The sequence below is a fragment of the Phascolarctos cinereus genome, unplaced genomic scaffold (assembly GCF_003287225.1).
Source record: "Phascolarctos cinereus isolate Bilbo 61053 unplaced genomic scaffold, phaCin_HiC Scaffold_4;HRSCAF=312, whole genome shotgun sequence".
Lineage (NCBI taxonomy): Eukaryota > Metazoa > Chordata > Mammalia > Diprotodontia > Phascolarctidae > Phascolarctos > Phascolarctos cinereus.
Window position 1 is genome coordinate 658,949,683 of NW_027555847.1, and position 60,948 is coordinate 659,010,630.

At 45.4% G+C, this 60,948-nt stretch overlaps 3 protein-coding genes across 6 annotated transcripts in view; 2 read left to right on the plus strand and 1 right to left on the minus strand.

Annotated features, from left to right (window-relative positions):
- The window catches only part of PLPPR2 (phospholipid phosphatase related 2), a 6,775-nt gene extending 3,923 nt beyond the window's left edge, over positions 1 to 2,852 (plus strand). Inside the window, exons 8-9 of one of the 2 annotated variants that reach the window (XM_020995172.2) lie at positions 548 to 599; positions 1,022 to 2,852. In XM_020995172.2, the coding sequence (XP_020850831.1) occupies positions 548 to 599; positions 1,022 to 1,356 (387 nt within the window). In that variant the 3' untranslated portion in view covers positions 1,357 to 2,852. The remainder of the gene's footprint in view (positions 1 to 547; positions 600 to 1,021) is intronic. The other variant, XM_020995173.2, reaches the window with a different exon arrangement.
- Positions 2,853 to 27,976: 25,124 nt separating this feature from the next.
- Positions 27,977 to 43,066, plus strand: SWSAP1 (SWIM-type zinc finger 7 associated protein 1). 2 transcript variants are annotated; one of them, XM_078153917.1, is made up of 3 exons: positions 27,977 to 28,550; positions 37,840 to 40,546; positions 42,713 to 43,066. In XM_078153917.1, exons 1-2 carry the CDS (start codon positions 28,083 to 28,085, stop codon positions 38,356 to 38,358), a joined length of 987 nt encoding a protein of 328 aa, XP_078010043.1. In that variant the 5' UTR covers positions 27,977 to 28,082; the 3' UTR covers positions 38,359 to 40,546; positions 42,713 to 43,066. The 2 variants fall into 2 exon arrangements, with proteins under 2 accessions (XP_078010043.1, XP_020850814.1); XM_020995155.2 differs by having other exon boundaries at positions 37,840 to 39,965.
- EPOR (erythropoietin receptor) lies at positions 39,354 to 45,174 on the minus strand. Of its 2 annotated transcripts, XM_020995153.2 has the most exons (8): positions 44,805 to 45,174; positions 41,674 to 41,803; positions 41,329 to 41,504; positions 40,949 to 41,103; positions 40,700 to 40,853; positions 40,499 to 40,586; positions 40,181 to 40,268; positions 39,354 to 40,019 (listed from the first exon to the last, which is right to left on the minus strand). In XM_020995153.2, the coding sequence occupies exons 1-8, from the start codon at positions 44,947 to 44,949 to the stop codon at positions 39,354 to 39,356; spliced, it is 1,602 nt and encodes a 533-aa protein (XP_020850812.1). In that variant the 5' UTR covers positions 44,950 to 45,174. The 2 variants fall into 2 exon arrangements, with proteins under 2 accessions (XP_020850812.1, XP_020850813.1); XM_020995154.2 differs by lacking the exon at positions 41,674 to 41,803 and having other exon boundaries at positions 44,805 to 44,886.
- Between the last annotated feature and the right edge of the window lie 15,774 nt (positions 45,175 to 60,948).

Here is a 60,948-nt window from a genome sequence, read left to right on the forward strand (position 1 = left end):
GAAGTCCTAACCAAACAACCTCCTATGAATAGCACTGCTCCAAACCAGGGATAAGTTTCTCTAAATGGTTGGAGGGCCAGCATTACTATACTATAGTGGAGAGAGAGCCAGAGTCCCAGATTCAAATCCTGACTTTGCTATTTATTAACTGTTTGAACTGGGACAGATCACCTCATCAGGCCTCAGTTTCCCTATCAGTAAAATGAAGGGGTTAGACTGAATGATTTCTAAGACCTTTTGCTTGTCCCACTCTCACCACTGCTCCCATTTGGAGGTCATGACCAGTGACCCCTAATTTGAGATCCCATCTTTGAGAAGGATGGTAAAGGGGGTGGAATATGGTTAATGCTGGAAACTCTTTCTCTTCCATTTGCCCCCTCCTTTCCCATTGTACCCCCTCCATTATTGCCCTCCTGGTGTCCACCCTAACTGGGGGGGGGCCCTCAGTCAGCTCAGGAACAGGAAAAGGAATCGACGGGACAGGGCCAGGGGCCAGGGCTGGGGCCAGCCGGGCCACTAGCCCGCTCCCTCTGCCTGTCTGTCTCAGGAGCCCAAGACCACTGCACCCCCGCTGCAGCCTGCCCGCCTCACCCCACCCAGTGAGTGAACTCCTCTTCTCCTCTCCCCAGAACCCACCCTCCACATCCAACATTTACTCTGGTTGCCTAATTGCTCCTTGGGACCAGCCCAGTCCAACCAGCCTCCCTTCCTTCCTCGGGCCTGCCTTCTCCAGCCTTCGCTGGGTCAAATGATGTAGTGGACAGAGCACCGAATTGGGGATTACAGGCTCCAGGGTTCAGACTCAAGCTCTGGATAGTACCTAAGGTGCTTTCCAGCTCAAAACCCTGATAGGTTCAGGATTATTGGTGGAAAACACCCAGAAAAATACCGCCTCCCCCTCCCTCTCATCTCTAGAGCTCTGTCTGTGGGGGGCTGCCAGCCCTAGCCCTATTCCCTGCTCCCCACGACTTCTGTGCTTTGGAGATCCCCACCCCAACCTTGCCCTTGCCTGTCTTCCCAGAGCTGCAGAGCTGTACTCGTCGGGGCCACCTGATCCCCAGCTGTGTGTCTTCCCGGGCCCCCCCGATGTGTTCTTCCCCTCGTGTTCCCCGTGCTCGAGTGAGGTCTGAGCCAACATTGCCTGCCATGACCCCTGGCCCCAGCCAGGGCCCCCCACCATCCCCTGGACCATCTGTGGCTGGTGGGGGTGGAGGTGGGGGTGGCCGGGGCCGGAAGTTGCTACTGCCCACTCCTCTGCTGCGGGACTTATACACCCTCAGTGGACTGTACCCCTCCCCCTTCCATCGGGACAGCTTCAGCCCCTACCTGTTTGCCAGCCGGGACCACCTGCTGTGAACTCAGGTTCCTAGATCCTGAGAGCCTCTGGCTCCATATACCTCCTGGAGTCAGATGTTCTCAGGCTGTGTGTATGTGTCTCCTGTGTGCCTGTGAGTATGAGTGTGTGTGTGTGTGTGTGTGTGTGTGTGTGTGTGTGTGTGTGCGCGCGCGCGCGTGCGCACCTTCCTGTGTGTGTGGCCCCACCAGCCAATCCCACATGGGTGTGGGGATGGATGGAGAATTTAAAGAAGTCTAGGCCTGGATGGTTTTGTTTCTTACCCTCTTCTCTAGCTGGCTGAGCCCCAGGAGGGTCTTCATTGCCTGATGTGGGGGAATTTGGGATTGGGAATGCTGAGGGAGGAGACCCTCCATTGTCCCAAGGTTTGGAGTGGGGACAGAAGCTCCTTCTTTTTATCCAAAAGCTAATAGAAATAACCTTTGACTTCTTACTATACATTTAGGGTCTCTATGTCTCAAAATTCTAAGAGTGGTTGGGGTTGATGTGATTCCAGTCAATGAGAAAGTCCATGTTTCTAAAACTTGGAAGTAGGGGAGGGGACAAGTGGAGGGATGTCCGACAGCAGCCAATGAGAGTGCTTGGTATCTAAGGACTACAGGAATCTTGGTGCTTGCCAGAGTTGGGCCCTAGATGTCTCAGAATGCCAATAATGGGCAATGATTCCTAACGATGGACCCTAGGTATCTGAAAATTCTTGGGGTTGGGGGGTGGTGGTGGAAGGAAGCCAGTCTCAGCCAATGAGAGCCCCTTCTGATTATTCTGAGCTTACCCCTCTTCAAACAGCAGGATGGAGAAAGGAGGCAGTGATTCTGAACTAGTGGGGAGGCATTGGATTGTCAGGGTCCTACTACTGAAACCCCGTCTCTCATTTTCTTCCCATTGCAAGGTCCTTTGATGGGGGTAGCTCCCACCCAACCCTGAGAGCTTCCCCTATCCTCCCAGCCAAGCTGGGTTTCTCCCCTTATTCTCCCCATCATCCCCCAATTCCAATCATTATGTTAATGACCCTAAACTCTGAGTTCCCCTCCAGCTACCAGTGCTGGAAGGAGGGATTCTCTTCTACTCTATGCTCTGAGACTAAAGTGGGGGAAAGGGAGTTGAGCAGTCTTTGAGGACAGGGTGTTGTCTTTCTCCAAGTGCTCTATCCCTCATTTCCTTGGTCCTAGATTTGTTGGGGGTGGGTTTGGGAGGGGATTCAATGTTTGGACCTAAGGGCAGAGTCCTGTGGTGGAGAATGGAGAGGAGATAGGGGGTTCCTTGTGACCTACACATGGGAGACTGCCTTTCATGTCCTGGCTTCCTCATCCCACCACAGCAAGAAACAAAAACAAAAAATAACCTTTTCCCTTCCTGAACTGGCTGTGCTAGTTCTAGGGCACAATACCCCCAACAGCCCTGGCCCTGCCCCAAGGGAAGCTAAAGGGGGCAATAGAGAGAGACCTCTCCTCCACTCCCAGTTTCACAGCCTTTAATAAAGATCTGTTTGTATCAGAAATACCCCAGCATCTGTTTCCTCTATGCTTACAAGAGTATACATGTGACTGTTCTCCCTGAATGTGACTAACCATGTGCCTATGTGGTGTGTGAATTTGGCTGGAGCATGTGAACAAAAGAGACAGAGCTGGAAGCAGGCCTGGGCCATGGAGCTTTGCTCTGGGATAACTACTTTAGATGGTGCCTTCAACTTCCATTTAAAATATTCCTCCCCTTCAGTAGCCTCAACACCTCGTTGTCCAGGGGCTTGCTGTCTCCAGTGGTGACCGCCCTCTGCCCCTCCAAGTTGCCACCACTCCCCATCAGTGGCCAGTCCTTCAGCCATGTACAAACCTCCTGGTATCCTGGGCCTGGTCTGTCTCCTCCTGCCCTTACCTCAACCTCCAGCTCCCCAAAGCAAAAGCTGTTAAGTCCCTGAAGGTAATGCACCAGGCTGCTGTAAGGGTCATCAGGGGCTTTGAGGTGCACCGAAATCAGGACAAATGAGTGTTGTCCCCCTGGCTCATTTGCTTAGAGATTATGATGTGGACACGATTCTTTCCCGCTCTGGGCTTCTGTAAGAGGAAGGGATTGAATGGCACAATCTCCGAGGTCGTTCCAACTCTGAAGTTCTATGATTGTTAGGTGGAGGTTAAATGGTTTCTGGCTTGGGAGTTCTATCCTACCTCATTCTCACATTATCTCTTTCTCTATCTCTCTCTCAATCGCATGCAGATATAGGTATCCTCAAAGACGACCACAGGTCGTCATTTTTTGGGGGTGGGGAGGGCAGATGCTTGGCCGGTGACTCGCTCCACATTGCGAGGGCTCCCTGATTGGGGGTGGGAGCAGGAAGGGACTGGGGCCCATTTGCTCTGACCTGCCACCCGGGCACCTGCCACCCTGGCATGCAGCTGGAACCCACGTGCCTCGCCTTCCCCTCGGCCAAGAGTGGGGGCGCGGGGGCGTGGCCGTGGGCGGGGTAGGCGGTGGAAGGGAGTGAGCGGGACTAGGGCCAAGGCAGCCTCCCCAGGCCGGGCGGTGTCCGAGCCTCCTGCTGCTGCTCTGGGCCGCGCCCCTTCCCTGAACACCGTAGCACGGTCAAGGCCTGGCAGACGTGAGGGAAGGTGGGAGCAGGAAGAGAAAAACTCAGCGGGGACGGAGGCTTCCCGGAGATGCGGGTTTGTCAGGAGGAGGGGTCCTCTGTCTGGCCCTTACCTCCGCCCCGGGCCCAGCTCCAGTCTTGCTCTCTCCACTGCAGGGGGCGGGTTGGGGATGGAAGCGTTGGTTTTTTCAGAAACAGAGATTTCCGGAGGGGGGGGCGGGGAGCTGGGCCTGGACGGGCGGGGGCGAGGCACGGGCGGCGCAGGATTCTCCCAGGATCCACAGACAAAGGGTGAGTCCACCCCCGGCCCTGCATTCACCATGACCCCGGTCTCCCAGAACCTTGGCCCTTGACCCTCAGAATCCCGAATTTTCTAAGGCTCGGGCCTCTTCTCGCTCAGGCATCGACCCTTTGACCCGCAGAACGCTGAAACCCCGCCCCTGCCAGGCCTTGATCCCCATAACTCAGAACACCCCAGTCACTGGACTTTCATAATCCTTCAGGTCCCTGGCTAGTTGCTTCAGGTTAGGACCCTCTTTTCGGCGGAAGGCTGGAGCGAAGCCTTTCCCTGTCCTGAACCGTATCTCTGTCCCTATCTTACTCCCATTTCAATCACATCTCTGCGTTTCTCTCTCAATGTCTCAGGGTTCTCCGTGTCTCTTCTCTCTTCCTCCACAGTTATTACCCGGACTACTATCCTACCCTCTCCTCCGCAGCCCTAATCTATCTGGCCTACCCAGGAACTGTGGCCAACTCCCCCAGCCCTTCTCGGAACCCTCAGTATTTTCCTAGTCCAGTACGCTGGAGCAGGGAGCTGTCCACGGTTCTGAAGCCGGGCCTGAGGCTGAAGGAGGGGGGTTGTGTGGACTGCCCCGCCTTTGCTCACAACTCCGCCCCCAGGGTCTCCAGGGCCTGGGATACTGGATAGGGGCTAGAAGCCTCAAGTCTGGGAAGAGGACTAAGACCAGTTCTCCTGAGATCCTGGAAGAGGGTCCAAGGTCCTGGGGAAGTACTGTTGGAGCATAGAAGTGGGAAAGGGAACTCTGGGAGGTGGGGGGTCTTCTTGGGGTGGGACTAGGTAACAACTCACAGTACAGGTTTTAGGGATGTAAGATATTATTGTTCAGGTGCGAGTTGGATTGGAATTCCTCTGAGGTCCATTCCAACTCTTAGATTCTGGGTCTCAGGGCTTCAGGAGCTGGAAGGGAGGGGCTTGGTCCCTGGGGGCCTAGAAGAGAATTCCAAGGGTGAAATGTCTAGTTGGCCAATTGCTGTAGGGGTGGGGTTGGGCCTGGGTTATGCAGGAGGCCTGTGGATCTGGATGAGAGGTCCTTGGGGCCAGGGTCTGGAAGTACAGCTGAAATGAGAGGGTCTCAAGTTGACATCCAGGTTGTGAGGTCAGAGTGGGGTTGGGCTGGAGCCAGCTTGCATTGTGACTACAAGCCTGGTGGAGTCCAGAGCTGCTATTCCTATTGCCACCGCCCAGGGTGGCCAAGGAGTACTCCCAGTTCTGGTGCCACAATTCCCCAGGCCCTACCCCAATGGCCAGCCCCCCGCGATAACGGGTATTCTTGGGTAGATAATACCGATGGCGCTGTTATTGCTTGAGAATACACGTAGTCGAGGGGGAGGTGCCTTCGCCGACCCCCTCCCCCCGATGCCCAGCCTCTCCCAAAGGAGACAGGGCCTGGCCAGGGATTGAGGACCCGGGGAGTGGGGTGGAATGTCTTTCTAAATCTTTATATCCCTCTTCTCCCTCTTTTCCTCTTATCTCTCCATGTCCCACTCCCAACACGCATACTCTTCTCTGCAACCTCCTAGCCTCTTTCCCTCTATCTACTTCTTTCTCAATTCTGGACCTTTTTACCCTGCTCCTTGTTTTATCCAAGAGGACCTCTCTACAGGGTTAGACTCCTTGTAATGGTCTGGGATGGATCAAGAAACAGCAGTCTCCGGGAAAGGAGAAAGAAAGGGGAAAAATGAGTCTTTCCTCCTCCCAGTATATCCCTGTTAGCACACCCAAAGCACATCTGTAAGAGGTCGAGGGTGTCTGTGTAAGTCTGTGTGTTGGTGTGTGTCTGTGTGTGTGTGGGGGGGGAAGGGAGTTAAGCTTGTAGGCTAAGGGTGTTACCCAGGACTGGGCATGTGTGTAGGGGAGGGGGTGGTGGTGGAAGGAGGGAGGCTACGCAAAGCCTGTAGACTGAGGGTGTCTCAAGGTGCATGGAGTTGGAGATGTGGGGGTGGTACTGATCCTGTAGGCTGTGGAGGTGTCCTACTCAGAAATCCCTGATGGGATATGTGTTTATGTGCTTTGCTGCTACTGCTCTGCTGCTGCTGCTGCTGTTTCCTGGTCCCAGAAGCCTCCACCCACCTGGGATCTCCTAGCAACAGCCTCTCTGTGGTTGCCAGGCAATGGTGCTGGATGGGGAGTGATTGACAGATGGAAGATGGACAGGCTGAAGCAGTGAATGATACTGGGCAAAGAAGCTGAGCCCAAACCATCGTTTATCTTTCCTTTATCTCCCAGTCCTCAGGGCGTTGCTCCAGTCTCTGTGGTCCAAAGTCTCCAGGATTTCTGGAACATAAAACATCCCTGCCATCTGCTCCCAGTGCCTCATGTCTCAGAACACCACCCTCACACATATACATTTATTCATACACACCTCACTGACCATTAATGCCTGGAACAACCCCTCTGTGTCTCTACACATATGCATTATTTATGCCCTAAGTCAGAGAAGAACTCCTCCAAAACCATATGGTCATTCTAGTATTTATGATAGGATTGGAATCTGGAAGAGAATTTAGAGATCACCTGGTCCCATCCTCTCATTTTACAGATGAGGAAACTGAGAAGAAGAAGAACATGTTCAAAGCCATACATGTAGTAAATGGCAGTGCCAAAACTCAAACCTAGGTCCCCTGACTCCAAATCTAGGACTGAAAGGCAGCTAGGTGGCACAGTGGATAGAGCACCAGCCTTGGAGTCAGGAAGACCTGAGTTCAAACCTGGCCTCAGATACATAACACTTACTAGCTGTGTGACCCTGGGCAAGTCACTTAACCCCATCCCTAGCCAAAAAAAAAAAAAGGCAAACAAACAACCAACCAAATCTAGGACTTGGTAGAGCTATGAGAATGAGTGGAACATGGCAGAAAAGCAAGATGGTATTTATTTTATTTTTTAACTGGGGAAAAGGACCATGAGCCTGTACCTGTCCACACTCTCCATTGACCAGGCAACTGGTCCACTCTGGGGCATGGAAATAGAACAAGCAGTAGATAGGAAAACACCTGGATCAAGTGGGTGCTTGCAGGTTCATGAATGCAGGAGTGAACATACACATGCCTGTGCAGAACAACATGTGCATGGAAGGATGGATGGATTATGGCCACACACTCAGGCAGAGACGTGCTATATCATGCATACATACCGAGACAGGCCTATGGGACCCTAGGCCCAATCCCAGAGGATCAGAAACTCAGGGGTGAGGAGTCATGCAGATTAGGAAATCTACCTGGGCTTTGCCCAACCATATTCTTTACCTGAAATGCAGTCACTGTCTCCTAGAGACCCTAGCCTGGGGTGCAGAAAACCAAGGAAAACTAAACCTATAATTAAGGTTGGAAGGGTGGTGTTCTCATCCATCCCAGGTGAATTGGGGGCTTGAGGACCTGGGTTTGGTTCTTCTTGTGACGTTGGGAAAACCACATTGCCCCTTTGTGGACCTCAGTTTCCTTGTCTATAAAGTAATAGCTCCTAAGTATATGTGTGCCTGTGTGTGATGAAGTAAGTAGCAAAACTCAGGTCCATTTTAACTCAAACAGTCTATCATCCTGATGGGCCAAGGATCCCTGGTGACAGAGCTCTGCTCTGAAATCATTCTTTCCCACCAATGGGGGGAAGGAGAAGAGAAAGGGGAGAGAGCAGAGAAAGGAATGGGAAGACAGAAAGGAGCGAAAGAGGAGAAAAATCTCAGTGTTGGAACTCAGAGGCTTTCTCATCCAGTGCATACCTCACATGAAATCCTCTCTACAACAGTCACCCCAAAATGGTGAATAAACATAATCCCTCCTCCACAGGACAGCTCTTCAAATACTGGAACCCAGCTTTGCTTGCCCCCAAGTCTTCCTTTTCCAGGCAAAACAGTCCCAGTTCCTTTAACTTATTTGCGTACATTATAATCTATAATCTCTTCACCTCCTCTAAATAAATTCCATTTTGTCAATTTCCCAAAATGTGGCCCCAGAATTGGAAACAATACTCCGGGTGTGGTCTGACTAAAAGAGATCTCTACATCAGAACTATTAACGTTCCCCATTCCAGACACTGTCTTTATGAATGGGTCCTCCCATTGCTTTAGATTTGGGGTGTGTATGACAAACTTTTGTCTCATATCAAGACTCCAGTTCACTAAAATTTAGCTCTTTTTATGTTTACTGTTGCCTAGTCATTCTTCCTTTTTCCTGTCCTTGGGCATTTAATTTTTGAAACCTAAGTCGAGGATTTACATGTAAATTTCATTTGTCTAAATTTGGTTCATTGTTCTAGTTTGTTGGGATCTTTTGAGATCCTAATTTTGTTATCCAACATGGAATTTCCCTACCAGCCGTAAGTGTTTTCTGAATTCATACAAGTCATTATTTAAAGTATTAAATAACAAAATACCAAGGACAGAACCCTGAGACCAGATACATTAAGGACTATTCTTTGGATCTGGTTGATGGACCAGTTCTGTATCCAAACAATTATAAAATTCTCTAGCTAATAACTCTCCATTTTATCCATAAGGTAAGCATGAAACACTCTGTTAAGTGCTCTGCTGAAATCCAGGTACAACATTCTCCTTTTCTGCCTGCTTAGTAACCCTCTCCAAAACAGAGATGTGGTTAGTCTGGCATGATCTATGTTTGATAAAGCTATGCTGGCTTTTACTGAGCACTGCTTCCCTTTCTCACAAACCATTCCTTTAATATATGATGCAGGTGAACACAGTTGTCACCCCATGTGATACTTAGGGCACTGAAATACTAAAGCAACCTTCATCACCTTGTGTTTTGCCTTCTTAATAATAATAGCTGATTGCTAACATTGTGCCTACTGTGTGCCAGGCACTGTGCTAAGAACTTAATATAAATTATCTAATCTGGTCCTCATGACAACCCTGCTAGATAGGTGTTATTACTGTGCCCATTTTACAGATGAGGGAACTGAGACAAACAGAGGTCAAATGACTTGCCCAGCGCCAAACAGGTAGTTTTTGAACTCAGATATTCCTGACTCCAGGCCTCTATTAATTAGCAAATGAAGGAATATAATATATAATTTTCCCACCAGGTGGCACACTATTCCAGCCAGCAGCCAAGTGGTCACAGGAAATGAGGCTCCTATTCCTAGGGCTCTAAAGCTCCATGTGAGACTTCACATATGCACACACACACACACACACACACACACACACACACAGTTCAAAAGTTATGCTGTGAAAGTGAAATATTGCTAAGAAATATACTTTAAAAATAGTGTAGCACAATTAAACAATTATATAACTATACTCACTTATAAAACTCACATACTCAACTTATAGGCCTCATCCTGAGTTCTTGGGTAATGCAGGAGGTGTGTTTAAATATCTTCTCAGGGCAGCTTGGTGGCATAGTGGATAGAGCAGTGGCCCTGGAATCAGGAGGACCTGAATTCAAATATGGCCTCAGACACATAACACTCACTAGCTGTGTGACTCTGGGCAAATCACTTAACCCCAACTGCCTCACCCAAAAAAAAAATCATCTGATTAATTAACACAATTACAACATAATAAACTAAACTTACAACTCCCAACCATAGTTTGTTATTTATTTAATGAACTGGGGAAACCTCCTTTTCCAATAGTAGTTACACATATCTATGCATTCAATCTTTTAGGATTAACTAATATCAAAGTTACAAAATATATAACTTATTAACTATGAAATCAGTAATAAAACACAGTTATTTACAGATGACTTCTCTTCATTTCTGAGAACATAAGCCCATACCATTTACTTCACTCCAGATGTCAAATAAAGTCTTTTCACAAGAATATTCTTCATCTTCATAAGGTAAAGATTATAATAGTTTTCATCAGAAAAAAAAATTATCCCTCAATCTTGTTTCTCTATATCTAATCCAGTTTCTCTCCAGTCTCGTTAGCTTCTCTCAGACCATCAATCTGAATATTATCTTCAAACTGTCAGTTAAAACTGCCACTTCTACAATATTCCATTTGGCTCTTAAAAAGAGAGCTTCTGTTGAGAGCCTTTTGAAATATATGTTACAATAATAATAATAATAAAACAAAGCTAGGGCTTGCTGTATCTCTACCCCATATCTGAAATTTCTTTCCTGAGGGCAGAACAACCTTCTACACATGACCTTTGAGATCATATACAGCTCTATATCTATGATCTCATGAAATTCCCCCCCCCACATAGTTTATTAAACTCAGTAAAAATTCAAGGAAAAGGGTTTCAGTACTTTTACTTGGGCATTCTTCCTAAACCATATCCCTGAAACATCTCTTGCACTCAAGGTGGAATTAGGAGAGGAGTACTGGGGATTAGATTCTAGCTGAGTCCTAGACAGGAGCAGTGAAAGCAATGGAAAGACGGCATGTGCTGGAAGATGAAGCCTCCCCACCCCCCCAAAAAAGTGAGCAGCTCTGTCTGCCCAATCATATCATCCATTCAGCCTCTGACTTGTGGAACCATCTGAATAACCTGTGCAGCATTGACTCAGGTAGTTTTCGTCACCAATGGATTGATTCTCAGGTCCAAAGTAGCACCTGTGGCTAATCACTCCTTGCCTCTGGCATGGCCAACAGGAAGTCCCTCCCAGAAATTCTCAGTCCCAAGGGCAAAGGCAAAAGGTAAAGAGGGTAAAGGCAGACCTGTATGACCAAATACAAAATCTCAACACGCCTCTCTCCCCACTTTCACCTCGGTTCCATTGTTTTGTGAACACATACACACTCAGTGCAGTCTCAGTCTTTTCATGGTGGGGTTAGGATAAGAAAGTTTAATGAAGGTTCCTGAGAAGTGTTGTGTTATTTCTTTTCTTGTTTCATCAGTAACCATCACTTGAGCTAGGCAGCTAGTGGGTAAAGAGCTGGAACTGGAGTCAGGAAGAACTGAGTTTGAATCCGGTCCCAGACACTCACAAGTTTTGTGACTCAGAGCAAGTCACTTAACCTCTGTCTGTCTTGGTTATGATCGCCTGGGTCCTGGAGTGAAATAAGAGGTAGATAGCATGAGTACCAATTTACAAATATGCTGTGGAATTTTGACAGGAATCAGGGTCAATATGGGAGAGTTTGGAATGTAAACATTTTGAGTTAACCCGTTTTGGAAACTGGGACATTTGCCTCTCTACAATCCTGAAGCACCTCTCTTTTTTTTCTATTCTTTTTCAAAGATCATTGACAGCACCTCAACAATCATACCTGCTGGTTCTTTCAAAAACCTTGGGTGTAGGGGGCAGCTAGGTGGCACAGTGGATAAAGCACTGGAGGACGTGAGTTCAAATCTGGCCTCAGACACATAACACTTACTAGCTGTGTGACCCTGGGCAAGTCACTTAACCCCATTGCCTAGCCAAAATAAATAAATAAATTAATGAATTAGTAAATTAATAAATAAAAACCTTGGGTGTACAGGGCAGTTAGGTGGCCAGTGGATAGAGCACCAGCCTTGAAGTCAGGAGGACCTGAGTCCAAATCCAACCTCAGACCAAACACTTGACACTTACTAGCTGTGTGACCCTGGGCAAGTCACTTAACCCCAATTGCATTAAAAAAAAAACCCTTGGGCATAGATCATTCATACCTGGTGATAAACTCATTAAGGACTGACTGTTTCTTGTAAACCACATTGCCTTATGCTTTCCAGTCTGAAGAAACTTTCTTCTTGGTAAAGAAAATAGAAGCAAAATGAGAGTTGAATATTTCTTCCTTCTGTCTGTTATTCATGTCTACTCCAAAAAAGGAGTCTTACCCCAACCTAGCTTTAAAGAAAGGTTTAAAGAAAAAGATGTTATTAACCACATTTTGAATAATGTTGGTATGTGTTCATTTTAAATTATCATTTTAGTTTAATTATGGGAAAAGTGCTACACTCAATATGCCAGCAAATTTGGAAAACACAACAGTGGTCACTGGATTGGAAAACATCGGTTTATGCCCCAATTCTAAAGAAAGGCAATGCCAAAGAGTGTTCAAATTATTGAACAATTGTGCTCATTCCACATACCACCAAGATTATACTTAAGATTCTGCAAGCGAGGCTTCAGAAATATCTGAACTGAGGGGCAGCTAGGTGGCACAGCGGATAGAGCACCAGCCCAGAAGTCAGGAGGACCTGAGCTCAAAACTGGCTTCAGACCAAACACTTGACACTTACTAGCTGCGTGACCCTGGGCAAGTCACTTAACCCCAATTGCCTCCCCCCCAAAAAAGAAGAAAATACAGAAATATCCGAACTGAGAATTACTAGAAGCACCGGCTGGTTTTCAAAGAGGCAGAGGAACTAGAGACCAAATTGCCAACATTCACTAGATTACAGAGAAAGCAAGGGAGTTCCAGAAAAACATCCACTTCTGCTTCATTAACAATACTAAAATCTTTGACTGTGTGGATCAGAACAAGGTGTGGTAAGTTCTCAAGGAGATGGGAGTACCAAGATTATCTCACTTGTTTCCTGAGGAACCTGTATGCAAATCAAGAAGCAACAGTTAGAACTGAACATGAAACAACTGGTTGGTTTCAGATTGGAAAAGGAGCCCTGGTTATTAAATATAAGTTTGAGGATGTAAGCTCAACTTCTGTAGGTTCACTGAAAGCACCTTTAGGATGTCTCCAAAAACAGAGAAGATGATGGGGATGAGATGCGCTTCATTATGTTCTTACATGGTTTTCATTTCTTCTACTAGGTTTCTATATTTTGAAAATTTTTTCACTCCACAGCTTAGAGATTATGAATATTTGGGATGCATAAATGCATCAACTAAAACAAATTTTCTTAAATTTTTATCACTAAAATAATTTCATTATTATTGTTATTGCTAAAGGTAGAAACAGCAGATTTAAAGGGATCAATGGATCAGGTACCTGCTAAAAGATAAGCATGTATAACCTGTATCAAACTGCTTGCCTTCTCAATGAGGGGAGAGGGGAGGAAAGGTGAGAATTTGGAACTCAAAAATTTTTTAATGAATATTAAAGATTATTTCTACAAGGAATTGGAAGAAAAACAAAATATCAAATCATTAAAAAAATTATAAAGATAGTCATGACCCTGTAAAAATAGTATTGGGAGTCTGAAAGCTCAGAATTCTCTAAATCTGGCAACAAACACTGATGTCACTCTAGGTACCATAAAAGGGGCAGTTTTAGAGATTTGGGGGCCATGATCAAAAGAGACATAGCACCGTTGCCCAGGAGGAATGGGATAATGATATTGGAAGATGGAATAATTTAACTAGTTTGTTTTCTTGGCTGAGGATTTATTAAACACCCATTTATGAAGCATCTACTATGTGCCAGGCAACATGCCAGGTGCTGGGGATATAAAGCAAAAGTGAAATTCCACAGCCTTTAAGGTGTTCACAATCCATCTGGGAAGATAACGTGTGCATCTATAGGTACCTACACACTAGATACAAGAAGATTGGGGGAGAAGGAGCCACTAACAGTAGGGTATGTAGAAAGGCCAAGCTTGGGCTGAGTCTTGAAGGAAAGTAGGAATTTTAAGGGCATGGGTGAAAAGGGAGTGAAACCCAAGAACGGGGGACAGCCATTACAAAGGCACAGAGATGTGATGAAGACTTACGCCTGAGGAACAGTAAGGCAGCAAGTTTGACCGGACAACCGTGTGCATAAAGGCTAGTATTGAGTCATAAGGCTGGGAAAGGAGGTTGGAATCCCATGTGTGAAGGATAGAAAGGAAATGGTTAATGGGGGTGAGGTGGGGCTAGGAAACCACATAGTTGCTTTTAATGAATTCAACACACTGGGTCTAGATAAACTTTATCCCAGTGCACTAGGAGGACTTTCCACACATAGATTTAGAGTTAGAAGAGACCTCTGAGGCCATCCAATCCAAACTCGTCATTTTACTCATAATGTAATTGCTGAGTGGGTGTCAGTGTTCTTGGGAAAATAATAGAATTTGGAGTTATGACAGAAAAGTAAGGAAAACGTCTACTCTCTTTACCCAGAGATCACGCTGCTAGATACGGACACTGGGGAAGTCAACCACAGAAAGAAAGGTCTCATACACACAAAATAACCTTAGCAACATCATTCTGTGACAGCAAAGAAATGAACACAAAGGAGATGCCCATTGATTGGGAAATAGCTAAACAAAATGTGGCATGTAATGAAATAATGAAATATTACTTTGCCCTAAGAAGCAAGGAAAATAAAGAATGTGAACAATTTAGAGAAGTTTTACATGGATGTAGAGTGAAGTAAGCAGAAACAGGAAAACAATATATATTGTGACTATGATGATGCAGATAGAAAACAAAACAAAACAGGATTCTGCGTAGTGACAATGACCAAGGTTGACCCAGGAAGAGATGAGAAGATGTACCTTCCTTCCTTCTTAACAGAGATGGGGGATTATAGGAGTGGAACATCGCCTGTACTGTCAGATGTTTTATGTGTTTGTTAAGGAATGGCTTGCTGGTTGGGGTGGCCAAGTGAATAGAACACTGGATTTGGAGTCATTTGACCTGAGTCAAAAACCTGGCACAGACTGTAAAATGGGAAGACACTTCCTTTCTGTGTGCCCCTCAGCAAGTCATTTAACTTTTCTCAAACTCAGTACCCTCTTCTGCAAAATGAAGATAATAGCTCTATCTCACAGGATGGTTGAAAGGATCAACTGAAATTATAAACGTAAAGCATTCCTCTTGTGGAGAAAAAGAGAGGTATCACAGGCTTGGAGCTGGGCAAATGCTCAGGTTTTCAGAAAAGGGACAAGAACAGCAATCTGGAGAGGCTGGTGATCATGACTTTGATGAATTTTATTGTTCTTGTTCTGTCGTTCAGTCATGTCCGCCTCTTTGTGACCCCATGGGCCATAGCACCCTTCTACCCTCCAATCTTTCACAAAGTTATCCAAGTTCATGTTTGTGGTTTCCATGATACTATCTAGCCATCTCATCCGCTGTTGTCCCCTTTTGCCTTCAATGTTTCCCAACATCAGGGTCTTTTCCAATGAGTTTCATCTTCCCATTATGTGGCCGAAGTATTTAAGCTTCAGCTTCAGTATTTGTCCTTCCATTGAAGAACTTGAATTGATTTCTTTAAATATTGATTGATTTGACCTCCCTGCTGTCCAAGGGACTCTCAAAAGTCTTCTCCAGCACCACAATTCAAAAGTGTCGATTCTCTAGTGCTCAGCTTTCCTTATAGTCCAACTCTCACAGCTGTACATTAATACTTGAGAAACATAGCTTTTACTATACAAACCTTTGTCAACAAAGTGATGTCTTTGCTGTCCAGTTTTGCCATAGCTTTCCTTTCAAGGAACAAGCACTTTTTAATTTCATGGGTATAGTCATCATCTGCAGGGATCTTTGAGCCCAAGAATATAAAATCTGATACTGTTTCTGTTTCTTCTCCCTCTGTTTGCCAGGAAGTTATCAGGTGCCATGATATTAGTTGTTCGTTTGTTTTTTAATGTTAAGCTTCAAGCCAGCTTTTACACTCTCCTCTTTCACCTTCATCAAAAGGCTTCTTAAATCTTCACTTTCTGCCATCAGAGTGGTATTATCTGCATATCTGAGATGGTCGATATTTCTCCCAGAAACCTTAATTCCAACTTTTGATTTATCCAACCTGGCATTTTGCACGATGTACTCTGCACAAAAGTTAAATAAATCAGGTGACAACATACAGCCTTGTCATACTCCTTTTCCGATCTTAAACCAATCAGTTGTTTCATGTTCGGTTCTAACTGTTGCTTCTTGACCTACATATAGGTTCCTCAGGAGACAAGTAAGATGGTCTGATACTCCCATCTCTTTGAGAACTTGCCACAGTCTGTTGTGATCCACACAAAGACTTTAGTATTGTCAATGAAGCAGAGGTAGATGCTTTTCTGAAACTCCCTTGCTTTCTGCATAATTCAGCAATTGTTGGCAATTTGGTCTCTAGTTTCTTTGCCTCTTTGAAAACCAGCCTGCACTTCTGGTAATTCTTGGTTCATATATTGCTGAAGCCTAGCTTACAGAATCTTAGTCATAACCTTGGTGGTATGTGGAATGAACACAATTGTTTAATAATTTGTACATTCTTTGGCATTGCCCTTCTTTAGGATTGGGAAGTAAACTGATGTTTTCCAATCCAGTAGCCTCTGTTGAGTTTTCCAAATTTGCCAGCATATTGAGGGCAGTATTTTAACAGCATTATTTTTTATTAATTTATTTTGATTTATCAACAATCACTTCCATAAGCTTTTGAATTTAAAATTTTTCTCCCCCTCCTTCCCGCCTCCTTCTCCAAGACGGCACACAATGTGATGTAGACTACACATATACATTTCTATTAAACATATTTTCACATTAGTCAAGAATTAGAAACAATAGAAGGAACCACAAGAAAGAGGAAACAAAACAAAACAGAAGAAAAAAGGGGGAAATAGTACAGCATCATTTTTTTAGGATTTTAAATAGCTCAGCTGGAATTCTATCACTTCCACTAGATTTATTGTTAGTAATGTTTCCTAAGTAATGCTTCATTGGAGGGATGGTTTAAAAGCATCTAGAAAGTGAAGCCATGATCATTAAAAGCCAACATGGCTTAATCAAGAAGAGGTCTTAATTTTATTTTATTTGACATGATCACTAGTTAGTTCTATCAGGAGAATGCTATGAACTCAATAGAACTAAATTTAATAAAAACTTTAGATCAAGTCTTTCAAGTGATTCTCCTACCCAAGGTGAAGAGGTACAGGCTGGATCATAATGAAGTTAGCTGGATTTGGAACACATTGAATGACTGACTCCAAGGAGTAGCCATCAATGCCAATGTTGACTTGGAGAGGAATGCTTCAGGGATCTGTCCTTGGCCCTGTGTGTTTTTCATGTTTTTATCAATGACTTAGATAAAGGCACAGATGTCAGGATTATAAAATTCACAGATGGCATAGGTGGGGGAAGTTAACAGGTTGAATGACAGTTAGGACCTAGAAAGTTCTCAAAAGGCTAGAATAATGGACCAAATCTAATAAGCTGAATTTTGAAGCTCAAGACTTGAATTCAAAAAAATCAGATACACACCTAAAGGATAGGGGAGATATGGCTAAACAAATCCTATGGAAAAAAACTGGGTAGGAGAATAGTCAGTGTTGGAAGAATTGTGGAAAGATGGGTATATCTAATATACTGTTGGTGGAACAGTGAGTCAGTCCAATCATTTTGGAAAACAACTTGGAATTATGGAGAGAAATTAATGTATGAGTGAATGAAAATAATTTAATAAGCACTTACTATGTATAAGTACTATGCTAAGAGCTAGGGATATAATTAGAAAAGCAAGGCAGTTCCTGCTCTCAAAGAGATAACATTCTAATTAGAGGAAGACAACACAGGTGAGTTCAGTCATAGAGCTGAAAGTGTCTAAAATGTCCATACTTTTTTATCCACTTCTAGCTATATACCCCAAGGAAGTCAATGATAAAAAGAAATGTTTTTTTCCCATAGGCTTTGTTTAGCCATATCTCCCCTATCCTTTAGGTGTGTATCTGATTTTTTTGAATTCAAGTCTTGAGCTTCAAAATTCAGCTTATTAAGTCATCAAAATATTTGCAGTAGCACTTTTTGGAGTAGCAAGGAACCAGAAACAAAGCTGATGCCTCTCTGTTGTTCTGGACCTTTTCTTCTCTCCTCAGGCTTCTCATACCACTATCCACCTCCACCACCCTCTTGGCTGAGTTGCATGTCTTTATTGAGGGGCTATTCATCAAGAACCCCTTCTCTTCATCAGCTATCCCTCTTACGCCATCATCCACCATCTCCTGCTTTACTCTAGTCTCTGAGGTGATGTAGTTCTTTGGTTTGTCAAGGCCAGACCTCCTTAATTCCATCCCTTCCTGTCTTCTCCAGAAGATTGCCATCATTATCATCCTCACTTACTTGCTACCATCTCTCTCTGTCTACTGGCTCTTTCCCCACTTCTTGATCACATCAAAATTTCCTCCAACCTTAAAAAAATTCATTAAGCATTACCACGCCTACTAGCCATCTTGTTATTCCTCCCCTTCTCAGTCTGATTATTTCAAATAGCAGTCTACACTTCATGCTCCCACTTCCTCTGCATGCTGGTTTCATTCAGTTAAAACTGTTCTTTCCAAAGTCACCAGTGATCTCTTAATCTTCTCAGTCCTCATTCTTCTTGATCCCTCCATACCATTTCCCCCAATAACTCTTGTGCATACCTTCCTCTCTCCTACCTTGGCCTGTGGGGATAGTGGGCTCACTCTTAGCACAGTTTCTACATAACATTGGTCCACCAAGTTCATTTCTGGATGAGGCGTGAAGTCCTTGTCTCAGCTACTACTGGGCAGGATACTGAAGGTCACTTCCAAAGATCATTCCTTGCTCTTTGGGGCATTGATGCTGAACTGGCAGAAGAATTCCACTGGGACACTGGAATGCCAAAATACCTCTGTCCCTTCACCCAAAATGGGAAAGAACAAATGCCAAGACTGGCAAATAGTCAATAAATATTTGTTAAGCACCTACTATGTGCTAGGCATTGTGCTAAGTGCTGGGGATACAAACATGAAAAAGAAAGACAGTCCCTTACCTTCAAGGAGTTGACAATCTAATGGGGGAAGACAGTAAATAAAAGAAAGCTGAAAAGTGGGGATGGTATATCCAGCATGGGGGCATGGTACAGAAGTCTAAGAACCCTGTCCTGTAATCAGTCACAGGGTCACATAACTTGGGAAGGGGGTGAGGTGGAGAAGAAGGGCAAGGCCTCTCTCCCTCATTGCATCATCCAAAGAAAAAGTCCAACCACAAGTAGAACAGGCAAAAGAAAATAGCAGGGATGACTCAGGCTTTTTTTGAATGCCCCCGCACAACTCCAAAGAGCCTCTCATTTACCATGTAGTTAGCCATTATAGAATGTCTCTACACATGCTCCAAAGTCTCTCTCTTTTTCTATATGAGGCAATTGGGGTTAAGTGACTTGCCCAGAGCCACACAGCTAGTGAGTGTTATGTGTTCGAGGCCGCATTTGAACTCAGGTCCTCCTATCTCCAGGGCTGGTGCTCTATCCATTGTACCACCTAGCGTTCCCTTCAAAGTCTCTTAAGGGCACGTCCATTACCTGTCATCACAACTCTCCCAGAAGCAAACATCCCAGGCTCTGCATGTGGAGGGACGCCATCATTAGCACATGCCAGACATTCATTTCACTTGTCATCAAAATTATCTATCTTATTGCTGATCACCTCTATTCCTTGTTTGATTAAGAATTCTGCCCCCAGCCATAGCAAAGAAACTAGAACCTGATCTGGTTTTCTTCTAATTTATGGAATTTCATAAATATTTATTACATGAATAAAAGGACAAGAAGGAAAGGGAGAGGGAGAAAATGGAGGAAGGTGAAGGAGAAGGGAAAGGAGAGAGGAGAAAAGGCAACTGTTCACCATCATATTTCTCTTCTCTCCTAATCCACATCTCAAAATCTGTTGACATGTTTGCCCTTCTTCTCCTTTACTTGTTCTCTTTCATTGGCTCAACAACCATCAATGAAGTAACTACTGTGTGTCAGGAAATGTGCTCAGTGCTGGAAAATACAAAGACAAAAATGAAATAGTCTCTCCTCTTAAAGAGTTTTACATTCTACTCCTCTATGGGGGGCAAGGGAGAAGGAGAGTTTGGAATACTACTAGGTAAGTCAGCACACTAGGTAGGTAACACTTTTGATCACAGAGCAGGGACAGGTTGAGTCCCAAGGGGAAAGTGTTCCTTTGAGTCCCAAGGGGATAGTGTTTCTACTAGCACAAGCAGGTGTGACCATTGTTCATCTTGCTATATCTATATCAGCCATCAGGTGGCACTCACGTCACCAGTTTTCTCCCACAGCACACAAGCAAATAACCTTGCAGTATGACCCAGCCTCAACACTCTGCTTAGAGCTTTCGGGGTCCCCATTCCAATCTACAGCATGGATGAATTCCAAAAATAATTCAATTCTCAGATCTCAGTCTCATATCCCTTTTCAGCAAATTCACAAAAAAATTCATGCAACTGGTATACAGACTAAATGTATATTTGCTATTGTGAAGAGACGACAGAGGCAGCTAGAGGGCCCAGTGGGAAGATTGTTGGGCCTGGAGTTGGGAAAATCTGAGTTAAAATGTTGCTTCAGGCATTTACTGCTGTGTGACTCTGGGAAAGTCACTTAACCTCTGTCTGCCTCAGTTTCCTCAGCAGCAAAATGGGGATCATAACAGCACCTACCTCCCAGAATTGTTGTGAGGATCAAATGAGATAATAGTTGTAAAGTGCTTATCACAGTGCCTAGCACGTATTAGCACTTATATTTCCTTCCTTCCTTCCCGTCTATGAAGATGAAAATAAAGGTCCACAGTAAGCAGGGAAGCACAGACATCTTGGCAAAGTCTGAGTTACCAGTGTGCCCCCATGCTCTTCTGTTCCCTCTTGCTTTGCTCTCACAGGGGAGGGGGAGACAAATGTACTCAAAGGCCTTTGTGGAGAAATCAAGTGTTCTTCATCTCAAGGTCACAGAAGGGAGAGAAAGCTGTTTACTTCTCTCACAGGAAGGGAAGGAAGGAAGGAAGGAAGGAAGGAAGGAAGGAAGGAAGGAAGGAAGGAAGGAAGGAAGGAAGGAAGGAAGGAAGGAAGGAAAGAAGGAAGGAAAGAAGCATTTACTGTTTACTATGTATTCCAGGCACTGTGGGAAGTGAGAGGACACAAATACAAGCAAAAAAAAAATAGTTCCTGCCCTCAAGGAGCTTACATTCTAGAGAGGTAAGAAAACATAAAAAAGGAGATGAAGAAGTGATGAGGGATGGAGAGGTACCAGGCACAGGGCATAGTTCTAAGGTTTAGAAAGTTAAGAACGGGGTCAAGGAGAGAATTAAGTCAAGCTGGCCTAGGATCTTCCACAAAATGGAGGTTCCAGAAGGAGTTCACCAATGGGAGAAGTGGACAGGTCTTGCAGAGGAATATTCCAGGGAGGGTAGGCCACATGAGTGGTAGGCTGCTTCAGGGAAAGGAGTCCCAAAAAGTCAAGTACAGTGCCAGGAGTAGAACAAAAAGCTGCTTATAGAAATTGGGATTTTATCTGGGACTTGAAAGAAACTAAAGAAGCCAAGAGGTAGAGATGAGAAGGGAGAGGATTCCAGGCATGGGGAACAGCCAGAGAAGGTGCTTGGAATGGGAAGATGGAGCATCTTGTGCAAGGCACAGCAAGGAAGCCAGAGTCACCAGATCTCAGAATAAGTGCGAGAGAGTAGGATGTAAGAAGGCTGTGTAGGTAGGTGCCAATGTGTCACAGATGTTGTACAGATGAAGACCAAGGACAGGCCCTTGAAATGTCCATGAAAGGTCTCAGGAAACCCCCTCCACACCTCCCCTACCCATCGACTCCCCACAGTTTCAGCCACACCAGAAGAATGATCGAAAGCAAAATCTACAAAGCATTATTTTCTTTCTTAAAAAAAAAAAAGTCCAGGGCAGCTAGGTGGGGCAGTGGATAGAGCACCAGCCCTGGAGTCAAGAGAACCTGAGTTCAAATTCAGCCTTAGACACATAATACTCACTAGCTGTGTGACTCTGGGCAAGTCACTTCACCCCAATTGCCTCACCAAAAAACAAAAAAGTCCTGTCATATGCTGTTGGTGGAACTGTAGATTGGTCCAATTATTCTGAAAAGCAGTTTAGAATTCTGCAAAAAAGGCGGAAAGGAAGAAACTAAAATGCCCATTCCCTTTGATCACACTTTGATCGCACTGCTAGGCATATACCACAAAGAGGTCAGTGACAAAATAGGAAAGGCTGCATATACACCAAAATATTTATATTCTAAAACACAGAGCAAAGAACTGGAAGAAAATGTATATACTTATCAGTTGGGAAATAGCTAAACCAAATGTAGTACATGAATCTAACAAAATATTATTGAGCTATAAGAAACAAGATATGCAAAGAATTCAGAAAAGTATGACAAGACTTATATAAACTGACAGAAGAAAGTAAGAAGAACCAAGAAAACAAGACCCACAAAAACTTCCACAGTATAATTGGAAAGAAAAAACCCAAATGTTGGATAATTATAATACCCAAGCTTGAACTAGAGAAGAATTGAGGACATCTCCCTTCTTTACAGAATGAGTGACTATGGGCATGGAACATTTCATATGTAGTGGGGGACTAGCCAATAAGCTCTCAGTCCTTAAAGAATGCACAATATAGCCTGCCTAATATCAACCCACATGGAGCCTGCTTCCTGAACCAGGTGACGGAGGGACCCTTTTCTTCCCTGTTTCAGAGCACACAAAAGTACTGTTCCATTTCCTGTTGGTTTACTTGCAATGGTGGACAGCCTTCTAACTGGGTCATGAGCCTGAACTGAGTGTGCATATACAAGTTTTGAGCAAAGGAACTCTCATTTCCTTCCCTGGTAGCTTTCGAGTAAGGAGGAAGAACTGCTCTGGGCCTCTGGGTGGCTGGAGGAGGGGCAGTGACAGTCACCTGCCATGGAAGATTTATCTCCCCATCAGATCAACTGCATGGCCATGAGCATACAATATCCGTCTCTTTGGTCACTTGTGTTTATCGTTTCCTATTCCGGAAATGTATCCTGGTTGTAGATGACTGAGTATTTAGAAATGACGTTGATCAGGTTACAACTCTGAGAGCACCAAAATGTTGGGAAAACCATCCAAGGCCCCCTCAGCGACAGGAACCTGAAGCAGCCATATCTCCATCTGGTGAGGAATAGTCTGAAGAATGCCCTGCTTGACCAACTGGGGCATAGCCAAACAAATTATGGAATATGAATGGAATGGAATATTACTGTGCCATAAGACATAACAAAATGGATAGTCTCACTGGAAACTGGGAAGCCCTTTATGAACTGATGTGAAGTGAACAGAACTAGGAGAGCAATCATATAGTGACAAAAACACTATAGAGAAAAATACCTTTGAATTATTTGAGAACCCTTATCTATGCAATGATAAGCCATGAGTCCAGAAGACGGAAGGTGAAACACACCACCCAACTCCTGCCAGAAAGGAAACATGTATTTTCAGGCATGGGCAATATGGGAAACTATTGTGCTTGCCTACCCATATCCACTACGAGGATTTTCTTTTTCTTTTTCAAAACTGTTCAATGCACAATAGGAAAGAGAGATGATAAATACTTGTACTAAATAGATATTTTTAAAAGTGAAAAAAGATAACCTAAGTCCTCTTAGATCAGCACGACCTCTGGCAATTGCCATCTATGGTAGTGCCTATCCCAGGGCCATTTAATTCTGTATTTCCATCTCTCTTGGATGTCTGAAGATCTCGGGGGGAAACAGGAAGGAAAACAGCTACAGACCCAAGTAGAAAGCTGCCTTACATACACAAACTAAACACAAAGTAATTTTAGTTTGGGGGGTGCATTACAAGTATGTGTAAGTGGAGGGGAGAAATCAAGAAGACTTCTAGTAGTAGGAGGTACTTGAGCAGAAACTTAAAAGAAATAAGAGATTCCAGAGGTTGGGGTGAGGACGGAGTGCATTCCAGGCACCGAGAGGACAGCCTGTACAGAGCCATGGTTACTAGAGATGGAATGTGGCTGGAATGTAGAGTGTGTGAGGTGGAGTAAGGTGAAACTAGCCTGAAGATAAAGATTATGAAGAGTTTTAAATGCCAACCAGAGGAGTGTGTATTTTCTTTCACAGGCAATAAGAAGGCTCTGAATTTTCTCAAATAGGAGAGTGCCATGTTCATGTCCCTTTAGGAATACTCATTGGGTAGTTGTTTAGAGGGTTGGGCTGGAGAGGAGAGACCCATTAGGAGAATACTTTAATGATCTAAGCCAAATGAGATGAAGACCTGGACTATGGAGGTGGCTGAGATTTTGTGGAAGTAAAACCAGTAAGACTTGGCAACTAATTAGAAATGGAGAAGTAAGGGAGAGTAAAGAATTGGGAATGATTTTGAAACTTTGAAATTAGAAACCAGGAATGAATGAATGAATGAATGAACGAATGAATGAATGAATGAAGTGTTTATTATGTGTAGAGCAATGTGCTAAATGCTAGGAATACAAATGTGACAATGTCTGCTCTCAAGGAGCTCACATTCAAAATGGGAGAGACAGCACATATGGGAGATTTCAGGGGCAAGTTGGATAGAAAGGTCCCATGGTCCTTAGGGTACACAGCAAAGCAGGTGGTAATGACTCTTTTTCAATGTCATTCCCATTAATAAAATCATATCAGTTTTTGATGTTGAACCATTTGATAATGCCAAAGACTTTGGTGACAAGAATTTTCTTTTCTGGGTCTTCTGTGGGTAGCACCCAAGCAGTTGCTTCCCAGGATAATGGCTAAATGCACTTGCCTGGAGTTATCGCCATTCCCAAGGCTCTTGGGTTCAGGATTCTGGGCTATTTCCATCAGGGTCTGAGGGGATATGGTGATTAAGGTAGAGAAATAGTCTGCCCGCCTGGCACATGCTGCCTCCTATCTCTCCCCAACGGTGTCTTGCTGCTTCAGCTAGGCTGGCTTGCCTGCCCAGTGAGTGACAGTTGGTAGACAGTCCATGAGGATGCCTGGCTCCTTCTCCACAGGAGTTACCTCCCCAGATGATAGCTGGTCTGAAAACAGAACCAGTAATCAGGGAGGACGCTGCCTCTCCCAGGGTTCCTGTGCTTCCAGCTGACTGGAAGGATGGTCACACCCTCAGGAGAAATACAGAAGTTAAGAAGAGGAGTGAGTTTGAAAGGAAAGATAATGAGCTTTGTTTTGGAATGTGAAGTTTGAGATTCCTATGAAACATTTAGTTGAAGATGTCTAATCTTCATCTGGTGAATGCCAGCCAGGAATTCGAGAAATGAAGGTTTGATATATAGACCAGGGAGTCATCTGCATAGAGATGATAGTTGAATCCATGAGAGCTGATGGGCTCCCCAAAGGAGAATGTAGAGAGAAAAATGAGGAGGGCCCAGGATATAGTCTTGAGGGTAAACACACAAGTAGGAGATGTGACAGAGATGATGATCAGCAACAGAGATTGAGAAGAAATGATTATACAGTCAGGAAAAAATGAGAGTTTTGCTGTTGTTGTTCAGTTGTTTCTGACTCTTCATGACTCCATTTGGGGTTGTCTTGGCAAAGATACTGCAGTGGTTTGCCATTTCCTTCTTCAGGTCATTTTACGGATGAGGAAACTAAGGCAAACTAGATTAAGTAACTTGCCCAGGGTCACACAGCTAGTGTCTGAGGCCGGATTTAAACTCATGAAGATGAGTCTTCCTAACTCCAGACCCAGCACTCTATCCACTTCGCCACCTAGCTGCCCCTAAAAAGGAGAATAGGCTCATAAAATTCCAAGAGAGAGAGAATCCTGGAGGACAAAATTGCCAATAGCTTCAAACACATCAGAGAAGTCAAGAAGAACGAGAACTGAGAAAAAAGTCAATACAATGGCAACTAAGAAAACATTGATTACCTTGGAGAGAGCAGTTTCCACTGAGTGATGCTATTGGAAGCCATATTGAAAGTAGTTGACTGAGAGGAAAATGGAGAAAAGTAACATAGCTCTTTCTAGGAGTTCGACTATGAGAAGGAAGAGAGATACACAGGAGACATTTGGACTGTATTTGTGTATGTGTGTATACACTGTGACAACTCCATCAATGGAGTGATATACCTGATTTGCCCACCAAGCTTCATTCTCCTTGAGCTACTGGCCCCTGTAGTCACCTCAGTTCCTCTCCGGGTCTTATATAGCATAGCATCCCAAAAGGCTGAAGTACCTCTATTAACCCCTAGGGGGTGATAGACTACTCCTCACATCCCAATCAAATTACATGGTAGCACTGGCTAGGCTAGAAATTTAACCAGGGGATGACAGGAAATATTGCCCAAAATGATTAAAAGCAAGAAATCTCTAATTCTAGTGTGCCCCTTTTACAACTAGAATCTTTTCTCTCTCTCCCATATGTTCACATGGCATAAGCTAGGGGGTGGGAAGGCACATAAGGGCTCAGGCTGCAAGTCCCCACCCCTGGATAAGCACTCAACATACTGTGGCTATATCACTTTTTTTTAAAAATTTTATTAATTTATTTTGATTTATCAACAATCACTTCCATATGCTTTTGAGTTGAAAATTTTTCTCCCCCTTCCTCCCCTCACCCTCCCCAAGATGGCACAATCTGATATAGGCTTTACATTTACATACCCATGAAACATATTTTCACATTAGTGAAGTTGTAAGTAAAAATTAAGACCAATAGGAGGAACCATCAGAAAGAAGGTAAAAATAAGTGATAGCAATTCAACTTCCATAGTTCTTTCTTTGGATGTGGACAGCATTTTCCATCCTGAGGCCTCTGGAGATGTCTTAGATCCTTGTAATGCTGAGAAGAGTTCAGTTTAACAATCTTAGTCATTGCATAACATGGCTGTTATTGTGTACAAAGTCCTCTTGGTTCTGCTCACTTCACTCAGCATCAGACCATATAAGTCTTTCCAGGTTTTTCTGAGGTCAGCCTGTTCATCATTTCTTATAGCACAATAGTATTCCATTACATTCATATACCACAACTTGCTCAGCCATTCCCCAATTGATGGGCATCCTCTCAATGTCCAATTCTTTGCCACCACAGAAAGAGCTGCTATGAATATTTTTGTACATGTGGGTCCTTTTCCCATTTGTTTGATCTCTTTGGGACATAGCCCTAGAAGTGCTATTGCTGGATCAAAGGGTATGTACATTTTTGTAGCCCTTTGGGCATAGTTCCAAATTGTTCTCCAAAATGGTTGGATCATTTCACAACTCCACCAACAATGTATTAGTGTTCCAATTTTCCCACATCTTCTCCAACATTTATCATTTTCCTGTTTTGTCATGTTGGCCAATCTGATAGGTGTGTATATCATTTACTTTTAAAAGTGAAAAGAAAAGAAGGTAGCTAGGTAGCCCAATGGTTAGAGTTCGGGCTCTGGAATTAGGAGGACCTGAGTTTAAATCCGACCTCAGGCAATTGACATTTAACTAGCCCTGTGACCCTGGGTGAGTCACTTAACTGCAATTGCCTCACAAAAAAAAGGGAAAAAAAGTGAAAAGAAAAATGTTGTGTTTTCTATATGGTGCCTTCTGCTGCCAACAATCTCCCCAAACTTTTCCTTCTTACCCTCCCAGTTCTTTGTATATAGTCAGGGATTCCTGAAATTCACTGACCCAAAGACCATAGAAATGGAATAAGGTGGGAGAGGCATGAGTCTGGGATTCCAGCTCAAAGTCAGAGTATAAACAAGGGGAGCATGGGAAGGGAGATCTCATCCTCCTGGCTCACCATTCTATCCTGTTGGAAGGCTTCAGGTACTTGGTACTGACTTTCTTTCTCACCTTCTGGTCTATGCTTCTGCTGATAGGCACTTTAGTGACAGAAGGTGTTTGTTTAATAAGGCTCGTTGTGCATAGGAATCTTTTCATTATTTGTCCTTGTATCTCCAGGGCTTTCACAAAGTAGGTACTTAATAAATACTTGATTGAGAAACAAACAGGAAGATGCAGTACAGACAAAAGATGGAGCTTAAAGATATTGGAGAACGCAAGATCAATCAATAAACATTTATTAAGCGCCTGCTATGTGCCAGGCACTGGTGTTGTGTTAAGTGCTAGTTATACAAAAAGAGGCAAAATACAGTCCCAGCCTTCAAAGAGCTTACAATCTAATTGGGGAGACAACATGCAAATATACACAAAGCAAACTATAAGCAGGAAAAATAGGAGATGCTTAACTGACAGAAGGCACTGGAGAAGAGACAAAGAAGAGGGAAAGAGAAAATGAAGAAGTGGGGCTCCGTGACCTAGAAGGGCGCAGTAGGAGGCGTCATGGAAGACACTGCCCCACATTACACACCAAGCCTGGAAAAATCACGTGGAATCATCGCCCATTGGGGGGCGGGGCTGGACAAACGCTGGGCTCCCCTGGCGAGCAGCCTAAGTGAACTGAGTCTAAGCCAATGGAACGTCTTCAAGAGGGAGGGATTAGCGCAGAGTAACGCTCTGATTGGTCGCGTGTCCAGCGCGGAGAGAGGGCTGAGAGCGGGCATGGAGGCTCTGCAGCAGCTGCTGAGTCCTGGGGCAGGGGTCGGCAGAGAAGGTTGTGCCACTGGGGAAGGTACCGGCCTTCTGCTGCTCGGGGAGCCGGGCTCCGGGAAGACGGCATTGCTGTTCGCGGCGGCCCTGGTGGCAGCGGGGGAAGGTCGAGGCCCCGTGCTGTTTGTGGCTCGGAGGGCCCTCCAGAGCCTGCCTCCGGGATGGAAGGCGGGAGCTGCTAGGGACCCGCTTAAACTCCAGGTAACTGACAGGCGGAGCTCGGGGGGCGGGGCCATATGTGGGGCGGGGCTCTGGAGGGGGAAGGGCCACAGACGGGGCGGGGCTCTGGGCGGGGAGGCGGAGCCATCAATGGGGCGGGGCTCTGGGAGAAAGAAGGGGCCGTAGACGGGGCAGGGCTCTGGGATGGAGGCAGGGTTAATGTTTTGGGGACACAGCCCGTCACCCACCATTTATTAAGCTCCCAATGTCTGTCAGTCACGGTGCTAGTTGTTGGGGATACAAAAAGAGAAAAACCTAGCCCCTGCCTTCAAGGAGCTCCCAGGGGAGACATGTGTCTACATAATATATGCAGAACAAACACAAAATAAATGCAAGGCGGTTTGGGGTGGTGGGCGCTGGCTGTTGTGGGGGATCAGAAGAGACTTCTTGGGAGTATGCTTGAGCTGACTCCTGATGAAAGTATTTGATTCTCAGAGGCAGAGATGGGGATGGAGGCACAGCCATTGCAAAGACACTGACAGGTTGTGTGGGGAATGGCAGGAGGAGCCTGGCTGGCTGCACTAGTTCCCCTACGGGAGTAATGTATATTGAGGCTGGAAAAGTAGGTTTGGGGCTAGGTTGTGAAGGCCGAACAGAGCAGTTTGTATGTTTATTCTAGAGGCAATAAGGAGCCACTGGAATTTGATGAGTTGAGGAATAATACCGGCCTTTGGCAGCTTTGTGGAAGGTGAAATAAAGTGGGGAGGGACTTGAAGAATTGGGCTCAATCAGGAAAGGAGCAGACCCTGGTCATAGTCTCCCTACTTAATTCTCCCCTTGCCCTGTTGCTGGCAAATTGCTACCTCCTGCTTCACTAATCCCTGTGGTTCATCATTTCCACCTGACTTAGAGGAAATCTGTTTCCCCTGCTGTGTCTCCCAGAATGCTCATCCCTGTACAACTCAGCTCAATTCCTTTCCCTCCTCTGCTTTCCCCTTCCATTGTTCCCTGTGGAATTTCCACTCATTTTGTTAACAAGCTCTCCCTCATCTTCCATCTCTTCCCCTCCTATTCTTTCTACCTTCAGGCAGTAACCGGAACCTGGCTTTATCCTGAGGGTAGCATATGCCTTGTGACCATCTTGGTCCTGGCCAGTCTGTCTCATGTCATGTCCCTTGATACTCGGAGCCAGGAGTCATCCACTTTGAGACCCTCTCTCTGCACCGGTGCTCAACCACCTTTCCATTTAACATTTCTATCATCAGACCCTATCCAGATGTTTGTTGTTGTTATCTACTAAGCTCCAGATCATATTCTCTCCTTCCTCCAGAAGTTGAGCACCTGGCTCATGCCAACAGACTTTATAATGCCCTAGTCTCCCAGTTCATTAATCTCTTCAATTCCCATCAACTCCAACTCTACTCTGGCAAACCACAGAGGTGCTGACACCTTAGATTTCACCATCACCTAAAACTCTTCCATTTCTATGATTTTGGTATATTGGAGAGATTGCTGCATTTGGACTCAAGGGACATGGCATCAAGCCCTGACTCTGGTACTTCTCTGTGTTACCTTTAACAAACAAGTCACTTCATCACCCTGGACCTCAATTTCCCCATCTGCAAAATGAGGTTAGATGAGATGATCTGTGTGCTCTAAAACCTATGATCCTTTGATCTTAAGGACTAGATAACCTCTAAGGTCCCTCCTCACCTGTTCTTCCTTCTCACCCTGCCCTGCACCTCTCCACCCCACCCTTGGTCCATCTTCCCTTCTCTGACCTCACTTTTTTCCCTTCACAGCCTTGTTGTTCAGTCATTTCAGTTGTCTCTGACCTAAGCTTTATTTTGGAGATTTGCCTGGAGTAAAACTCTGGGATGGGGGCAAAACAAGCCAGAAAGATAAAATGACACTTTGGGGTTGGCCCTTCCCCCACAGCGTATTATCCAGGTCTTTGGGGGGGCTTCTGGTCCACGGTCAAACATGACAGCTCAACTCAAGGGCCACCTCTTTCTGAGCCCTCCCCCAAATTAAAAAGTTACCTTGTAATTATTTTGTTTATGTTTTGTGTTGACTTCTCTACCTGTTTTGTTTCCCCTCCCAGTAGCATGTAAACTCCTTAAAGATAGGGACTTTTTTGGTTTTAATGTCTGTATTCCTAACCCCTAGCACAGTACCTGATTGATTGGTTGATCTTTGAGCTTTCCTTATCCCCTGCCTTCTTCCCTGCAGCCTATAGATAGGCCAGTATCTCCTCCATCCTTAAAAAAACATTCTCATGACCCTGCCATCTGCTCAAGTTATCATCTTCTATCTATGTCCCCTTTGAGCTGATCAAACAGACCCATATCAGACTCCTAGAAAGGGCATTCTGCCTCAGAGGTGTCAAATTCATGACTTGCAAACCTCCCCAGTGGGGGCTAAACCTGATTAAAATGTAACTGAGAAATGTTTAACAAAATAAACATAATATGAATTTGTGATTTTCTAAGTTGAAATATGACCTTGAGTTTAACCCTGATGGTCTGCAGTCCTTGCCTCCATTTCTTTCCCCACTTCCCAACCCCTTTTTTGGCTTGGTTTCCAGCCCAAACACTTGACTGACACTGCTCTCTCCACAAGTGTGATGAGCTCTTTTTTTTTTCTTAAGAAAAAATATTCTGAACTTGATAAACACCAAATAAAATGATCATTTCTGTATACATAGTGGAACAAAGGATGATTGTACATGAAACTAGCTTGCTTTGCTTTTAATTTCTATAATAAATTCAGCAGGTAACTTTCAAAGTGCTCTCATTTCTCTGTGATACTCTCTGACATTCCTCCTCTCTTCTGTACATTTTTAAAAAAAGATGTTTTAATAACTTCTTTTGGCTACCTTATTCCTCCCTCTACCACACACATAAATTCTCTCTCCCTCTTCCCCCTCCTTCCCCCCCTTCTTCCCTCTCTCCCCCTCTTCTGCTCTCTCCTTTCCCCCAATTAAAAAAATGTAAAGAAAAAATGAAAACAAAACCCTTCAAACAAACATGCATAGTGTTGGGCTTGGAGTAAGGAAGACCTGAGTTCAAATCTAGCCTCAAACACTTTCTAACTATATGGCCCTGGGCAAGTCACTTAACCTATGTTGCCCTCAGTTTCTTAAGAAGAATAGCTAGCATTTATATAGTCCCTACTCGGTGCCAGGCACTGTGCTAAGCACTTTCCAAATATTATCTCATGTGATTCCCCGTAACAACCTGGGGAGTGGATGCTGTATTATCCCCCATTTTACAGTTGAGGATACTGAGAGGTTAAGTGATTTGCCCAAGGTCCTACAGCCAGTAAGTGTGTGAGGCTAGATTCGAACTCAGATCTCTCTATCCATCTAGCACCATCTAGCTGCCTATATGCCTTTCCTTATCTGTAAAATGAGGAAAATAAGAAGGTAACATTTGGAAAGCACTTTGCAAAAAGTTTCTCTTAGTCAAGGAAAATAAATTCCTACATTGGCAGGGTCTGAACATAAACACTCTATTAGTGATCCCTTAACTGCTCACTCCCTCTCTGCAACTTTGGGCCCACCTCCTCTTGGCTTCTGTGACCTTGCTTTATGCCAGGCCTGCACAACCTTCGGCATCCTCTACATTTTTCTGAGGTCGCCCGAAATCCTTTGACAGGTTGTGCAGGCCTGCTTTATGCTGATTCTTCTCCAATCTGCTTGACCGCTCCTTTTCAGACCCCTGTGCTGGCTTATCATCATCTATCTTCTACCCACTAAGTGTGGAATATTCCCCCAGAGCTCCGTTTTGGGCCCTCCTCTTCGCACTCTCAGTGATCTCGCCCATTTCATGGATTCATTATCCTCAGCCCTCTCTATCCAGGCCTAATATCCCCATCCTACATTACCAGCCACATGCTGGACATCTCTGCCTGGAGATCCCATTTGCATTTCAAACTCAGAGTCTGAAAGAGAACTCATGACATTTCCCCTTCCTAACCCTCCTTACTCCAAACTTCCCTATTTCTGTTGAGGGAGCTGCCATCATTCCAGTCCTGCTGATGTCATCTTTGACCCTTTCTTCTCCCTTCCCCTCCCACATCCAATTATTGGAGAGATTTCTCTCTATAAAATATCTCTCACATCTATCCTCTCATTTTTTTTTGCATATATCTATCCTTTTTCTGATCACCCAATGATCACCTGAGTTCAGGCCCTCATTCATTTTTGCCTAGATTAGCAGTAGCTTCCTAATAATGGGTCTCCCTGCCTCCAATCTCTCCCCTCTCCAGTGTCCCCTGTGCAAAGCTGCCAAATTGACATTCCCAAGACCCCAGCCTGATCATGTCACTTTCATATGCAGAAGTCTTCTCTGTCTCTCAGTTGCTTCTAGGATCAAGTACAAGCTTCTCAGCCTGACCTCTGGCTCCCACTGACCATTTCAGCCTTATTTTCCAGCCAGACGGGACCACTGGCTGTTTCCCAAACTTGGTATTCCATCTTGGGACTTTGCTTAGGCTACTGTCTCCATGCCTGGAAATGTCCACCTTCCTCCACCCTGCCTCCTTCAAAAAGGCTTAGTTCTGGTGCTGCCTCTGATGCAAGGCCCGTCATTAGTGCTTTCTCCCTACTGAAATGACTGTATTTGCTATCTAAGTACATGCTGTATACCCTCAATAGCATCTAAGCTCCCTGTCAGCTGGAATGATTTTGCTTCTTTTTACCTCTGTGCGCCTAGCACAGAGTTGTAATTTAGTAAATGTTTATTGAATAGAACTCTGCAGTCGCCCCTTTGCTGATCACAGTCTGCTGTCCCAGCATCTCCTTCGTGGCCTCACGCTTCCTAACATGCGCCTCTGGCCTCACTCTGAGCTCCAGTTCTTAAATCCATCCCAGTCCTCCATCCTCTGCTAGAATCCTCTTGACAGAGTCTTAAGAGGTGGAAGGGATCTCAGACCCCACCTTGTCCATCCCATAACCGGACAAGGCCTGCTCTGGGATATGCCCCAGAAGGGCTCATGCTGCCTTTGCATGAAGACCTCCAGTGAGGGAGAGGCCCCTCCCTCCAGAGGCAGCCTTTTCCACTTTGGGAGAGCTCTCTTGGTCACATTTCCCTTTAGGTCTGCCCTACCAGAACTGTCTTCTCTTTGCTCCAACTTCTAGCCTATAGGGCTGAGGAGAATAATCTTAATTCTACTTCTACGTGACCGTTTTTTATGCACTCAAAGGTGACTCTCATGTTCACGTCCCATCCCCTGCCCCCCAGTCTTCTCTTCCCTCCGATAAACATTCCCAGGGATGCTCATGGGGCATGATCCCAGACCCCTGACCCATCCTTGACCATGTCCTCTTGGGTATGTTCCTCAGCTTCTCAATGTCCTTGCTAAAGCATGGTGTCTAGACCTGAACGCAGTGTTCTAGGTGTGACTGGGCTAAAGACGGAGGAAATAGCCCCTCCCCAGGCCTGGACACTTTGCCTCTACACTGAGCTATGGCAGAAATTCAGGCTCAGGGTTAGGAGCATCGAGTCCTCAGAAAATGAAATAAAAACCACCTTACTTGTGATAAGATGAAAAAGGAGAAATTCCTAATTAAATTCAAAATAAAACTCTACTCCCTTCCGCCTCCTCATTCATGCCAGCAGTCAGCAGCACAGGGCCAAGAAGAGGAATCTAAAGGGTGACAGAAATACCCCTGAAACCTCTGAAGTACCGGTTCCACATAGGTTGGGCCTTTGGGTTTTTTTTGTTTGTTTTTGTTTTTTGGTGAGGCAGTCGGGGTTAAGGGCCACACAGCTAGTAAATGTCGAGTGTCTGAGGCCGGATTTGAACTCAGGTCCTTCTGACTCCAAGGCCAAGCTCTCTCCACTGTGCCACCTAGCTGCCCCCTTTTACGCCTTTGGGAGCAAGGAAGTCAAACTGATCATTCCAGCCGAATTCCTCAGGCCAGTCGAATCCCAGGGGTGGCTCCCGTGTCCCTCCAAAGGGATTTCAGCCCAGCCTGTATAAAGGGTGCTCGTACCCACACAGCCACTCGAGGACCTGAGGGCTGATTTTTTCTTCTTTTACCTTCCCTTGGTCTACCAAAATCCCACGTTGTCATTGCTGTTGTTTTCCCTAGTTAAACTACCTAGCCATCCCCCCCGTCACCGCCATGTTAATGACAGCTGGCTAGTCTTTATGTAGGACTTTAAAGTCTGCAAAGCATTTTACATATATTATCTCATTTGATCCCTCACAATAACCTTATGAGGTAGATGCTATTATCATCCCCATTTTACGGATCAGGAAACTGAGGCAGGTAGAGGATAAGTGACTTGCCTGAGGTAATACAACTAATTATCTGAGGATGAATTTGAACTCAGGTCTTCCTGACTCTAGGCCCAGCACTCTGTCTACTGTACCACATAATGCTGTACTTGCAAAGTTGATTTTTTTTTAACCCAAGACTCCATGTTCATATCTTTTAAATTTCATCATATTAGTTTTAACTCAACAATCTAATCTTTTTGGATCCCGACTTTGTCATTCAATGTCTTAACTCTCCTTCCTGGCCTTGTATCATGTGTGAATTCAGCAACAATTAACTGAATTGCCTTTGTCCAAGTCATTGATTAAAAAGTTAAATTGCACATATCTCTGGGGTACTTAGAAGAGACACACACCCTTTACTTAGACTGCCCTACAAGGCAGTGCCCTCGAACCTTGAGCCTCTTTCCTGCTGACATTCTCACCTTGTTCATCCTCTTTCAAGACCATTCCTGCTGTCTGCCTTCTCAGGTCGGATTGGGATTGTTGAGCGGCTGAATGCTGCTCAATGATACCACGTTGACATTATCTTTGCTGGGTCCACCAGCGATTCATATTCTCTAACCTCAACTGGATTCTTCCTGCTGCAGGGCATTGAGTCCTTTTAGATTGATCTCATTCCTCATGGAGGTGGTCCAGACTTCTTTCTTCAAGCCTCCAGCCCCATCCTCAGCCTCTCAGCACATGGTCTGGCCTCCCCTTTTGATTGAGGTGACCCACTGGAGCACCCTCATCCGCCTTCCTCCACACCTGGAACCTTTCTCCATTTCCCCAACATCTGTTCTTTGTGTTTCAATCACAGAGGAGGACGTGACTGTTTTTCTTGTTATGACTTAACCAGTCCTTCCCCCTTGTACCTTTGATCTGATCCCCTGCCATCTTTGTTGAAAGAGGAGCCTTCTCTTTCTTTCACTGTCAGCCTCTCCCTATCATACCTACAGTCCTGCTCAGGTCAACCTTAGCCTTAAAAACCCTTCCATCCCCTTGAATGATTATTTCTCTACCCCTTCACTGGTAAACTCCTAGAAAGAATCATTGACATTTACTCCATTTCCTTACTCCCCATTCACCCCTCAACCTCTTTAGAACCCCTGGCTTCTAACTGTTCTATTTGAAGAAAACTTCTCTCCTCAAGATCACAGATCAAATCTTAACTGGTCGATGGGATGGTCTGTTCTCAGTCCTCACCATCCCTGACCTTTCTGTAACAATGGACATTATTTTCCGCCCCTTCCACCAGTGCCTTCTCCTGGTCACTCTCGATCCCAGCCTGGCTGCTCCTCCTTCTCATTTCCTGCTCATGTATCACCTTCTCCCTCCACAGTGTCCTCCCCAATCCCTGTCCCCTGGCTCTGTGCTGGGTCCCCTTTCCTTCTCCCTTGGCAGACATCTGTGCCCATGAGTTTAATTATTGCTTCTGTGTAGAAGGCCCTCAAATCTAGATATCCAGCCCTAATCTCTGGATTCACTCCCACATCCCCCACTGCCTTCAGGACATCTCTATCTGAACATCCCACGAATGCTTCAAACTCGGCCTGTCCTAAATGGATTCATTATCTTCTCTGCTAAACCTGCCCCACCTCCCAGTGACCCTGTTTCAGTTGCTAGCACCCCCATCCTTTCCAGTCACCTGGTCCCAAAACTTTGGAGTCACCATTGGCTCTTCCCTGTCCCCCTTCTCCTCCCAGTCAGGTGCTAAATCCTCTCAGTACTACTCTCAAATCCATCCCCTTGGCTCCATTCACACAGACACCACCCTAGTGCGGTGCCCCCCGTCACTTCTCACCTGGACTGTTACCCCCAGATTGGTCTCTCTGTCTCCAGTCCCCACCCCCGTCACTAATCTGTCCACCTCACAGTGGCCAAAATGATCTTTGTCACTTGCCTGCTCCGAAGGATCTCCCCGACCAGGCTTCAAACTACCCTCTCAGCCATGTGTCACATGGTCTTGTCTGCTTACCCCCCATTGCAGTGAAAGTGGACCACTGGCTGGCCATTCCTCTGGCTGGATGGGCTCTTTCTTCTTGCCTGTGGACGTTTTTGTGGTCTAGCCACCATTCCTGAAAGGTTTTCCCCACTCATCTCCCCCTGGGATCTTTCTCCATCCTCCTAGAGCTCCCCCATCCCCACTCTTCACCCTCAAAGTGGGAGTTTCAAAATGTTTACTTCTCTCTAGCTTTCTCTCTCTTTTTCCCCTTCCCATTCTAACTTTAATTAGATACCATCTGTGTACAGGCCTCAGTCTCCCAAGTAGAATGTAAGCTCCCTTCAGGTACTCCCTGTCATTTTTTTCTTTGTATCCTCAGAACCTACTCCCATGACTTGCACATAGTAGGTGCCTACCTAATGTTTGTGGAATTGAATTGACTGGACGAAGTATACATATGATGACTAATAGGTGTGTATAGTAAAGGATGGCATCCAGGGTGAGACCACCTCAGCTTGTGAGCATATAGGATGTATCCTTGTGGCCTGAGGCAAGGAATGGGACAGGGTTTTGTGATCTCTGCCATGAAGAATGGGTAGGATTTGGATTAGACTGGGGAAAGATAAAAGAAGTTTCTTGTTGAAGGCCTGGGATGAATCTAAATTTGTGGGAAGCATGAGGCAACTAGGCTGAAAGGGAGGGGAGGAGAGGCTAACTATTGTAGGGCTTTGGATACCAAGCTAAGCAGTTTGGGCTTGGCTCATTAGGAGATGGGGCCATTGGAAGCTCTGTGGTCAGAGCTCCCTTGCAGTTCTGACCTTTGGGATTCTTTTCCCCCCTCTGGCTTGTTTCAGTTATTTTCCCTAGTGGGCACAGTGGAAGATTCCCTGAGGCTGACGCAGGACCTGGAGTAAGGTCAAATCTGGCGTCAGGGACTCACTAGTGGGATGGCCAAGTCACTGGGCCATCCTTACCAATGGTGATGATAACATCACCCACCTCCCAGGGTTGCTGTGAGGATCTGGGAGATCACCAGTGTGAAGGGCTTGGCAGACCTTAAAGTGCTACATGAAGGCCAGCCCTTACTATCTTATCCCTTTGCCTCCTTTCTTTTAGAAAATCCACTTCCTGTATCCGCCATCCTTGAGGGAGCTGCTGCAGCTTCTGAGCTCCATGCACGAGAGAGCAGCCCAGCCCCCCTCCCTCCTGCTGCTGGATGGGATAGACGAGTACTTGGCAGAGACCTCTGGAGCCCAGGCATGTGCCCACCTGGCAGCCCTGCTGGTGGACACGGCCGCCCACTTCTCAGGCTGCTCAGGCAGTGGCTGTGGACTCCTGGTCACCATGCGAGGCCCTGCTGAGGCTGAGCCGGAGGCAGCTTCCCTCCAACTGACAGTGCTCCAGAGATACTTGCCCACGTGCCTCTGGCTAGAGCTTGAGCCCCCAGACCTGGCAGCAGCATGGCCCCAGGACTCTGAGCAGTGCTTCAGGGCCCGCCTCTCCAGTGGGCCAGGCTTCCCCAAGCAGGAATGGTCCTTGAGTTTTGGACACGATGGCGAAATGGCCATTTCCCAAGTGAGCTGCCAAGCATCCCAGCACCCATCTCAGAAAGCTGAGCCCAGCAGCCCCAGCTGAGATGGGGGCAGCCTTTACGGGACCTTGTCTCTCCCCAGCCACATTGCCTTTGTATCTGAGAGCAGCTGTCTGGAGGTGGGTGGAGACACTGCCATGGGCGTAAGTCCAGTTGGATCCTGACAGCTGTGCTCTCTTGTCACTGTGGGGTAAAATGCTGTGACACTGTCTAATATCCCCAACAAGTCTTCTGTGCCTGGGCCACGGGGGTGAGGAGGTGGTCACCACGCTCCATGTGGCTTCTTCCTCACCAGTGCGGTGGGCTAGGAGTGTGGAAGGAGCTGTGGAGCCTGGGCAGTAGAGGACATGGGGGGGAAGGAAGGTGAGCTGCACTTGCCCTTCTCACATGGAATAAATGATGTTCTGATCAGGCCTTACCACCATCCCAGGCTGAGATGGAAGTTTTGGGCGGGGTGAGGGTGGGTGGGAGTGGTCCTTTCCTGGTTCCTGGGCCTGATACTGTCCCTCCAGCCTCATCCATCTCCTACAATTGTAACATTGTGCCCTGGAAGGTACCATGAGATCACCACCCCACCCATTACCATGATTTCACAGAGGAGAAAACCAAGTCCCAGAGAAGGGAAGGGACCCCATGTTGCTTCCTCAGTCCCCCCTCCCCTGGCTGTTCTGTCCTCCCTCCTGGAGACGCCTGAGCTTCGTGGTTCTCCAGCCTCCCTCCCGTTTACAGTCAAGTCCTCTTTTCTCCTTTCTTTTCAGAAGGTGTGACTCCCATGGAAAGAAAATTAAATTTATTACAAAAATATTTATAAAAGGGCAAAGCAGGGCCTGCTGGACAGTGATTTCCCCCCTCCCCCCACCCCTGGTCTTCAGAGGCTGTGGTGCCCTGCAGCTGTGCCACCTCCTTCCTCCCACGTCCCTGCCCCCCCTGGCCCTCTGCGAGGAATGAGGAAGGAAGGAGAAGGAAGCATGCCCCCTTCCTCCTGCCTTCCTGCAGCTGCTCCTAGGAGAGCTGCCAGCCTTGGTCCTGAGGCTGCCCACTAGGAGCAAGCCACATAGCTCGGGGGCAGAGGCTCTGGGCTGGGCTGGAGAAGGCTGTTCTCGTAGAGGTTGCTGTAGGGGCCCTCAGGTGAGCTGCCAGGGGCCCCTTGGGAGCCAGCAGAGCTGTAGTCGGCCGAGATTCCAGAGTCTGACACCATAAGATAGAGATACTTAAGGTCAGGGGGCTGAGGGGTTGAGGAGGGTGGGGAGGCTCGAGGGCACAGCAGTTGAGAACTGGGATCCAGGATGGTGTACTCAAAGTTGGAGGCTGACGCCTGTTCTTCCTGCTCAGGTTCTAGGGCTGAGATTGAGGCCGTGGAAGAGGAAACAGACTTGGCATCTGTTTCCACGGCTGGGTCCCCCTCAGTCTCCAGGACTTTGCTTTCCCTGCTGCCTGAGCCCCGAAGGCTGCAGGAACCCAGCCCCAGGGGCCCAGCTGCTGGACTGTGGGGCAGCAGCCTTGTGTCCAGCACGAGGTAGTCGTCCTTGGCTCCCTGGGCCAGCCGGCTGGCCTCTGGCACCAGCAGGGGCTCCTCCTCCCGGGCTGGCTCAGCAGGAGCCACCCATCGGCGCTCAGAGAGTACTTCCAGCCTGGCTGGTGGCTCCTCCAGGTAAGCGCCAAGCGGCCCCCACCACAAGCAGGCGTTGCTCTGTCCCAGCCACAGCTGTAATAATAACACCGAGCTTAGCCCAGGGAGCCCCTCTGGATGCATGACCTCAGGGCCTGGCTACAAGGAGGGTCTCAGCCCAGGAGCCTGGGATCTGGAGGCCTTGCAGGCCTTCCCAAGGGGAGAGAGCAGAGTCTGGCCCAGGCTTCACCACCTACCTGGAAATTGCCTCTGTGGATGGTGAAGAGGCCCTCAAACCCATGCTCTGGACTAGGGATGCCCGGCCAAAACATCTGTTTCAGAAACCTGAGGGGATCGAGGAAAAATAAAGCTGGAAGGGCCTGCTTGGCCAGCTGGGCCAACGCTAGAGACCTTTGAGTACGGCCCCCTCAATCAAAAATCTGACACCCATTGGGTTAAATGACTTCCTCAAGGTCACACGGCGATTGGAACTCAGGTCCTCGACTTTAGGACCATCATTCTTTTCACTGCAGCACTGCTTCCCTGGGGTGGGAGAGCAGGGAGAGGGGGCTTACCTGCGCTGTGAGAGGAGGCCTGAGATGATTAGCAAGAGCAGAATGACAGTGAGTATCACAGACATGCTCAGGATCAGAGGGTCCAGTTCTGAGGAGGGAAAGAGGGGGCGGGTCAAGCCAGAAGCCCTCTTCCACACCACTGGTTACAAACCGAGGCCTCACTACTCCCTCCTTTCCTCCCTCCACTCCCTCTCGACTCACCACTGGCTATCAACACTGTGACTGGCTGGGACCAGGAGCTCCAGTAGCCACTGTAGCTGGGCTCTGCCATCTTTGCCCTAACAGTAAAGGTATAGTGAGTGTGCCCACGGAGGTTGGCAATAACACAATCTGTCCTGCCTTCCTGGATGTTCACCTGCAGGATGGGGAGAGAGCCGTGAGGAGGGCAGGCAAGGCAGTGGGTGAGGGTGGAGGGTAAGGGAGTCCAAAAGGCTGGGTGTGGGTTCTCACCCTCTGCTCCATGGTGCCAGCTACTTCCGAGTACTTGACTTCATAGTGGATGTCCTTGGTCACATGGGCCATCGGAGGTGGGAGCCAGTGAAGGGCCACCTGGCTGGGGGTCTCCATCTGTTCCACTGTTAAGCCAGAGGGTGGGTCCAGAAACACTGAGAGGGGCACAGGGTTAGGGGTATGAGAGATGTAGGAAACCTACAAACAGACAAGTTGCTGGCAGCAGACTGAGGGCCCAGACCTCCCCAGGAACCAGAACCAGGGAGTTGACATAGAGGGTCTGGTCCTTTGGCCAAGCCAGGAGAACCGGATTGGTGGCCATGTGATCCTTCCTGTGCTAGAGGGGAGGGGAGTGGGGCAGGGCCCTCTGGAAGCCATACCTACTTCATTGATATAGATGGTCCGGTGGAGCTCTGTGCCATTGGGGGTGGCTGTGACCTTCAGCTCTAGTGGGATGAAGCTGGAGGCATCAGACAGGGGGAATGGGCAAGTGTAGCGAATGGTGTCTCTTGCTGTCCAGACAACCTTCAGCATGCAGGGTTTCCAAAAATCCTGCCTGTGTAGATACAGGGACAGAGGGAAGGGACACAGAGGTGCTGTAGTCACCAAGAGTGGAAGCAACGTCCCCTAGCTCTCCCCTCCTCCTCTGATGAACTCCTCTGATCAGGGAGTTAAGGGTGGGAATGGGGGGGAGAGGTGGGGACAAAAGATGTGCTGGGACTCACTCTAACTGGTAGAAGAAGCTATAGTTCCTGGATCCCAAGCTGGCCATCTCTTCCCAGAAGCAGACCAGATCCTCCAATCTCTGTGTGAAGCATATGGGCTTCTCTTTCTCCTCAGCCAACAGCAGAGTTACTGCAGTGGGGAATGGGGGGGTCAAGGTGGTGAAAGATGGAAGGCCACATCAGTGGGCAGGCCAGAAAAAAGCAGGAGGAGGCCCTCCCCATCCCATCCCCTTCCCCCGGAGCCCAGGGAAAGAAGGTTCTGCTACCAAAGTCAGGCCCTTGTCTCTTATCACACACACTGTTGCTTTCAACCCCATTTGGTCTCCCTGCCTCCAGCCTGGAAATGCCAAACCACACAGGTGATTTTCCCGAAATTTAGGTGACTGTATCATCCACTCAGTAAATTCTTGTGGCTTCTGATTCTCTCTAAGATCTCTTCAGCATTTAAAGCAATTCCTCACTTGGCCTCTTCCTAACTTTCCAGTCTTCTTACACCCTACTCCCCTCTGCAGGAGCTGTAGTCTAGCCATCCCTTTGGCCTCCTTTCTGTTCCTCACACATGACACTCTTATCTGACTCATCATCTCTCATCTCTGTGCCTTTGCATTGTCTGTCCGTCACTCACGGAACATCCTCCCCTTCTCAAGATCCCTGGTTCCCTTCAAGATTACACTTACCGCATGAAGCTCTTCTTCCCTCCTCAAACTACATTGTATTCATTTTATCTGTCTTACTGCAACACTTGTTTCAAAAGCCTCTCCTACAGAGACTAGAGTTACTGTAGTTTCAAGAGCCAAAATATAATCTTGTGGAAATAGACATTTTAACCCTCAGTTGGGAGGAAAGAGTGATGGCTTTGGAAAAGCTGAAGAGATTGTTTTCCAGTTTTTCTCTCTATTTTTTTTAAACAAAAGAGGCCAATTGAATTACAATTATTGAAACACTTTAAAAGCATATTTCTGGATCCCAGGTTAAGAATTTTGGGGTTTTTTGGGGGGGTTTGTAACTATTTTAATAGTATTTTATTTTTTCACCTCAGTTACATGAGACCTTCTCTCTTGATGGAACTATTTGAACCTTTATTTTGGGAAGAGGAGGACAAGAATTCTTGAGAAGAGCCTTTGCTTGGCAGCTTGAGAGAACTGAAAACTGGGAATTAAAAAATCAGCTGTGATCACAGTGAGGATTGGAGACTACCTGTGACATTTCTTGAAGCTAAAAATATTGTAACTATTCAAGTCTTTATGCTATTATTATGTTTTAATATATCCTGTGGTAAATTATTTGATATTGAATTAATCCTAGCACAGGGTTTTGATACAGAGATGAGAATGGGGAAAGTGGTTTCTCTAGTTAATCAAATAATGTCTAATAAACTGAGGTGGTGCTCTGAGTCAACTGATTAATTAATGAAGAAAAGGTTGAAATTGTATTAATGAATGAAAAACTATCCAGATATACGCTCTGGATTGCTCTGGAACTCAGGATGAGGAGAATGAATATGATGATGAAGCAATGTAGAAGTCTGAAAGGTGATGCCGGATGACTGCATGACTCTGGTATAGAAGGATGTGGTTAGGTGGGCACATGTCATTTCCCTGGGTGGTGGGGACTTTTTCACTTTTTCTTCATACCCCCAGTGATTAGCACAGTTTGTGGTCCTGGATAGATGCTTTTGATTGGTTAATTAATTGATGGCAGCCCCTCAAACCCTACACCTGCTGCACATGGCCACATTCTTCTTCCATGATCCCCACTCAGCCCCAAGCAGCCCTCTGTGTGTCTCATTCAGCTGCTCCCCTCCTCCAGACCCCTGTGTGTCCAGGCTGATAAGAAAGCCTGGATGTAAGGACCTATTTCCCTTTACCCCATCACCCCCTGCTATCAGGAACATAATCACCATCTCTCCAATGCTATGAACAGTAGACCCTCCACTCCTACACCTGGACTGTTGGAGAGTAGGGGTGGAAAGCTACAAACATCAGCAGCTGTAACCCCCTTGAGGTCCTGTCTTGGGCACTGAACTCTGCTCCCGTGATACCTCAGACTGTTTGAAGCCCACCCACACCTTCAGCATTCATAGCAGAGACCCTGGCAGACTTGTTTCCCAGACTCCCAGTGCGTCTTCAAGCCTGCTGGACCTTTGACTCTCCCCTCTGTCTTTGTCCTTTCCCTGAGCCTAGGCAGAAAGGGAGAGCTAAGCTCAAAAACGGGCTCCCGGAGCAACGAAGAAATGGTCTATCTTCCTGCCAAGGGCCTGGGGCTTGAGTCCTATTACTCATCACCATCCCTTTCACGCCTCCCCCTCCCTCCCCAGAAAGAAAATCATATGGAGCTGGAAGGGGCTTGGGAGATAGTCCATCTTCTTCATTTTGTGGTGGGAGAAGCTGAGGCATTAGGCAGCTGAGTATCTAAGGTCATGCACCTAATAAATAGCAGAATGGGGTTTCTATCCCCTGGCCTGTGACTCCAAACATTGCTCTTTCTACTGCATGATAATAATAATTCACATTGACTATGGAGTAGTGAGTGCAAGGATTCTTATCTCCCACTTTATAGAGGAGGAAACTGAGACTCTGGGAAGAAAATTGACCTGTCCAAGGTCACATAACCACTGGTGGAGTTGGAACTGGAGCCCAGGGCTCTCACTCTTCTTGCCAGTACATAGGACAGCCTCTCAGAAAGCCCCAAAACTGATTCCCCCAGGCTTGGAGGGAGGAGGAGGCAGGAAGGAACCATATCAGGCCCTACAGGCACCCTTTCCACGCAGATAAGGCCAACAGCAGAGTGTGAAGAAAGGGCCACAGGGAATGAGGTACGCCCATCCATGAAAACACACAGTCACTGTTTACAAATTTCATCTTCTCCTCATGCCCCTCCACCCACAAAGCCTCCTGACTCCCCTCCCCACTTCAGAAGATGAAGTCTTCTCCAGGAGATCCTGGTCAGCTCTTCCGCAGGCCAGGTGGGGGGCAGGGGGGCAGTTGTGGGGGGGGAGGATGGGGGTAGAGATGGCTGTGGCTCCAGCTGGGTGCTCAGATTCCTGGTTTTGTTTCAAGCTCTCTAGTACCACCCACCAAGGAGGCAATGAGGCTGGAGACAGAGGGAGGACTCCCAATGCTAGGGCTTACCTTTGCTCTCAAACAATGGACCTTCCAGCCCTGGCTCACGCTTCAGTTCCCACTGGGGTGCAGGGGTTGCCCAAGCAGCCCCTGCGCTGAGTAGGACACAGAGGGACCCAATTCCAGGCCAGTGAGGGGGCCCAGCTCGTTCCATGCTGGCCCCAGGCCTGCTTGTCACCTCCCCCCACCTCTCTCTCAGAGTTTGAGAGGAGGGGGGCCTCTTCTTTCTTCCTTCCCTACCCCCAGTTGGAGGGGGAGGGGGATGGAGAAAAGTTTCTGCCAGAGACCACAGCTGGAGCAGCAGCTGCAGCAGCCGGACACAGCTGGCAGCAGTGGGTCCTGTCCCTTCGGAGGGCCTGGGAGAAGTGGCGGGCAGTGACAAGGGGTGGGGCCTTGAGGGGGAGATAAAGGGGGGGCCAACAGTGGGGGAGGGGCGGGAGACCCAAGGCAGCTCCAGGCACCTTCATGGAGGAAGCGCTTGCCTCTGACACTTGACGTAATCAGTTCCAATTGCTGCCCACTCAGTAGAACTCGATAAAAATGTCTATTCTGTGTGAGCACCTTCCTGGGTTTGGGGAATTAGGGAGTGCTGACTGTATTGGGTAGGAGGAGAGAGACAGGATGACCAATACAGATAGCTGTAGTGCACATGCTAAGTGCACGAGAATGCTGTACACCATGTTTCAGAACCCCATATTCTGATTCCAAGTCCAGTAAGCTTTTCATGATACCATGGCTAGCGTGGCATTCAAGGCTCTCCATAATCTAACCCAACCCTACTTCTCCAATCTTATCTCCCCTGACTTCTGGTCCACACACACTGGGTTCCCTCTCCCTATTTCCTACCTTTGTCCATGCTGTGCCTCTGTCTGGACTATCCTCTCCCTGCTTGGGACACCTGCCCATGGAATCCAGGAGGCTGATGCCCATGTAAAGGTGAGACCCCGGCAACACATTAGAAAGGGCAGTAGTGTTCTAAATACTATTTTAGACTCAGAGACACATTAGATCCCCAAGGCTACAGTGGGGGGAGTTCTGCCTGTGGCACATACCATCAAGTTGTCCTCCTGGACACAAGCTTCCAGTCTTGTGCCTTAGTTCAGACTTTAGAGCAAGAAAGGAACTGAGAGATCAAACCGAGCATCTTACTGCTTAGATGAGGACTCAGAAACCAAAGTGTGATATGACTTACCCAAAGACAACCAGATAAGAGGTGGTGGCAGGATTCAAACCCAGGGCTTCTGACTCCAGACTTACAGAATCACAGAATTTTTGAGTTGGAAAAGAGCTCATTAGTCACCCAGTCCAATCCAAACATAAAAGTAATCTACACTATCACAAGTGGTCATCCTCTCCACCCTACTCTGATACTTGGAAAGTAGATTTTCTGATTTGTGTAATAGATGCATTCCTATTAAGTTTAATCTTAAATTCAGTGGTGGTGGCAGGGAGTGGGGTTGGGGGGGTGGGGATGGGGTTGCTTTGTTTTGTATTACAAACTAAAAATTAAGACATTTGTTCACCATTAGTATAATAGTGCATGAATTCATGCAATTTAGTGTTCTTCCCAAGTTGTATTCCTCTGCTACCTACCATCCAAACATCTTATTCTAATCAGTCTTCCAGCTCCCCTCATATCTCTCTTCCCCTCCACTCAATTTGATTATCCTTTCCCTCTCCCAATAACCCCTCTTTGTCTTCATCCATCTCAACCCACTCACTTTCCACTTTCCCACTGCATCCCCTCTTGTAATCTGACTCACATAACTAAGAGAAGGAGCAAATATACTCCCTGTTCTCCCTCCACCCATGCTGGATTTTGATTATTCCTCAACCACCAGCCATTCTTCAGTTTTGAGGTGCCTGCAGTCCACTTATACCATCTCCTCCCCATACTTATTGCTGTCATCCACCAACCTCCAGGACATTTACCCAACATTTTCAGTGAATGCCATGCCTAGGTCAAGTTGTGTCTTTATGCCTTCCTCCACAGGCACCTCAGTGTACATATCAATGACTCTTCTGCCAACCTGACCATACAATTCCTTGGCATCAACTTCAACAACCCCCTTCTCCCTCTCCAGACACACACAGGCATGGCCATACTTCAGCCTTCACTGTCTCTCAGGAAGGCACCACCTCCAAGATTCAGAACTTTGAGATTCCACTCCTGGTAGCAGCTTCCTATTTAAAGTTTTTCAAAAATTATTCATTTTTAACATTCTTTTCTTTTTAAATTTTGAGTTCCAAATTCTCTCTGTCCCTCCCACTCCTTCCCACACCCACTGATAAGACAAGCAAATGATACCAATTATTCATGCAAAATCATGCAAAACGTATTTCCATATTAGCCATAGTTCTCCCCAAAAGCAAGAAAAATAAAGAAAGTGAGAAAATTATACTTCAATTTGCACTCAGAAAATTCTAGTTTTGGAGGTGGATAGCATTTTTTCATAATGAGTCCTTTGGAATGGTCTTGGATCATTGTATCGATCAGAGTAGCCAACTCTTTTACAGTTGATCATCCTTACAACATTACTGTTGTTGTGCACAGTGATCTCAGTAGGGGATAGTTTTGTTTTTCCATTTAATAGTATTTTATTTTTTCCAATTACATGTAATGATAGTTTTCAATATTCGCTTTTATAAGATTTTGAGTTCTAAATTTTTCTCCTTCCCTCCTTCCCCCTCCCCTCCCCAAGACAGTGGGCAATCTGATATATACTATGAATGTACAATTATATTAAACATATTTCCACATTAGTCATGTTGTGAAAGAAGAATTAGAACAAAAGGGGAAGCCAAAAGAAAGAAAAAGAGAGAGAGAGAGCAGTGGTATGCTTTGATCTACATTCAGACTCTGTGGTTCTTTCTCTGGATGTGGATAGCATTTTCCATCGTGAGTCTTGGAATTGTCTTAGATCGTCACATTGCTGAGAAAAGCTAAGACAAACAAAATTTGAACAATGTTGCTATTACTGTCTATAATGTTCTCCTGGTTCCGCTCACTTCACTCAGCATCAATTTGTGTAAGTCTTTCCAGGTTTTTCTGAAATCCACCTGCTCATCTTTTCTTTAGCACAATAGCATTGCATTACGTTCATATACCACAGCTTGTTCAGCCATTCCCCAGTTGATGGGCATCCCCTCAATTTCGAATTCTTTGCCACCACAAAAAGAGCTGCTATAAATAATTTTGTACATATTGGAACTTTTCCATTTTTATGATCTCTTTGGTATACAGACCTAGTATTGGTATTGCTGGATCAAAGGGTGTGCAGTTTTATAGCCCTTTGGGCATAGTTCGAGATTGCTCTCCAGAATGGTTGGATCAGTTCACAACTCCACCAACAATGCATTAGTGTTCTGATTTTCCCACATTTTCTCCAACATTTATCGTTTTCCTTTTTTTGTTATATTAGCCAATCTGATAGGTGTGAGGTGGTACCTCAGAGTTGTTTTAATTTGCATTTCTCTGATCAATAGTAATTTAGGACATTTTTTCATATGACTATAGGTAGCTTTAATTTCTATCTGAAAACTTCCTGTTCATATCCTTTGACCATTTATCAATTAGGGAATGACTTGCATTCTTATAAATTTGACTCAGTTCTCTACGTATTTTAAAAATGAGGCCTTTGGGGGGTGGAGCCAAGATGTTGGAGTGAAAGCAGTGACTTGCTTCAGCTCTCCCCTAAACCCTTCCAAATACCTGTAAAAAAGAAATGAGGCCTTTATCAGAAACACTGGCAGTAAAAATTATTTTCCAGCTTTCTGCTTTCCTTCTAATCTTGGTTGCATTGGTTTTATTTGTGCAAAACCTTTTTAATTTAATGTAATCAAAATGATCCATTTTGCATTTCATGATGTTCTCTGTCTCTTCTTTGGTTATAAATTCTTCCCTTCTCCATAGATCTGACAGGTAAACTATTCCTTGCTCTCCTGATTTGCTTTTGGTATCACCTTTTATGTCTAAATCATGTACCCATTTGGACCTTAAGATGCTGGTCTATGCCTAGTTTCTGCCATACTGTTTTCCAACAACTTCCTATTCTTTGTAAACAGTAAGGATAGTGATGAGAATCAGGATTAGACCTGTTGTCCAGTATAGGGAATTCCAGGATGAGGAAGCTACCTTCATCAATGCAGGTTAGCACCTTCTCTGCAACTTGTAGTCCCTTCGGAGTTTCCTAGGGCACTGAGAGGTGGAATCATTTGCCCATGGTCACACAGCCAGGAAGAATCAAGGGCAGAACTTGAAAGCAGTTCTTCCTGACTCCTGAGGTCAGTTCTCTATTCACTATATCACATGGCCTTTCGTAAACTTTAAATTGGTCTATAAATAGGTATTTTTACTCTCCCTCTCTCCACCCTCATGGTCACCTCTGGTCCCTAGATCTGCCCTTACTCTCCCAGTCCATCTTCCCCATTCTAGCCTCTCCTCCTTGCTCAGCCATTACCCCATGGGCTGCCACTTTAATGTTTTATTCATGGATACTCCCAACCCCACTCCCACCTTCAACCATTCCTGATTTGCTAATCCTCATTCCTAGGGTAACTGCTACCATCTGATTCCACCATTCCTATCCAGAGGCTGTTTTCACAGGAGAAAGTAATAGAGGTGATTTCTCACTGCAAATCCAAGACTGTGACCTCGCTTAGGTCCTGGCTGCTACTCTACTGTCCTCTCATTGACTCACAATCACAGAACTGGAGAGCGGCAAGGGTCCTCAGGCACCATCTAGTCCAATCCATAGCAGAAAGGAATCTTCACTAGAACATACCTAACAAGTGATCATCTTCCCTCTGCTTATAGACCTTGAATGAGGGAAGCCACCATCCATTCTGGTTTTAGATGGCTCTAATAGAACATTTTTCCTGACCTCAAGCTTAAATTTGCCACTTCGCACCAAAATCCTATCCACTGGTTCTGCCCTCCGATGTCCAACAGAACAAGCCTAATCCGCCCTCCACCAATGCTTTAGGTGAGCTATCTGTCCCCTCCCCTCCTGTCCCCCTAGTCTTTTCTTTTCTTCCAAGATACACATGATCCTCATGTAACAAGGACTAAAGGCCCTTTACCATCTTTACCCTCCTCCAGATATTTCTCCAGCTTGTTTCTATCCTTCTTAAATGGTGGCATCCAAAAGTCAACACAATACTCTTGATGAGGCATGAGGAGGGAAGAGCACAGCGGGATTATCACCTTTTCATTCTTCAAAGTTATGCAGCACAAGATGTCACTAGCTTTTTTGGCTGCCACATCACAGTGTTGGCTCATACTGAGCTTCCAGGTCACTAACTGCCTCCCCCCATCTTTTCCAGAGTTCTCTAAGTCATTCCCCATAATGATTGTTTAAACCTTTTCCTCTCACACCTTCAGTGAATGAATGAAAAAGCACTAAGTGCTTACTGTTCACCAAGCACTATGTTAAACATTCAAGGTACAAATACAGGCTAACAAGATAGTCCCTGTCCTCAAGGAGTTTATATTCTAATAAGGCAAGACAACACAAAAAAGGGGAGTTAGAATTGGAAATGGGGGGATTCAAGTGTACGTGCAAAGTGACATGGTGTGGCAACGACTGGAAAGTGGCATGATGGCCAAGTTTTGGACAAGATCAGGTAAAAGCTCACCTAACAGAGCACAGGCTCTCAAGGGAAGAGATGGAGTCCTGGGAGGAGGAAGAGGAGGACCAGAATGCAGGAAGCATAGCCCAGAAATGGCCAGAATGGACATGGCGCCTTCTAGTGCCTCCCAGGTCCCCTAGAATTATTGCACATGGCATGGATTCCTACTTCTCTGAGAAGATGGAGGCCATCAGCCCAAATTCCTTTAGTTCCTCTCCTCTATTCCTTAAAACTTTTCAGTATCATCATTCTTTTCCTTCCATTTGGTCGCAGAAGAAGGGGTACTTGTAAGCTTTTATTGCCATTTCCTCTGGGCTCCTCACGTGTTAGCAGTCATTCCCTCCCTCTCATGCATCTTGAATCTGTTTTCCTCCACTGGTTCTTTCCCATCTGTCTGAAGACATGCTCATGCCTCTCCTATTCTAACATGCCTTCCCTCGACCTCCCATCCAGCTTCTGTGTCCTCCCCTTCATGGTTACACTTATTTTAAAAAGTCTCTCCAGCCAATGTCTCCACTTCCTCACTAACCATTTTCTCCTCAGTCCCTTTCAACTGGGCTTCTGCCCCATTACTGCTCAGAAGCTAGTCTCCCTAAAGTCAGCAGTGGCTCCATTCACCAAAATCCAAGGACCTTTACTTAGTCTTCATCCTCCCGGACTTTCCTGCAGTATTTGACCTTGTGTACTTAGTCTTTTCCTTCTGTATACTCTTTTCTCCCTTGGATCCAGAGACACAACTCTTCTGGTTTCCTCCTACTTCTCTATTATTGTTGTTCAGTTATTTTAGTCTTGTGCAACTCTCTGTGATTCCATTTGGGGTTTCCTTGGCCAAGATACTAGAGTGGCCTGCCATTTCCTTCTCCAACTCATTTTACAGATGAGGAAACTGAGGCAAACAAGGTTGACTTGCCCAGGGTCATTCAGCCAGTAAGTGTCTGAGGCCAGATTTGAATTTAGGTCCTCCTGATGCCAGGCCCAGTGCTTTATCCTCTGTAGTACCCACTGTGCCACCTAACTGTTCCTAGCTACCTCTCTAACCACTCCTTTTCTGTCTCTTTATCCATTTTCTGACCTCTTGTGATGGATATTTTCTGCCTTGACTCTACATTCTCCCTTGGCGATCATATTTACTATTTCTTTTCTTTTTTTAAACTAAAATGATTTATTTTTTCCAATTAAATGTAAAAACAATTTATGCCATTTGGTTTTTTCCAGATTTTGAACTCCAAATTCTTTTTCTCTCTCCCTTCCTTCCCCCCTCTCTAAGAAGGCAAGCAATTTTATATAGGGTATACATGTGCAATCATGCAAAACGTATTTCCATGTTAGTAATATTGTGAAAAAAAAAACCACAGACCAAAAAAAAAAGCCATACACAAAAAAATTGAAAAATAGTATGTTTTGATCCTCATTCAGTTTCCATCAGTTCTTTCTCTGGAGGTAGATAGCATTTTTTATCATGACTCCTTTGAATTGTCTTGGATTACTATTGTTGAGAATAGTTAAATCATTCACAGTTGATCATCATGAAATATTGTTGTTACTCTGTACAATGTTCTCCTGGTTCTGCTTCCTTCACTTTACATCAGTTCACATAAGTCTTTCTAGATTTTTTCTGAAAGCATCCTGCTCGTCATTTCTTATAGCTCAATAGTATTACATCACAATCTTATACCAGTTTGTTCAGCCATTTCCCATTTGATGAGCAATCCCCTCAATTTCCAATTCTTTGTCACCACAAAAAGAGCTACTATAAATATTTTTTGTGCAAATCAGTCCTTTTCCTTTTTTAAAAAAATCTCTTTGGGATACAGACTAGTAGTGGTGTTTTTGGGTCAAAAGGTATGCACAGATTTATAACCATTTAGGCATAGTTCTAAATTGCTCTCCAAAATGGTTAGATCAGTTCACAACTCCACCAACAGTGCATTAGTGTCTCAATTTTCCCACATCCCCTCCAACATTTGTCATTTTCCTTTTCTGTCATATTAGCCAATCTCATAAGTATGAAGTAATCACATTTCCTCTTAAGGCTTCAGATGCTCCTTCTACCAGTTCTCTATCTCCTGTTCTGACTTCTCTTCCGTGCACCAGACCCTTATGGCTTAGTGGCTCACGTAACCTCTTCCTTGGATGACCCATGAGCAACCTCAAACTCAACATGTCCAAAACATAACTTATTATCTTCCCCTCAACCTGATACTCTCTCTGACATCACTATTTCTCTCTGTAGCATGACTATTTAATAGGTCCACCATGCTCCTCACCCTGTACTATCCTTGCACCATCCTGGTCCCCTTCACCCATTGGTCATTTCCTCCCAAGGGCTCCATCTCCATTTTGAGGAAAAGCTCAAACTAGTTACCCTTCATTACTCTGACTTTCTGGACTTTGGTACCACTCTTCAAGTACCCACTCCACCCTCAGATTTTTTCAGCTGCCTTTCATGTAGTCTTACCCCATTAGACGATAATCTCTTTGAGGGCAAGGACAGTCTTTTGCTTCTTTTTGTATTCCTAGTGTTTAGCACAGTGCCTGGCTCATAGTAAGTGCTTAGTAAATGGTTATTAACTGATTGATAGACTAGATACTTAATAAAAGCTTGTTAATAATAATATCTAACACTTATATAGCCCTACATTCCAGAAATTGTGCTAAGCACTTTACAAACATTATCTCATTTGATCCTCCCAGCCCTGTGAGGTAGGTACTATTTAAAATAACATTAAGGTAATATTTAAGTATAGATACTATTTAGAATTAGAAAAAGAATCCATTTTACAGATGGGGAAATGGAAACAAACAGTGATTAAGTAACTTGCCTAGGGACACACAACTAATAAGTGTTTCAGACAAAATTTGAACTCAGGTCTTCCTGACTCCAGGTCTGGTGCTCTGTCCACTGAACCACCTAGCTATTGATTAATGGATTGATTCTACCTCAGCAACGCATCATGCTCACTATTTCCCCTCTATGACAGGCTGTCGTTACCACTGGCCTAGATTATTTTAATAGCCTCTTAACCGGTCATCCCTGTTTATCCACTTTCTGACCTCTTGTGATGGATGTTTCCTGCCTTGACTCTCTACATCTCTCCCCTGGCAATCATATTTACTCTTTCTTTTCTTTTCTTTCTTTTAATTAAAATTATATTTTTTTCCAATTAAATGTAGAAACAATTTCTACCATTTGGTTTTTTCCAGATTTTGAGCTCCAAATTCCTACATTCTCTCTCTTCCTCCAATCCTTTATACCAATAAGCTGGAGTTCCTTATGAACAGAGCTGTTCATGTTAGTCTGCTCAAGATACTAAAATGGCATTCAAGGCCCTATACATTCTGATTTCTGCCTTTCCTTTCCAGCCTCATGTTGTATTCTACCTTCCAACCAAACTGTACTAGCTTCTGTCCTCCTCCTGTCTATTGGCCATGTCTTTACCTATGCTGGTCCTTATGCATGGAATGTCCTCCTTCTTCCTCTTAACACTTTGAATTCCTAGCCCAACTCAAATGCCATAACTCCCATGAAGCCTTTCCCCATTTGCCCTAGTTGGTAATAACCTTCACCTTCAAACCTCATGCAGTACTTCCTTTACTTACACTTCTCAAATTCATTTATCATGTAATATCATGAGTGTTGACCTGTCTGTGTATACCCTCGCCTCCCTCCACTGGGCTGAGGGCATGAAGACAAAAGGATAAACCTTGTATTCCTTCAGAGCTCAATATCACAGGTAACCAATAGATATTTGCTAATGGTGGAAGAACAAAAGCCTCTGAAATTGAGAGCCCACCTTCTTCCACCATCTTGGTCAATGGGGACTCGAATTGAAAGTGGTTCACTTTGGGCTGTGCCATAACCAATGTCGATATCCCTGATACCAACAACCCTCCCTTGCTTGTTAAGACATAGATTCTTGGCTACTGTCTATTCATGTCTGGGCTGGATCAAGCAGGTCACTCCTTCAGGCTGGCTCCTCCCTGGGCACAGGTGCCCTTGCTACTGGCCGACTTTGCCATGGACTATGCCTGCCGTCCCTCTAGCATCTCTTCTGACCTCTCAAAGCCCACAAGACTATATCCTGTTCTGGTCCATGTAGATACTCACTCACCTAAGAGCAGGAAATAATAAACACAGCAAAGGCAGAAGAAAGCAATACCATGTGCTTACAACCCAGGCATGGAAAGTGGGCAGCTGATGGCACCTCTCCCCCAACCCAGTGACTCATGGCAGTTCTTGCCCTGCTTACCACCTGGGAACAGGAAGATTTTGTCTGCTCATGACTTTTGGATGCACGCTGAGTCCCAGCTCAGCAGGTCATTACTGCTGTTCAGGTGTTTTTCAGTTGTGTCTGACTCTTCGTGACCCCATTTGGAGTTTTCTTGGCAGAGATACTCAATGGTTTGCCATTTCTTTCTCCAGCTCATTTTACAGATGAGAAAACTGAGGCAAACAGGGCTAAGTGACTTGCCTGAGGATCACACAGCTAGTAAATGTCTGTGGATGGATTTGAACTCAGGAAGAGTCTTCCCAACGTTTTACCCACTTAGGTGATTAGAAGGTCTGTTATCACCATGAAACAGTGTTAATATACTCACACATGCTGTAATACACTCACACACCTTCAGGAAACAGGCTTATAAGTAGAGCATATTGAATATTGTTGAAAAGATCATTCCTCATTGGCCAGCCTCTATGTTATATGTACACACACATGTATGTATACATATATGTATATATACATGTATATAACATTTATACATTATACACACATATACACATACATACATATATATTTTGTTTATGCATCTCCTACAGCTCCCCCCATCCCTCCCTCACCCCAAGAGAATCATCTCTTGAAACAAAGTTTTTTTTAAAGAGGAAGAGAAAAAAATTCAACAATCAACACAATAAAAAAATAATAATAGTAATAACAACATTTATATAGAGCTTACTATGTGCCAGGCATTGTGCTAAGTGCTTTACAATGATCTCATTTGATCTTCACAACATTCGTGGGAGGCAGGTGCTATTATTATTATTATTCTCATTTTACAGATAAGGAAACTGAGAAAAACAGAAGTTAAGTGACTTGCACAGGGTCACACAGTGAGTAAGCATTTCAAGTGGGGTTTCAATTCAGGTCTTCCTGAGTTCAAAAAAATCTGACATCACTTGCAATGTTCCACACCCATGGACCCCAACTTATGTAAAGGAGAGGGCAGTGGTGCCTTCTAATCATGATTACAACAACGTAAATGGAGAGAACAACCACAAAGCGATTGAAATTGAATGTTGCAAAATTATAAAGAGAAAACTTGTCCTCAAAGAAGAGAGATAAGAAGGCACCCCCCTCTCCTTTGCACAAATTGGGGTCAGCTAGGTGGCATGGTGGATAGAATGCTGGGCCAGGAGTCTAGAAGACTCATCTTCCTGAATTCAAATCTGGCCTCAGACATTTACTAGCTGTGTGACCCTGGGTAAGTCACTTCACCCTGTTTGCCTGTTTCCTCATCTGTAAAATGACCTGGAGAAGGAAATGGCAAACCATTCCAATATCTCTGCCAAGAAAATCCCGATATGGTCACAAAGAGTCAGATACGACTGAACAATAGCCATCATGTATATTATTTTCCTGGTTCTGCTTACCCCACTTTGCATCAGTTCATATAAATCTTTCTATGCTTTTCTGTATTCATCATGTTTCTTACAGTACAGTAATATTCCATTACATTCATGTACCACAGTTTGTTTCACCATTCCCAATCGATGGGCATCTACATAGTTTTTAGTTCTTTGCTACCACAAAAAGTGCTGCTAGAAATACTTAGATGTATTTGGGGACTTTGATCAGTGACATATTTGTGGTATACACCTGGCAGTGGGACCTCTGAGTAAGAGGTATGAACATTTTAGTGACTTTATTTGCATAATTCCAATTTGCTTCTCAGAGTGGATATAGCACAACATTATCGGGCATTGACTGGTCCCCTCTTTTGTCACCTTTACCGATTTTTCTGGGTGTGAAGTGAAACCTCTGGACTGTTTTAATTTGCATTTCTCAAAGTGTAAGTGATTCACAGAATGCTTTCACAGGGTTTGCTAATAGTTGGCAATTATTTTGAAAACCATTCATATCCTTTGAATATTTATCTATGAGGGAATGACTTTGGGCCCATTAAATTTTGAGTAGCTCTAATTGTAAATAATTTTTTTTTTTACATCTGTAAAAGAGGACTGCCAATGCCGGCCCAGTCCTTTGGATCATGAGCAACACGCTCTGCCTGATGCAATCTCTCACGTTGTTTGGTAAGCCTGCTTCTGTAAGTTGGTGATAATGTGGAATGAAGGGGCCCAATGCTCTGCTTCAAAGTATACATGGGTACTTCCTGTCCACTTACTGTTCTTGTTGTTGTTTGGTGTCCGACTCTCCATGGTCCCATCTGGGATTTTCTTGGCAGAGATACTGCAGTGGTTTGCCATTTCCTTTTCCAGCTCATTTTACAGATGAGGAAACTGAGGCAAACTGGATTAAGTGACTTGCCCAGGGTCACCCAGCTAGTAAATGTCTGAGGCCAGATTTGAACTCAGGAAGATGAGTCTTCCTGACTCCAGGCCCAGCACTATATCCACTGTGCCACCCAACTGCCCATCTGCCTACTACATGGTGAAAAAAAATTTTTATATTAACTTCTAGGCAAGAAATGAGAGTTATTACAAAAGACACTAATAAACCCAAATAATCTCTTTCTGGCAGTGGCTGAAGGAAGGACTTCTGTAAGCCTCTGGGTGCAGAGAGAAAGAAAAGTGCTACCAGCAGCCACCCCTCACCCAGCTCAACACATGATCATGCTCATGGCATAGCTATTTTTCTCTCTTTATTAGGTCTATTCTTTCCTGCAAAAGCAGGTGAGAGTGTATTACAGACAGCTATATACTTGTGAGTTGTAAAAGATTAGAAAGGTCAACCATCAGAGATCCAGAAATTGGAGTCCACACCGGAGTTTGCCAGAAACCAAGCTCTTCATAGATGGGTTTTTATTGAAGAGTTGATTAATGGATGCCATGTTTGCCTTCCTACGAATGCTCTCCATCATATAACATCCTTTCTACATAATGCTCAGAATTGAATATGAGAGACAGTTAGACCGGGCTGACGGACCATTATGGCCTCATTACTGCAAACTTTATTCTCTTAATGCAGCCCAAGATTGAAATGCCCTTTTTGGGGAGACTTTCTCATCATACTGCTGATTCATTTTAGGCTTGCAGTCTACCAAAACCACCAGATCTTTTTCATATAAACTGTCTACCCATGAATTCTCTATCTTGTGCTTGTAAGATGCATTTATCCCCACTAAATTTCACTTTATTCAGCCCAGTGTTCTACCTGCTCACGATCTTTTTGGATCTTGATTTTACCATCCAGTGTATTAGCTATCCTTCCCAGCTTTGTGTCATCTGTGAATTTGATAAATATGCCATCCACACCTTTGTCTAAGCCAGTGATTAAAAATATGAAACAGCACAGGGCCAAATACAGCTTCCTGGGTGTATTGCAATGAGACAAGTTGAGATGGCACCATTAATAACTACTCTATAGGTCTGGCTAGACAATAGCTCTGAATTCATACTAGTCATATTCACTTGATTTAAATTCCAGCCCTGGTGGGAAAACATGACCCTGCTGTGGGACAATGTAAAAATCATGGGCTCCCTGGATTAGAAGATGCTATGCTTTTTCCCCCACTGGCCTAGTCCAGGAGTGTATGGATCCCATCCATCCCAAAGTGGGGATTGCCATGATCTACAGCCTAAGTGAGGCCTCATTCATAGCCAAGCAGGCTGGAGCACCAAGAGCAGCTGAAGAAATTATCTCTGCCTGGCCAGAATCAAGGAACCTGAGCTGGAAGGAGCATCAGAAGCCATCTCATCTAATACCTACCTGGACGTACATACCCCACCGGAAGTCATCCATCCTTTTCTTGTTTGCTAGGCCATGAGGTTAAGTGACTTGCCCAGGGTCACACAGCTAGCAAGTGTCAAGTGTCTGAGGTCACATTTGAACTCAGGTCCTCCTGACTCCAAAGCCAGAGCTCTATCCATTGTACCACCTAGCTGCCCCAGTCATCCATCCTTTGCTGGAAGACCCCTAATGAGAGGCAAGTTACTGTTTGCTCTAGTAGTCCATTTCTCTTTTGTATAGCGCTAATTGTTAGGAAGCTTTTTTTTAATTAAACTTAAATCTGTAGCTCAGCAATTTCCTCCCAAGGCTCCTAATTCTGCCCCCTAGGGCCATAGAAAACAAATGTAATAGAGCTCAGGTGTTTGAAGACAGTTAGTTATTGTGTCCTCCCTGAACCTTCTTTTCTACTGGACAACCACACCCAGTTCCTTCAAGAGGCACTTATCCCATGTGATCTTAAACTTTTCACCTCCCTGGAATGGACTCCAACTTAACAGTATTCTTCCCAAAATGGGGCAACCAGAACTGACCCCAGTACAAAGGATTATCATCTCCCAAAGCCTGGACAACTCTGCCTTTCATCACAGCCTAAAAATCACATTTGACTTTCTCTCTCTTACCTCTTCCAGCTGCTCAGAGGAGGGGGCAAAGTGTGGGCCTCCTGGACACCATAGTATAAAGGAGAATGCCTAGAGTGGAGTTTAAGGAACAAACACTCTGCAATCCTCTCTTTAGCCTGACAATCCCAGCTGAAAAACCAGCACTTCTGAAAGAGGGCAGGAGGTGGAAAGAGGCCTGAATGATGGGGTGGAACCTGGAATTTGGAGTCAGCAGACGGGGTTTAAATCCCACCCTGCCACTTAGTAACCGTGTACGTATGTGAGGCCTTGGGCAAGTGGTTTTAAACTCTTATGAGGTTTCCTCCTCTATTAAAAAAAAGCAGAGTAATGTTTATGCTGCCTACCTTGGTGAGGAAAGCAATATCCAAACTGTAAAATCCTATAGACATGGGAGCTATTGTTTTCTCTCTCTCATCTTCCCCTCCCCCAAGCTCCTGCTGCCTCTGCCCTACCTAGTTCAGGCCCTCCTTGCTTCTTGTCTGTGTTATTGCTGTGGCCTCCACTGCCCAAGTAACTTCCATCCTCATGATGATAGCTAGTACATAGCACTTTAAAGTTTGCAAATCACTTTCCAAATATCTCATTTCATCTTTATAACAATCCTAGGAGATAAGTGCTTTTATCATCCCCCGTTTCACAGATGAAGAAAGAGGGAACTGAAGCAGAAATTAGGTGACTTGCCCAGGGTCACACATCTTGTGTCTGGGGCAGGATTGGAACACAGGTCTTCCTGACTCCAGGCCCAGCACTCTATTCACTGCACTACCTAGCTCCTATGACTATCTCCTTTCTCTACTCCAAGCCTCCTCTGAAATTAAGCATAAACAAATTCTTCAGCAATTTTGCTTCAACATCCCTTTCCAGCCCTATTGCATACTCTTCCCTTTCACTCTTACAGTCAAAATGAATTGTAATAGCTAACATTTCTATAGTGCTTACTATGTGCCAGGCACTATGACAAGCACTCTACAATTATCTCATTTGAACCTATCCTGAGTAGGTACTATCAGCACCCCCATTTTATAGACGAGGAAACTGAGGTAAACAGAGGTTAAGTGACTTGCCCAGCAGCACACAGCTAGTAAAGTGTCAGAAATTAGATTTGAACTCAGGTCTCCCTGACTTCAGGTCCAGTGATCTATCCACTATGCTACCTAGCTGTCCCTTGCCTGGAAGGAGCTTCCCACATCTGTTGATGCTTTTTCCTTCCTTCAAAGCCAAACTCAAGTGCCACCCTCTCTATGACCCCCTTCCCCCTCCCAATAATTTCTCCCTCAAATATCTCGTAACAAATTTATATTGCTCTTTAAAGATTGCACAAAGCACTTTCCTGACAACCACCTCTTGAGGTAAGTAGGATAGGAACTAGTCCCCATGAGTTTATTGGTATGAGGAATTCCTAAAGGAGGAAAAGCCCTCTACCATTACATGTTAGCACTTTTTTCTACAGTGGGCACTGAGAGGTTAAAGAATTTGCTCAAGTTCACTCAGCTTGCAAGGATCAAGAGGCAGGACTTGAAGCCAGATCTTCCTGGCTTCATGGCTGGATTGCTATCCACTGAACCACACGGCTTCTAGCAGTACAAATATTATTATTTTACAAGTGAGGGGACTGAGACCTAGAGAGCTTAAGCTACTTACTCAGTGTCTCAGGTAAGATTTGAGCTAGGCTTCTGCTGACTTCCATGGTCTTTCCACTGTCATTCCAGTGGCCTCAGGTACCTTGCCTCCCTCCTACGGTATGCTATTGTCCTTCCCTCCACTAGGTTGTAAATTTCTTGAGAGTACAGTCTATGCTGTATCTATCTTTGTATCCCAGACTCCTGAACAGAGGCTTAATGTTTGAATTTGAATCCAGAAGGGCCCCAGGAGAAAGGGGAACATGGATCCAGAGCCCTGGACTGTCACAGTGGGCTGGATATTCCAGGTGCTTGA

Excerpts from the sequence above, each read along its gene's own strand:
- SWSAP1 (XM_078153917.1), top strand. The coding sequence starts at position 28,083 with ATGGAAGACACTGCCCCACATTACACACCAAGCCTGGAAAAATCACGT. Across the intron at positions 28,551-37,839 it reads GGGACCCGCTTAAACTCCAG|AAAATCCACTTCCTGTATCC; the intron begins GTAACTGACAGG and ends CCTTTCTTTTAG.
- EPOR (XM_020995153.2), bottom strand. The coding sequence starts at position 44,949 with ATGGAACGAGCTGGGCCCCCTCACTGGCCTGGAATTGGGTCCCTCTGT. Across the intron at positions 41,804-44,804 it reads TCCATTGTTTGAGAGCAAAG|TAACTCTGCTGTTGGCTGAG; the intron begins GTAAGCCCTAGC and ends TCCCCACTGCAG. Across the intron at positions 40,854-40,948 it reads CTGGCACCATGGAGCAGAGG|GTGAACATCCAGGAAGGCAG; the intron begins GTGAGAACCCAC and ends CCCATCCTGCAG.